The following is a 64,925-nucleotide window of genomic DNA, read 5'->3' on the forward strand; positions in this document are numbered from 1 at the left end:
TGGCACACGGCGGTGAGCTGCAGTTTCCCTCCTGGTCCTCGTGTCCATCCTCATGTAGTTATGCAGGACACAGGTAGCCTTCACACACCTGAATTCCTCCAGGATGCAGTCCCAGATGGCCCTGGTCACCCAACCTTGCAGTGCCCTACACGTTAACTGTAGGCAATCGTTTAACCTTTCTGGCGCAGGCGTTCCGCTAGCGACCCACCTCGACAACATCCGGTGAAATTGCAGAATTGCAGAATACAGAAATAGTTATAATAAACATTCATAAAAAATACAAGTGTTATACATCGGCTTAAAGATGAACTTCTTGTTAATCCAGCCACTTTGTCAGATTTCAAAAGGGCTTTACGGCGAAAGCATACCATGCGATTATCTGAGGACAGCGCCCCGCTTACAAAAGCATACAAACATTTTACAACCAAGTAAAGGAATTACAAAAGTCAGAAATAGCGATAAAATTAATCACTTACCTTTGAAGATCTTCATATGGTTGCAGTCACAAGAGTCCCAGGTACCCAATAAATGTAAGTTTTGTTCGATAAAGTCCCTCTTTATATCCCAAAAACTCAGTTTTGTTGGCGCGTTTTGTTCAGTAATCCACTGGCTCAAAGGCGGTCAAAACATGCAGACGAATACATCCTACTAGTACCGGTAAAGTTCGTCGAAACATGTCAAACGATGTTTATAATTAATCCTCAGGTTGTCAATTGTCTAAATAATCGATAATATTTCAACTGGACAATAGCGTATTCAATAGAAAAGAAAAACAACGAAGGGCGCGCACTCGGTCATGCGCACAAACCAGCACTGCATGATTCTACAGTCCACTGACAGAAAGGTCTCATTCTTCTTCATTTTTCAGAAAACAAGCCTGAAACAATGTCTAAGGACTGTTGTCATCTAGTGGAAGCCATAGGAACTGAAATCGGGGTCCTAACCCATTAGATACTCTATAGGCATTCAATTGAAAATACCCACATCAAAAAAATCCCACTTCCTGGATGGATTTTCCTCAGGTTTTCGCCTGCCATATCAGTTCTGTTATACTCACAGACATTATTTTAACCGTTTTGGAAACTTTAGAGTGTTTTCTATCCAAATCTTACAATTATATGCATATCCTAGCTTCTGAGCCTGAGTAACAGGCAGTTTACTTTGGGCATGCTTCTCATCCAGACGTCGAAATACTGCCCCCAGTCCATAAGAAGTTTTAAGGAATCTCCAGTTACAAGGTATCTGTAGGAATATGGACGACAATGTAATTATTAGACTTTTACATCATCAGGTCATTGTGGATTATAATAATATCCCTGATAACAAATCATGATAACATTGGATTGATAGATGCATGGGCATACGCATGTGTAGTATGTGACAATAACAGGATCATATTAAGGATAGCATCACAAATGAATACATAAATAACACTTGAAGCTTGATGATGAGCTGATCATTTGAATCAGCTGTGCAGTGCTAAGGCAAAAACAAAAATGTGCACCCCTTTGAGTCCCCAGGACCAGGACTGAGAACCACTGCTCTTCATTGGGACCTCTTCATATGTAGACAGGCTTTCATAGCTCTCTTTATCTGATGACAGAAAACCTCACAAGAAAGACTAAATTATAGTCAAATTATAGCACTGAATATGATGTTACTATTATCTCCATCTTCACTTCTAGGGACTGGAACTACACAAAAGTACCTTCCCTGTCCAGAATAGCCTACTCTCTCACTGACAGTTGGGGCTGCTATCCTTTCACCCTCTTTCACGGCTGTTAGCTAACTACCTACAAATGCATTTGGAGTTTTTTTTTTACAGTGATAAATACATCAAGATAGCTAGCTAATATGAAGTTAGGTAGATGGTGTTATTTCATTCACTTAGCTAGCCATCTATACAGTATGTGAAGTTGGCTAGATATAGTTGAAGTCGGAGGTTTACATACACTTAGGTTGGAGTCATTAAAACTCGTTTTTCAACCACTCCACAAATTTCTTGTTAACAAACTATAGTTTTGGCAAGTCAGTTAGGACATCTACTTTGTGGATGACAAGTAATTTTTCCAACAATTATTTACAGAGATTATTTCACTGTATCATTTGAGTCAATTGGAGGTGTACCTGTGGATGTATTTCAAGGCCTACCTTCAAACTCAGTGCCTCTTTGCTTGACATCATGGGAAAATCAAAAGAAATCAGCCAAGACCTCAGAAAAAAAATGTAGACATCCACAAGTCTGGTTCATCCATGGGAGCAATTTCCAAATGCTTGAAGGTACCACGTTCATCTGTACAAACAATAGTACACAATTGTAAACACCATAGGACCACGCAGCCGTCATACCACTCAGGAAGGAGACGCATTCTGTCTCCTAGAGATGAAATGTACTTTGGTGTGAAAAGTGCAAATCAATCCCAGAACATCAGCAAACGACCGTGTGAAGATGCTGGAGGAAACAGGTACAAAAGTATCTATATCCACAGTAAATCAAGTCCTATATCGACATAGCCTTAAAGGCCGCTCAGCAAGGAAGAAGCCACTACTCCAAAACCGCCATAAAAAAAGCCAGACTACGGTTTGCAACTGCACATGGACAAAGATCGTACTTTTTGTAGAAATGTCCTCTGGTCTGAAAAAAAAGAACTGTTTGGCCATAATGACCATCGCTATGTTTCGAGGAAAAAGGGGGATGCTTGCAAGCCGAAGAACACATTTTTACATTACATTTACATTGCATTTGAGTCATTTAGCAGATGCTCTTATCCAGAGCGACTTACAGTAGTGAATGCATACATTTCATACATTTTTCCCCCGTACTGGTCCCCCGTGGGAATCGAACCCACAACCCTGGCGTTGCAAACACCATGCTCTACCAACTGAGCCACACGGGACCACAGGGGTGGCAGCACCATGTTGTGAGGGTGCTTTGCTGCAGGAGGGACTGGTGCACTTCACAAAATAGATGGCATCATGAGGCAGGAAAATGATGTGGATATATTGAGGCAACATCTCAAGATATCAGTCAGGAAGTTAAAGCTTGGTCGCAAATGGGTCTTCCAAATGGACAATGACCCAAAGCATACTTCCAAAGTTGTGGCAAAATGGCTTAAGGACAACAAAGTCAAGGTATTGGAGTTGCTATCACAAAACCCTCACCACAATTGTATAGAAAATGTGTGGGCAGAACTGAAAAAGCGTGTGCGAGCAAGGAGGCCTACAAACCTGACTCCGTTACACCAGCTCTGTCAGGAGGAATGGGCCAAAATTCACCCAACTTATTGTGGGAAGCTTGTGGAAGGCTACCCAAACTGTTTGACCCAAGTTAAACAATTTAAAGGCAATGCTACCAAATACTATTTGAGTGTATGTAAACTTCTGACCCACTGGGAATAATAAAAGTCGGAAGTCATTACCCACTGTAATGAAGAAATAAAAGCTGAAATAAATCACTCTATTACTCTGACATTTCACATTCTTAAAATAAAGAGGTGATCCTAACTGACCTAAGACTGGGAATTTTTACTAGGATTAAATGTCAGGAATTGTGAAAAACTGAGTTTAAATGTATTTGGCTAAGGTGTATGTAAACGTGACTTCAGCTGTAGTTAGCTAGCTAGCTAGCTAGCTCATTTGAGTTAGCCTGCACTGTAGCTAGTTAGCTAATAATACATCGTTTTGTTTTTTTACATTTTCGAAATGTAACGTATTTATTTACTTGAATATGTTCTCCTAGCCATGTGGACAATTGGAAACAGGGCAGCAAACTGTGTTTGTCACCAGAGCATTTTAGAGGATATTACTATTGAATTATGTACCCATTTAATAACCAGACCTTCATACAAAGTTGCAATGCTGAATTCTTGACGCAAAATTGAACAAGCTGGCAGCACGCCCACAAGCGAAATGGGCGACCTAAGCGGCACGCGGCGATTTACCGCTATCTAGTACTTGCTCGGTTAGTTTAGCGGGATAATGTGGACCAATAGGTATGTGTGGACACGGCAACAACAATAAATGAATGGTTCCCTCTTTTTTAAATCATACGATTTTATTGCAAGTTGGATTTGTCACCTCGCAGAACTAGTTGAAATAATATGTTTAGGTTATGTTAAGTCGTGGCTATTTAAAATAAATAGATTTGTTAAAATGAGCAGAATGTGTTTTGGAAACCGACACATTTCCTGTTCGAAAGGGGATACTTCCGGCAAAACGCTTGTTTTAATGTCTCTGGTTCAACAACTATCCGAACTTAGTTCATTAGTTGGCAATCTGCGGTAAAATAAATAATAATACAAACTTCGATTTAGTACATTCACTAAATAAGAGTTGTTTAGCAACGAATATGTTAATATTCTCCTACTGCTGACCCCCTAGGCCAGCAGGTGCTGTGTTTTCAATTTAGTTTTCTCGAATTCTTCTTCCAACAACCACTGGAAAGATGGCGGAAGTGGATAAGGATGGTAATCCTGCGGCTGGGAAAGATGATTTACAGATCTTAAAGGTATTGCAAAAGATAATGCTATAATCCCTACATGTAATATATTGTCATGAGGTTTCTTAACCTGAGTATTTTAATGGAGGTCTTGTCTAAAGTTAGATAACATATTCCCTTTGACGGTAGCTAGTTAGCTCTCCTCCAGACTCGTTACTATAACAACTGACACCAACTGTCATATTAATCGACCAAAATCTGTTTTGTGGTTGATTTTTTTTTGCTATCTTCAACCCGAGTTGGTTGTCTCTAAATCTGCCGAGCCATCAGTTTTCTCTATATGTTTATGCATCAAGCTCCTCAGTTCGCTAGTTAACGTTAGCTAGCTAGCTTTGGATGGTGTGCATCGTTCTTAGTTACAATCTCTCTCCATCTAAGTTACGTTGAACGTTTAGCTAGCTAAACTTGCTGCGTCATCATATCTCATAGCCCAAGATGTATTTTTTAAAGAGCCTACCGTTTCTTCTTAAGGTCCAAGGACCTTATATGATACAGTATCATAAGAGGTAGACTGTCTCTGGTAGATAAAGTAGCCAAATACTCCATCTAAACGTGAATCGATTCTAAATTGTGATACAGTTTTAGAAAAATAATGCCCATTACTTTCATATCAATGTTTTAACCGGCATTATCACAGTTGTAGCCGACAGTATTTTTTCAGTGACAACACATTTCTGGCAGCCTTCTTCCATTACACAGGTGTTCGGAGCATGCCAGATAGCTAATTAGCACAGGTTCTCCCTCTGTCTTCCGTCTGTCTACTGTAAACACTCCCTGTAACATGGATATACGATCTGTGGGAGTACTAACCCTATAAAGGTGTGTATCAATGAAACATTCCTCACTGATATGAAATATAAGGTCCTTTGCTTTCAAAACCCTACATGCATGTTAATGTTCAGACTTAACGTCGGGGGCTCTTAAGCTCTTAACAAAACTCACCCTTACAGAAGACGCCTTCTTCCAATAACTCTTATGTGTAATGGAATGGATCCCTCATTGCCAATGAGCATGCATGCACCCACTCATGCAAGGGTCCTAGCCTCATCAAGTACATTTGCAGTCCAGTCCTATTCAGCAACACATTGCAAAATCATATTCTTGTATCATCATCTGCCTCTAATCATGCATCTAGTTTATTTCTCTGGTATCAATACCATGGTATCAATACATTTACATTTACATTTTAGTCATTTAGCAGACACTCTTATCCAGAGCGACTTACAGTAGTGAATGCATAATACCAGTTCCCATCTCTGTTTCTGGGTCAGGAACTTGTGGATGAGTTGTATCATTTTCGGGATCATTACTTTGAGACTCACAGTGTGGAGGATGCAGGGAGGAAACAGAATGATGTGGCACAGGCGATGGAGAAGACTCTAACGAAGCTTAGAGAGAAAGAAGGTGAGATGACAGAACAGAAAAGGAAGGTGTGTTGTGATTTAGTAACTACACATGTAAAAATAATATACTGCCATTTTGCATGATAGCTTTGTATCCATTTGGCATTTTAATGTTTAGCTACACATATTTTACTGCACTATTCAGTATTCACACTTGCCGATCTAGAGAGGGATCTCTTTATGCATTATTTATTCATCAATGACTTACCTAACTAAGACTATTTGTGTCCACCCATCTCATCTAGTTTTATAAGCACTGTTGTCGTCCATCAGCCAGCTCTCTCATACAGTAGCAATTGAGCCTGGGGACGAGGTTACATAAGCACAGTGCTGACTGAGTTTAGCTTTGCCTCCATTTGACATCTAATATGTGGGGTTACATCTTCAAACACAAAATAATTCAATTGACTACAGAATAATCTCTCTGTCTTCTCCAGAGTCGTATAAGCACAACGCTGAGTTCCTGCTTCTGCGGGGCCGCTGCCTGGGGGTGGCTCCAGAGTTTAGCACCACCGCCGAGGAGTGCCTGTCCAGGGCCGTGAAGCTGGAACCTGGGCTGGTGGAGGGCTGGAATATCCTGGGGGAGCAGTACTGGAAGAAAGGCGACCTGACCACCGCCAAGACCTGCTTCACTGGAGCCCTGCAGCAGGTTAGCAACAATACAGTAGTAATACATTTTATTTGCATAGCTGCGCGTTATTTAATTTATAGACCGCAGGAATCACAAAGCTCTTGAGGTTAACTGGAGAGAGTGATGTCAGTGTCGTGGTACTGTTATTGTGTTGAGAACAAAGTATTCAGTAGAGCCTTGCTGAGAGGATAACATGAATAGAATGCATGTAAAGTGTGCAACACTGGTTATAGCCTTAGTCCTACACAAACAACAGCTGTTTCTCTCAGACTTCCAAGCCATAGCTCTTCCTCTCCCATTGTTTCCACCTTTCTTTGTCTCTCTCTTTCTTTTTACCTTCACATCTTTTGTCCACAAAGGTCTCTTTTATCCTCTATTGCTAAGTCATTTAATTGACCTACCCCCAAACCAATATCCATTTATAATTTTTTTTTAAGGAGTTGGGCAATATTTTTTTGCTTTATTGAAGAGAGAGTGCAGTGATGGAAAGATGGGCACTATAGAGGAAGGATTAATCAAAGGGCAGTGTGCCGGATTGGAACCCATTCCAAATCTGGCATAATTGTGCTGGAACACACAGGCATCAGATTCATTTTTTTTTTTTTTACTTTTCATGGTTTTATCTGGATTATCCTCATCACATATATTTTCTCCCTCCCTCCCAGACTAAGAACAAGGTGTCTCTGCGCAGTCTGTCCATGGTGCTGAGGCAGCTACCGGGTGGGGGCGGTGATGAGCAGGGGAAGAGGGTCCTGGAGAGCGTGGACATGGCCAGGCAGGCTGTACAGCTGGACGTCACAGACGGCACCTCCTGGTGTGAGTATGATGGGTAGTCTCATAAGAGATATTCATATTTCACATGGGGTTACTGGTGTGGAGTATGGGTACAGGTACATACGTTGGAGGTATGGATGGGTCTAAGCATGGTGGGAAATGATTTTGGCTGTAATTCACATTTTCAAAAGAGAGGATAAAAGAACAGCAGTTTATGTAAATGACTGGTATGAGAAGAATGTCTTATAGTGCTGAATATGAGTGGAACATTGAGTTATTGGTATTTTTTGACAGACATCCTAGGAAACGCCTACATCTCCCTGTTCTTCACCTGTGGACAGAATCCACAGATGTCTCAACAGGCTCTGAGTGCCTACGCACAGGCTGTGAGTGAATATGTCCACACACGCACACCAAACTGGGTTGTTTTTACAAAAGCCTGACTGGACAGTATGGGCAAGTCAATTTAATTCTCGGGCAATAATCATTGTTCAGCAACACTATATAATTCCTTTCCTCTCTGTTCTCTCTTTCAGGAGAAAGTGGACCGAACAGAAACCGCCAACCCTGATCTACACTTCAACAGAGCCACGGTAACACATTGTTTACATATTCTGATATGATTGTTACAATAGGCATGTGATAAAATGCATGATTGTGTCCGCTCCTTCAGCTGTTCCAGTATGAGGAGATGTTTGGGTCTGCGCTGGGGGGGTACAGTCGGGCTGCGGCACTGGACCCCGCGTGGCAAGAGCCTCCAGAGAGGGAGAGGCAGCTGCTGGAATACCTGGAGAAACTCACAGCACTCACAGAGAACAAGGTAGGACAGGAGAACCACTCACATTCTCATAGATAAACTGCACAGGGAACATCAGTCTCCAACCGACATCTATCGGCAGTTCATGGGATCTGTCTAGGATATAAACTCAATAAATAAATAAATACAAACGCATTTCTTATTACCATTCATTGACGCAAAGGAAAGTGTTATAAATCACCAGTAGGTGGCGCCAGAGTACTATGCTTTCCCACTGGTTAGTCTGCTACTCTTTCACGCCTACAGGGGAAGGTGAAGGCCCGGCGCCTGCGGACGATGCTCTCCAACCTCAGCACGTCGGCCCTGGGGCCGTGCTCCTCCCCTCAGTTCCGCTCCCCCGCAGGCCGCGTTGGGAGCCTGGAGCCCCGCAACCTGTCTGCCCTGGCACACGGCCACAACACTGGGGTGGCTGCCCTGGGCAAGGTGGTGTTCAGCCTGGCCTCTGAGGGACGCATGGCCTTGTGAGTCTACCTTCTAGTGATAGAATGCTATCTGTAATGTGGGACCTGCTGTGCACTTTGTGTCTGTTTGCATACATGTTTCTTTATGCATTTGAAGAATGATAGATAGCGTTTTGTGTCCCTTTGCTTAATTATGAATGTTTTTCTCCATACCATACAGTGCATTCCCTTTGTTGAACATGCAGTTTTATGATGAGTTGTCCTCTTACTGTACATTCTCTATGGTGGATAGACAGTAATGTGACTGTCTCTCTCTCCCAGTACGTTTGGCATGGTGGACAGTGAGGAGACGTGCTGCGTGATCATGGTTTATAACACAGCAGACAGTTGGGGTGTTCTGATTGGCGACTCAGTGGTCATCCCGGAGCCCCAGGTCAAACGCCACAGTGTAGCCCACAACGACCAGGTCAGACTCTCTCTCTCTCTCTCTCTCCAGCTAACATGGACCACTGCACACAACTTGTGATAGGAATGTTATAACATTGTGAAAACAGGTCAGTGTCGACAACATGCAGTACTTGTGCTATAAACATACACAAAGCATCTGACTAGAATACAAACTGTGATTGCACTGTCCAAAGATGGAAATCCTCTCTGCATTTGTTAATGTAACATCATACCTAACATAAATCTTGATACTCGCAACATTTCTGATTCTCTGATCTATTCTCTCTTCTCCCCTGTGCCTCCTGCAGACGTTTGACTTCCGCAGTATACGAGTGGACTCTCCCCTACTCCTCATCGTCAATGGCAAGAGACAGAATGTCCAGGCTCAGACTGCAGCCTCCGTCAGTTACAAGCCCCAGAGTGAATGAGAGGAGGAGGGCAGCGGAGGGAAGAAGCATGATGAGCGAGTGCCTGTTTTTCAAAATGTTTTCATGTGTGAGTTTTGTAAATAGTAGATCCTTGTTATGTTAAAGTCTTTAGGAATACACTGTTTGTACATATTTATAAATATTTCTTTTTTTTTTGTATTTTCTGGGAGGGAGGCCGGGGCGATTTTGTAAATGACTGACTACAATATGATAATTCATTGCGATGACAATGGTGTCAGACTTATGTGTTCAAGACATTAAAACAAACATCCCCATTCCCCAAATATTGTCTTTCTCCAATGTGGACATGATTTCACATGCATGCTTTATATAGTTCATCCTCTTTCACTGGAAGGTAGTTAAACCTTTCAGTGAAAAATAACATTTTAGTAGAATAACATGCAACTTTCTTACAATGGTCATGCTGAATTTTATTGACAAAATAAGTGCAATGCAAACATAAATGTTGTATCAGAGCATTTCATCAAGATACAGTAACTTCAGGTAATAAAAAAGGCAACTACAATATGAATATCAAACCATCCTTAGATAACCTGACAGTCTACACTATGATAATGCTGTCATTGATCCAGCAGCCAGGTACCCAACCAGCGTTGCCTCAGTCAGAAATACAATTATTCTATTAATTCTAATCCTGGAGTTCTAGAATTGTAATTCTAGTCTCAGTACTTCTTCAGTAAGGCCCGGCCCCTGTCTCTGGCAGGAGAGCTGAACTGGAAGAAGGTCTTGGCTCCAGCATCGGGCTCCAGGGAGGAGAAAAGGCGGCTGTCCCCTTCAGGGCCCATGCCCAGGAAGTGAGGACTCCCCCGGGGAGAGGATTGCCTGACCACCCCTGGGAAACGGGTAGGGGGTTGAATCTCCAGACCTGGTATTCTCTACGCCTCTTTTATACGTTTTGTTTTTAACCAATCCTTGCAATCCTTGTTTTTAACCAATCCTATGGCGTAAGTCCTGAGTTGAGACAAGCAAGCTGAACTCAAACTTTCAGGTAAATTCCTAACGACATACACACATTATTTTACACAGACAGAACTCCGAGATGCGTCTCTCAACAGGATTCAGACCCTACTCCCTCTCTAACCTGTGTTGAACTCCGGGGGTCCTGGCTGGCGTGGTGCCTCTCTGTCCCCCACCACCATGTTGCGTAGCCTCAGCGAGTCATAGAGCCCCTGTAGCTTCTGGTACTGTCTGTTCCTCTCCATCAGACGCTCTGACACTTCACTGTACTTCCTCTTGTACTCCTCCATCACCTGAAAGAGACGAGGGATACCAAAGGAGATGGAGGGCGATAACGAGGTAGAGTATATAGAAGGCTAAATAAAAGTGATTGGGTTATGGTTAGGGCTGGGCATTCATTCCGGGTGGTGAAGGGCCACAGTGGATGGCTGGGTGCAAGGCATTTGTTCCGGCCGAGCAGCACTAATTGTGATGAGTTGAATCAAGTGTTAGTGTACAAATGGAGCAAAATCCTGCACCCAATAGGAGACTAAGCTTGCCCACTCCAGGGTCTGATGTGACGTAAAGGTGGTACCTTCTTCAGTGAGGTGACCTCCCCTCTCATGGCATTGAGCTCCAGCTCTCTGCTCTGGTTCTGCTGGGTCAGCACCTTCTCCATCTGTTTCACCTGACCCTCGGCCCGGGACAGACTGTACTCCTGGAACATACGCTCCTGGTGCACCTGCAACACACACACATGCACACGCATGTCGGACACAAGCACACACACCGTGAGAAGGTGATGGTATAAGATAGATTTGACACCCCCATTTCTTGAATTGTGTCCTTCATCCCTTGTCCTGGGGACCCACAGGGTGTGCAGGCTTGGTTTGAGCAGTTGAATCAGGTGTGTTAGTACCAGGCTGGAACAAAAGCCTGCACACTCGGAGGGTCTCCTGGACCAGGTCTGAGATAAACAATGGAGTAATTACATACTGTGAATGTCATAGGCAACACAATGACATACCTGGTAAGTCCAGAAAGCCAGGGCACGGGCGCTTATGTCCAGCACTGTCTCTGGCCTCAGTCCCGCCAACACCATGGCCTTATACTCCTCAGATGGCGACAGCTCAGTGCGCACAATGTCCAGCTTCCCCGAGAGTGCAGAGGAGCAGGCCGGGCATATTGCCGGGGAGCGGCTGAACTCTCCGGATCCATGTTGGTCACAGAAGGCGTGAGAGCAAGCTGTGACCCAGGCGAAACCACACAGCTTCGCCCGACACTTTGGGTAGTTGCAGAGCAGAGTGTCGTCGCACATAGACATGGCTGTCGGGGACAAGAACAACTTGGTGAAACTTCAGACACTCACCTCACACACAGAGGTTGATGATGTAAAGTTTCGTTCATGATGTAACGTGTCGCAATAGAAGGTATGCAACATCCAACCTCTGCCATCCTTAGCATACTAGCATGCTAGCTGTCTCGCCACACAAACTGCTACTACAAAATACGTGTAACGTTAGTTCTAACATTTCTTTCTGAAATTAGTAGCTAGCTACAACTCTATAAAAATGTAGCTGTTTACGATACTCAATGGGTTCAACAAACGTACCTGTTTAATTGGGCTAAAGTAGGACGTTTGAGGAATGTTTTGATGCTAAAGGTTTACTAGCTAGCTACAGTACATGTCTTTGAAGCGGGCTCGAATGAAAATTCTGATTGGCTTGCTAGAAATTTCAAGGGACCAATCAAATATGTCCGTTATTATAGACGTAATAAAATAGGTATTACTCGTTAAGACTTATGTAGTCAAAACTAAAGTTAAATATTTTCCTTAATTAATAATAAGGAAGGATAATTACAAGTTTGAGTTCTGCGTTGTTGGTAAAATGATGCATTGTTTGTAAAGGGCTTGTAATTAGCATTGTATTGTAAGGTTTACACCTGTTGTATTCGGCGCATGTGACAAATAAAATGTGATTTGAAAGTGCATCCATTTTTACTAGTGGAATTTTTGGTAACGTTTTGCCTATTCATGTTTGGAATACTTGATTCGTTTTTATACAGGTTGATGCTATGCTTTTAATTGACTTGGCATTGGTTTAATCCTCACACATCTTTGTACAATCATTGTTATTTACCATGCTATTAATGATTTTGGTTCCATGTAACCAGCCTTTTGCTGTTCATTCCTGTCCACCATGTATTGAGTGGGACATGTATGCGAGACACCTACTTAAAAAGGGTCCCTTTTCTCGCTCTCTCTTTTTTATCCCTCCTCCACGTGGTACAGGAGTAAAGGCGGGGGGTGAAAGAGGGCATTGTGCTGGAGCAGCACTGGATCCGGGGTTCATAGGGAGAGAGAAGAGGTGCTCACTCAACTGTGTCCAGTGCGCCATTGTCGTAGATTCCCATCTATTCTCTGCCTTTTAAATAAAGCTCTGCCTGCGCACCAGGACACTGGTAGAAGGGGGAGGGGATGGGGGGGGGGGGGCAGTGCGTAGAGTGACATGGAATGGAACACATGCATGTTCTGATGCGGAATGGATGGAACCGCTTCAACAGTCTCACACCAGCTCTTTGTTGATAATTAGCCATATGTAAATCTGTGTGCAAATGTACCCATTCATTCTGCAACGGTTGGCCTATATGATCCCTCTTGCCCTCTCCGTGAATAATTAGCACATAATGATCACATATATTGCAATGGTAAGGCTATTATTATTTCCCAGTCTCTTGACCACTTGTAGAGTAAACTAGGATCATTTAGCTACCACAAATAGAATCAGGATTTCGTGTATTTGTTAAGGATTCTGATTTTGTTATTTATTAACCTATCTACAAAGGCTAGTACAAACATTTGCTATCACTTAATTCCCCCAAATGTTGTGCCAAAAATAATGGTCCATGAACTAGGCAACATTTCAAAGTTCGTCAATAAATTGTAGTTGAATGGGTTCAAACAGCATGCAACAAGTAAAGTCATATATTTGATTTATTCATGTGGATTTTAACACCCCTATGATGATATTTGATTGAGAGTTCAGTGATGGCGTGAAGGAAATACAGAGAGAAAAGGGAAAACCAGGGAGTCGGTGTTCCGCGCCATTGAAATGCAAATAGCAGTGAGGAACACGAAGAGATTGTATGTGTGTGTGTGCATGTTATTATGTGTGCCTGCGTAGGCTATGTGTATGCAAGGGAGCGGGGGTGGGGGTGCCACAAATTGGGCAAGTTTGGAGAGCGAGAGACGATTTTAGCAAAACAGCCACACGCACCGACGGCAGCCTCATATGACACGGTGCGTTTATACGGATTTCTATTTCTACCACTCTTTGTTTTCCTACGTGCAAGGGATAAACATTCGATAACGTCATCTAGATGCAGACTGGACATTCACATTTTCCTGAAATTTGAGTTTTGACGGATTCTGGAACTCGAAGCCTACAAGTGCTTAAAGTGGCCAGTGCTGTTTAATCGGCTGATGCCCCCTTTCTTTCTGTCTCCTCGTGAATCATGTCACGCCGGAAGCAGAAACGACCCCAGCAGCTCGTTAACTCGGACCCGGGGGGCACGCGGTTACTATCGCACGGTGAGAAAAGTTTATTATGGCCATTCTAAGGCATGCGTATGTTTTCATTCCTAGGATATTCCTATAGTTCTATGAATGAATGAAGCGACAAGAAAAGTTACAGGTTGGAATTTACAACTATAATGGTGCTCAATAGGGTTAAATAAGGTAACGTTAGATAAGGTGGAGAAACATGATTGAAAATCCCGCTAGAGAGTAGGACTAAAGATACAAGTTGTTTATTTTAATATAGATGCACTTTATATATGTCAATTCCTCCTCACATATTTCTTTTCACAACTAGAAAGTCATTTTACTCAGGTGATCAATCATCATAACTTGATCTGTGTATGTCTGTGTTTTATGTTTGCATATTTTATATTTACAAAAAGTCATTGCCTCTTGCAATAAATTAGAGTTTAGTGGATTGCTCAGTCTGCTTTAACTCTGCAATGGGCCCCAGTAGGGGAGAGCTCCAGGTATGAGGGCTAGCCCTGTAAACTTGTCCCTGTGATCTGGATGGTAATATCCATCTGTGGCCATTTTCCTGTGGTGCTTAGTCCTCTAGGAAACTAGCAGTCTGCTCAGAATGACTACTGGAGGTCTTTCATTACTTAGAGGAAAGTCTCCCTATTCACCAACAATAAGGCTGGATCGGAGGGTGGAAGGAGAGGTGGAGGAGGGGTCTTTTTGGTAAAGATTAATCTCTCTCCTTGTTCTCTTCTTCTCTCCATGCTTTTCTCCCTCATGTTTCATTTCCTCCTTGCCCCCCCCCCCCCCCCCCCCCCCCCCCTGAATGCTCACTGCTGAATGCTTCCCTCTACCCCCAACTCTATTGACTGTATACACCTACCCAGTTGGGGGGCTCAGTGTGTAAAATGCAGCGGGGGGGGAGAATGCAGAATGCATGCACCTTCAATCGTATTGCATTTGCTGCACAAACACACCTTAAAAATACAAATTACTTTTTAGAACTTCTGCAGGTAAATTTCCACAGGGAGGAACTTGTTTCAAAGGAACTGGTTTTGAACACCTTGAATTCTGCGAAAAGAACCAAGACTGACTATTTGGCAGCAGTAGTACAGTCATTAATACCATCACTATCCCTCTAGGAGGGAATAGTTAGTTTGTCTTTCCATTGTCCCCCCCCTTCTTTTGTTTCTCTCTTTCTCACTCTGTGCTCAAGATTCTGAAAGAATTTGACCCCAGAGCTCTGAAGATCTGAGGAGTAGACCAATCACAAGCCTCTGGACAGTGCCCAGAACTCTTAGCGTGTCCCGACCTCTGACCCCTGATGTGACGTCAGGGGGGAAGGGTGAATAGGGAGATGAAAGACGTAAACTGCTGGAGTGAGGGGCGGGTTAGAAGGGGTTATGGGTTTTCTTGGCTATGGCCATTGTCCTTTTAAACGTGTTTCCATAGCAACAAGGTGGTTTGTGTTGTCAGAAGATGTTTGGAGAGTTTTCCTCAGGAAAGAAGTAGAGTGGACAGAAGACAAGATAATGTAAGGGGAAAGACTGTGACTCTCGGCATGTTTGTAGACTATTTATCAATATTTGCTAATGCATTGCTTTACATGAGAAGACTGAAGCTTTAAGCTTGAATTTAATATGAAAACATTAGCAATTGTTGTAATCAATGATTACAGTTAAAAGTTAGGACTTATAGACTTACATTGAGCTCCCACTTCAATTCCATAAAGAATGAGGCTCGTACCCTGTCTTTCATGGTTCTTATGAGGACTTAACATTAACAATTTGATCATGAAACTGAACTTTTCATTTGCTTGAATAGAGGGATGAAAAGGCACCAGTCCTAATCCTTCTGTTTCTCTTTCTGTCCATAGATGACCAGCTGTCAGCAAAGTCACCGTGCATGTCTCTAGGCTCAGAACTGACCTCATCTGGGTCCTCCTCGTCCTCCCCCACCTCGCTCGAAGGCCGACAGCCCCCCCTGGCCCCTCGGCCGTCCCCCGGGGGTCTCCACGCGCCCTCCCTCCCCAGCGAAAGCTCTCCGCCCCCCCACTGGCCCAGCCACATCGCCCCCTACACCACCTCTCTTCCCAACACCCACTCATCCCTCTCTCCAGACTTCCCTCACCCCTCTTTATCCTCCCAGACCCAATCCCTGCCACTCAACCTCAATCAGACATCGGGCCACCCCCTCTCCCATCAGGCCCACTCCCACGCCACTATGACCTCACCACAGATGGGCAGCTCTGCCACCATCACTACCTCCTCCTTGTCCTCCTCGTCTAGCCTCCCTCTCCACCGGGAGAGCACCAGTCCTGGGCATCAGAATGGCTCCAGCCCCCTGGTGCCAGGGCTAGGCCAGATCCAGGTGCCACCGACCCTGGCTGTGCTCCTGGAGGAGCTGAGGGTGCTGCAGCAGAGGCAGATCCACCAGATGCAGATGACTGAGGAGATCTGTAGGCATGTTCTCCGGTTAGGAGGGGCCATCTATACCCAAGACACCTCCCAGGCTGGTAGTGGAGAGAAGAACCAAATACTTACAGCAGGATCCCCCTCCCCACCACATCATCCCTGCTCTGCTCCTGTCCCATCCTCGTCCTCCCCTCTCCTGGCCGGCCTCCCCTCCCTCCTCCCCCAGCTCACTGTGACCAAGCCCAGCCTGTCCTCTCACACTAATGGGAGCAGAGCCCCAAACTCCTCTACCTCGCCCTCATCCTCTTCCTCCACCACTTGGAGCTCCTCGATAGCCTCCTCCATGCATCCTCTGTCCCTGGGTCTCCCCCCGCACTATCTCCACGAGAAATCCTCCAACACCTCCCCCTTTGGCCACAGCAACGGGGTCAGCTTCCCCACCCCGCCCCTCCCCGCCTCCAGCCACTCCCAGGACCACCTGCTGCAGTCCAGCTCCTCCCTGGGGTCCTTGTCCTCAGCAGGACGTCCTCAGCATGCCTGTAAGTTTTGTGGGAAGGTCTTGAGCAGTGATTCCTCGCTACAAATCCACCTGCGCTCCCACACAGGTGAGAGGCCCTACCATTGTCCCGTCTGCCTCAGTCGCTTCACCACCCGCGGGAACCTCAAGGCCCACTTCCTGCGTCACCGCGAGCAGAACCCTGAGCTGTCGCTCTCGCTCCTCCCCCCGGCTCTGGAGCAGCCCAGCCCTGCCCCCGTCGCCGCCACCACCGGCCAGAGACGTAGGAAGCGCCGTGCCGAAGACGAGGAGCCGCCGTTCGGAGGCGTGAAAGGAATGACGGAGGGAATGGCGCTCGGTTTCCTTTCCGGGGCGTCTCCTCGCCCCTCCCCTTCCTCTATACCTATGCCACCCAGTATGGATATGGCACTGTTGTCCACGGCTCACTCCCTTTTACAGCTGAACAGGGCGTCTGCTGCAGCAGGCAGCGCCTCAGGTAGTGTGTTACCGCCATCCTCCATGGGTGGCCAGTTCAAAGGGGCAAAGCAGCAGAGGTTTGATGAGAACACCCCTCCACACTCCGCCCTCCAACCAGGCTCCCCCTACTCCCAGCTGGCCCACTTCCCCAAAATCCTCTTCCCCGGAGGACCCTCGCCCCACCACCTCGCCCTCCTCCGTCCCCCGGGGACCCACCCACCTACCTCCCATCTCACCTCCCCCCACACCCAGCTTCCCTTCCCTCCCTATCCTAAACTCCCCACGTCCTCCCCCTCCTCCTCCTCCACCACCTCCTTCACCCAAACCTCCGACACCTCCAAGTTGCAGCGACTGGTCCAGAAGTTGGAGAAGCAGCCCCAGGGCGGGGGCCAGTTTTCCTCCTGCGGCCCAGCAGACGGCTCCTCAAATGGGGACACTCACGGCCACGACCTGACCACAAGCTCCAGCGCCTACCGCAGGGAGATGATGGCAGCCCTGGGCCTTGGCCCCAACCCCAACACTGAGGCCATGGTGAGCAGCCGGGGACAGGGTCTCCCTGTATCCACCAATCCCGTCCTGGCCCCTAACCAGTGTGGGGTGTGCCTGCGGGTGCTTTCCTGCCCCAGGGCCCTGAGTCTCCACCAGGCCACCCACCTGGGTGAACGCCCCTTCCCCTGTAAGCTGTGTGGACGCTCCTTCTCCACTAAAGGAAGCCTGAGGGCCCACCTCGCCACCCACCGTGCCCGCCCGCCCAACGCCCGCACCCAGAACTCCTGCCCGCTGTGCCCGCGCAAGTTCACCAATGCCCTGGTGCTGCAGCACCACATCCGCATGCACCTGGGGGGCCAGATACCCCCAGGGGGAGAGGGGGAGGAAGGTACAGATATGACCCAAGAAGATCTGGGCCAAATGACCACAGCCTCTCCATCCAAACCCTCCAGCCTCCAAGGCCTGCACCCCCTGGCTTTAAAAATGACCAGCTCCATCTCTAACCCTGACTCGCTGGTCAGCACCTTAGACTTCGGAGGTCCGGCAACCAAGCAATCCCAGGCAGCTGACCCGAGCCCCCTTATAGAGGGGGAGTGTGAACCCTCGCCCTCCACGGCCAGCATTAGCCCACCTCTGACCCATAATCCCTCCCCAGAAGACCCCATGCTCCTGGGGGAAAAATCTGAGTCGGACTCCGGCCCGTCTGCAGCCTCTGTGGAAGACTTGCAAGACTCCCCAGCTGACCTTTCGAACGCCAGCCCAATTAGTCTACCCAAGACATCCTTGACCAGCTCCTTGCCAGCCTCAGTGGGGAATGGTGAGGAAGAGGAGGAGGAAAACATTCCCCTTGCCCTCTGTGTCGCTAGACCAGCTTTGGATACTGATGGCTCTGGCTCAACCACAGTGAACCAGACCAACTCTCCAGATGGACTCATCCCCAGTCCTGAATCTGATTCCACCCCGAACTCCCCTGCCACCCTCAACCCCTCACCCACGCTCACCCCTCCTGCCAGCCCTAAAGCAGCTTCAGAGCCAGCCCAGTCCCCCAGTATCACCCCACCGGAGCCCAGTCCTGAAGGGGAGACAGACCCACTTGAAGGGGCGAGTGAGAGCACAGCATCCAGAGATACCTCATCGGTCGAGGGGCCTGAGCGAGAGAAGCGGACCCCTAGCTCCACGGAGGAGAGTGATAGGGCTCCAGAGGAACCAGAGGCCTCCCAGCTAGCCACCCCAGCCTCAACGCCCTCCAAACCCTACTCCTGCACCCTGTGTGGGAAGGCATACGCCAGTCGCAGTGGATTAAAGGTCTAAAAAAGCATAAGATAAGGATAGAATGTATTAGTACCATATGTTCTTATGGATATGCAGAACACTTGACAGAAGCTAACTTTTGATTCTTGAGATTGGAAAATTAAAATAGTGTGGTGCAATCGCTCTATTTCTTATGTTTTCCTGTGTTTGTTTGTGTTATGTTAGCAAATATATTCTAATTCAAGTTATGTTCTGTTTCCATCAACAGGGACACATGAAGACACACCCTGTGTTGACCAACGTTCCCACCGAGACTCCTCCTCCCGCCACCCTGACCAATGACAATGAAACTACGGAGGATCCGAGTTCGGGCTCAGCAAATGGAAAGGAGGATGAAAAGTAACGATTGGCCAAAGCTCCTGAGAAACGTGTTACCTTAGAGAATCAGCCAATCACTGCTGCATCTGGGAAGGAAGCAGAGAAACCTGTGCACACTACTGAGTAAAAAGACATGATTGGCTGCTTAATGGCACCAGTCAGTTTTTTTTAAGGCCCTGACAAGGGAATGTATTTTCTTCATATAATTAGAATTGATTCTAGAATGATTGATTTTAATTCTGTGTAGTTTTGGTACTAGTCAGTTGGGTCTATTTAGAAGGTTAGATTGTTGTGAAGTTTTAATTCAGTCGGCATGGTTACGATATCACTATCTCAAAGAACACAATGAGGCCTTATTGACAACATGATGTCACCGAATTGTCTTGTAGCGTAACGGCAACCAGTTCCGTTATGCGTGTCGGAATCGCAATTGAATAGATGAGCAGGGATGTATGTTTTGGAGAGCAGCTAGTTCTAGTCAAACATATGAATGAAATTCACATTTTTGAATTCTAAAATGGGGATGAAGTGAATGAGAGAGAAAAAATGTGTTTTCACTCTTTAGGATCTACGGTACGATCTCCATACCAAAACAGGCCAGCGTAGTAGTGGCCGTTTCCTTGTATATATTAACCCTGTTACTGTTTGTAGTTTTTTTACTGACTTTTTTAAACTGTCTTGCTGCTGTACTGATGTTTCAATGGAGTTGCACTGACTGTCTACACTACTGTCTATACATCCGTTGAAACAGAGATTATGATGGGGATGATGATTGATGGGTGATTATGATTATGATGGGGATGATGATTGCGCTACATTGACCAGTCCGTACATACAATGTATTTTGGCAATCCTGGTTCCTGCCGTTGTGAGTGACCATGCAGCAGGAACCTGAGAAATGAACAATGATGACTTATATCAGTGATTGTAATTGGTTTATCCATAATTTATTGGATATATCTGCACAGGGACATACAGAAGTAGCCTGACAGCCAAATAGATTGTGTTATGTTTCACTGTTGTGAAGTTTTGGTACCAGGCTAGTGTTGAAGTATAGCAGAAACTGGTGTATAAATCAACGGAACCTCCCGAGGACCAGGATGAACTATGTCGGGTGGATAACCTCATCCCTCCATGTCTGTTGTCTCTTCCCTTTCTCTTTCTCTCCTCCTCTTCCCTCTCACCCTCCCCCCTGTTCCCTCTTACCTCATCTTCCTTCTCTCCCGCTCTCTCTCAAAGCACTTGAGAGTTCAAGTTTTCTGCCCTGCAGAAATTGTCTGCTCTGTATCCTACATTAGATCACTTTAGTTTTAGTACTTTATTTTGCCTTCGTATGTTTTTTCCCAACCATTGTTTTTTGTAGTTATGATGATAACATGTGCTTCCCATATTTTTTATGTAAAAAACAGAAAATAAAATACTTCTGATGGTGAAAACGTAGCTTTTTGTTTGTCCGTCTGTGTATATTGTTTATCTCTCTGTCTGTCTCAGTATAGCTGGTCGCAGACTATTCATCTATCTGTTTAAGTATTCTGTTTGCATGTCAACATGTTCTGTATGTCGGAGTGTGCTCTGTCTCGCTGTTTGTCTCAGCGCTCTGTATGTCTGGCTGTCTGTCTCAGTTCCTTTGATTGGACGCTATAGCCTTCTACTTATTCTGCCTTTTTTGGCCTCACTTTCTTTTTGTATGTTTCAGTTCTTCGGTGGTTCTGGGGTCTGTGTGTGTGTGAAAGGGATAATCAGTGCTTGTGTGATTGAAAGTGCAGCTGTAGAGGCCCCCCTCACCCCCCTTCTTTCTCTCTGTCATACTCTCTTTCATACTCACCCTCTTTCATTTTCTCTTTCATTTTCCCTCTCTCTCTGTCCTCCCCCTCCCAGTGTAATAGTCTGACACATAGGAAGCTTTAATCCTTACACAATGATAGCTCCCCCCCCCCCAAGCGACAGTGAGCGGGACAGGGGGCAGCACACACAGAGACCTGGACCAGCTGTCCCCAAAATGGCCGCCTTAATCCTCCAACCACCCTTCCCACTAGCTGGGGCTCCTAAAACCATGACAACTGGTAACCAAGGAGAGGAATTTGGGAGCAGAAAGGGGAGAGAGACAAAGGGCTGAAAAGAAGCCATGTGTGAGAAGTTTGTCCACATGCGTTGGGAATGAGACAGAGACATGTCTCAATCAAACAAGCGGAGTTAGAAAGTGATGCAGGGATGGTGGTTGGGATCGAGAGGAAACGTGTGGAGTTGTCACACAAGTGTGGAGGGGGTACTTGATCAACAAACTTTTGATGACATAGGCTACCTATAGATATTGATCAGTTGAGAATGCTTTATTAATGTTAATGGACAGCTAATATCTGCCTTTAATCGATTTATCATCAATGATCAGTGGTGTAAAAAGTACCCAATTTTCATACCTGAGTAAAAGTATAGGTACCTTAATAGAAAGTTACTCAAGTAAAAGTCACCCAGTAAAATACTACTTGAGTAAAAGTCTAAAAGTACTTGGTTCTAAATATACTTAAGTATTAAAAGTACATGTAATTGCTAAAATATACTTAAGTATCAAAACTAAAAGTATAAATAATTTCAAATTCCTTATATTAAGCAAAGCAGACAGCACCATTTTCTTGTTTTGAAAATGTACAGATAGTCAGGGGCACACTCCAACACTTTACAAATGATGCATTTGTGTTTAGTGAGTCCGCCAGATCAGAGGCAGTAGGGATGACCACATTCTATCGTGAATTGGACCATTTTCCTGTCCTGCTAAGCATTCAAAATGTACCAAGTACTTTTGGGTGTCAAGGAAAATGTATGGAGTAAAAAGTACATTATTTTCTTTAGGAATGTAGTGAAAAAAAAGTAAAAGTTGTCAAAAATATAAATAGTAAAGTACAGATACCCAAATAAACTACATAAGTAGTACTTTAAAGTATTTTTACTTAAGTACTTTACACCACTGTCAATGATCATGAATCACTTCAGATGAAGTTTCAAAATCATGTTCCAAAACTAATGTTAATTGTTTAAATATCTAACTACATCCAGAACAAAGTTCAAAGTTCTGCCAATCATGAACACTGACTCAACACAAAAGCATAGATACCGCAATAAGCCTAATGATGTTTTAGAGAGGCAAGCTAGCAACTGGAAGATAGCCAGTTTGAATGCCGGGTCTGACGGGAAAAAATCTGTCAGGAAGTGAGCTGGTATCAAATCGTAGATACCATTACCTACCGTTGTGCCCTTGAGCAAGGCACGTAACCCCCACCCCACCCCCACAACAACAGATCGTCGGGCACCCTCTCCAAAACCTGTAGGTGTATGTAGGTGTGTCTTTCAGAGGGGTTGGGTTAAAAACAGAAGTCAAATTTCAGTAATTGGAACAACAAAATGATCTTAATCTTTAATTCTCAAACCGTTCATTTGCCAACGTTGAGGAATTGGAGGTGTGTAGCAAATTATGACCAGAAGACGGAGCTGTGTAACCAATTTTGGGCACCCTTATCAATTCCAATGATTCAATGCAGATAGCTCCTCACGTGTCTTCATCATTAAATCAAGATCGTTAACTATATGATTCAACAATAATATAGTGGTTTCAAATATGATCACATGGCACATACAATAAGTTAGGATAGTGATTAAAAATTCTAAGCGACTTCGAGTCCTCAACATCCTTTGAATCATACTTGAATCATTTCTTAGAGTGATTCATCATTAATTTGATTCCCACGCTGCTTCCTACTGTGCCAGATCATTGACGATGACGAGAAAAGAAACATCAACAACATCATTGCCTAACATAATAACCCAAAACAAAAACAAGCATCACCATTAACAGGTAGGCTAAAACAAGAATTAAAGGATCATGTTGACTTTAATTGCTACAGCAGAAAGTATGCTTTAACTTGTGTTACAGAATTGCTTCCGTTCTTTCCTCGCCCCAACCTGGGCTTCAACCAGAGTCCCTCTGAAATTCTACTAGCGCGTACCGCTAAACCAGATTAAACGTTATCGGGCCTGTTAATGCATTATTCATCAATTTGATGGGAAACAATTCATTTGACAGTGAAACCCATTATCAGAACACAGTGGCATTATAAACTCAGTCCCTCCTCCATCTCCCTCCTCTTCTTTACCCTGTCTCCTTGGTAGCATCAGGGACAGAAAACAAGTTCGTCAGCTGATCAGCTGTGTACCTTCAGACTCCGGTAGGAGGGCGAGCAGGGTGGCTGAAGCCAAGTCAGAGCAGAGGACGCGGCGTGAAGGACAGATAGGGAAGGGCATCAGTTGAGAGCGCACAGAGAGATATGTTGATCACTTTGTTACAATAGTGACTAAAACAATGAGGGATGAAATGAACGTGGTATAAAAAGCTGCCACATAGGCTTTCGAGAAGAAGAGCAAGAGGACACCCAAGGAAAGGAAGCCAAGTTCAACTATAGCCACCTGGAAAAAGGTAAAACCCCAGAATGAATTGGCATGTAAACCAAACAAAACCTACAGTAGCAATGCAGGGTTTTACATTTAAATTATATCTTTCAAATACAGAGACTGTAGTTTGACTGTAATTGTATGATCTGTTCAACATGTTTTTTGTCTCCAGCAGCTATCATTACATTACAGATGAACTTCTAATGGCATTCCTATGTAGCTAATGTTCCTCAATAAAATGCGCTGTGTCAACTCTGCAGCTTTGCCAGCTCTGCAATGAATAAGCTCTGAGTTGGCCAAATGATTGCTGCCAGCTTGTCATGCTGAATAGTTTATTTCTAGTTTTGAGAGAGTGAGCGAGAGAGAAGAATAGAGATCAGAGAGAGAGAGCCTATATTTCAGGTAGGACACAGCAACCTTGAGTGGTATCTCTCTTTGAGTAGACGACTTATCAGTGCCTGCTTGGACCTTGCACCTCACTTCCAGGGCCTCTGCTTGTGAACGTCTCCTGCCCTTCTGCCCTGCCCTTTGTAATTACGTGCCGAGACTAGGCTATCTACTGTCCTCCCTCGCAATCACTCTTTCTTTTGAACTGAACTCACATGCCAGGGCTGTCTATCTATCTGCACGACTTCGCCATCTCTCCCTTTCTCCCCCACGCCGTCTCAACTCTACCACAGACTGTGTAGCCTACTGCATTCATTTGAGCTCTCTTTTCCTGGCGTTTATGATGTAAGATTGATTCATGTGATCAGACCTGTTTTTACTTCCTGTGGCAGGAGGACGATACTCTGTCCCTGTGGTATGATATGACTGCCTATCATTGACCTGTTGTTTTGTATTGTAATTGATTTTCTCCAGAGCCACACAGATCTATAGATTATGACTCTATAGATTCTCTCTCTCTCTCTCTCTCTTTCTCTCACACTCATTCACTCCCACCTGTTTTGTCCAATAATTTTTTTCCTGTTCTGATAGTAAGTGTTATTTTTCTATCTACTTCATTGCTCTCTTTGTCTCTACCAGTCTCCTGTTAAGGTTTGCCTCTGGCCTAATTGTGTTTTGGTCTTATTCTGTGTTGTTTTATCATCCCCTGTCTTGCTCTACAGGCCAAGTACTGTTAATCCAGTTCAATCAGCATTATTGTTCACTACAACACAGTTCCGTGGTCTATTCATATGTTTTTTTAATCAACTCCCTCCCCTACCCTTCAGGGATCCCAAAAACAACTTATCTTGTACCAGAAATAGCCATTAAGTAGCTGGTGGCCCTTGCCCTGTCTCCTCTCTCACACAGAGCAGTATGTGTGTGTGTATGTGATAAAACTGTTGCTAGCCCAGGACCCCTGCCCGGCCCTGTCCCCTCTCTCACACAGAGCAGTGTGATGTGTGTATGTTTGTTTTGTTCATGTGCTCTCTGTCCTGACTGAGCATGTGTGATATACTGCAGCTGATGCGCTAAGGTGCATTAACACAGCATGTGTCTAGTCATTCAAACGCCATACATGCTGCTGAAGGTAATGAACTTTGCGAAACGTGACGCTTCGGTTCAGCATGCTGTGGACTCCTAGCAAAGCTTGGTGTGTGTGTGTGTGTGTGTGTGTGTCACTGTAGAATAGTTACAGTTAAGACTAAAAATATCACATTGGCAGTCAGTGACAGCCGGTAATGAGCGTTATAGTGTTGTCAGGCCTGTGTGCCTCTCTCTCTCACTCTGTCAATACACTTAAGCTTAAAAGGTCCTTTACTGAAACCCCTAATGGCTCTCAAATGGCCATCTGTGAAACCCTATCCGATAACCAACAGTGTGTGTGTGTGTGTCTTAACATTTGTGTTTGTGAATTGTATTCAGTTAGTTACCAAGGTATCATACAAACAAACATTTATGTTCAAAAAAAGAGAAAAAGAACTGAAGGTGCCATTTGATGACAGCTTGGTTTCCACGGCAACACCCAAACACTCTCTTGTATGTCTCTTTTTTTCCCCACAGATGTCAGAGGGACCCTCATAGCTGGGAAACAACTTTACCTAAGCTCTTATAACCAATCCTCTCCACCAATTGACTGATTGACAGCCACCTGGTCCAATCACTGTTGCTCACTTCCCCACATCCCATCTCCAACCTCCACTCCACTACGATGGCGTCCTACAGCCCCGCCCCCACGCAAGCACACGCCACCAACGGCAGGTCGCCCTCGCTCAAGTCGGGCGACTCGGGGGGCGACAACGACTCCATGAAGCTGAAGAAGGAGATCTCTCTCCTGAACGGCGTGTGTCTCATCGTGGGCAACATGATCGGCTCGGGCATCTTCGTCTCGCCTAAAGGCGTCTTAATCTACAGCGCCTCCTATGGGCTGTCGCTGGTAGTGTGGACCATCGGCGGTATCTTCTCTGTGTTCGGGGCCTTGTGTTATGCCGAGCTGGGGACCACCATCACCAAGTCAGGGGCCAGTTATGCTTACATCCTGGAGGCCTTTGGAGGGTTCCTGGCCTTCATCAGACTGTGGACTTCCCTGTTGATCATAGAGCCCACCAGCCAGGCGGTTATAGCCATTACCTTCTCTAACTACATGGTGCAGCCCGTCTTCCCTACCTGCATAGCCCCCTATCTGGCTAACCGCATGCTGGCAGCGGCCTGTATATGTGAGTATGTTATAGTCATTGTGTATGGGGGGTTCTTGTTGGTGTGTTGGTGCAGTACTGTTCCACTGTCTCTACTATAGCTTGGGCCCTGGGTTTTTCCTAACCACTGGAACTTATCAAGAAAAACTCGGGGCCCCAACCATAGTATGGGCAAGGACTTTGCATACTGACTGTGTGTGCGTTCAGTCTCGTTTGTGCTAAACGTGGATATATGGGTTTATGCGCCTCTCTTTGTGGAAAAGGGGAACAGAAAGTAAATGACGGCATACCCACGTCAGCACCTCAGCAACCGAAGGGAACACTAGAGAGGTTGAAAGAGGAACAACGAGGGGAAGACAGAGACAACAGACTACAACACGTGCTTCCTCTCTAAAAGACCGAAGATAGGGGAAAGGAGAATCCACTCAACTATTTTAAAATGTCTGTGTGACTTGTCTTATCACATGACCTGACCAGATAAAACTGCAAGCATAGCCCGTGACTCATGACAATAGTGTACTGTAAATTGATAATTTATAAACCAAGGGAAACAAGGACCAATAGAGATTAGTAAGGTAATATGTAGGGAGTGGAGGTGGAGGGAGTGTTGAGACATGGATATTGTTCTAGCTGATTAGTAGAAAACTGGACCTCAGCACAACCACTCAGTCATATTATTCTTGTCAGTTTGACAGACATTAGTAGGTTACGTATAAGACAGACTACTGGAACAGATTGATAGGGGCTCCCGAGTGGCGCAGCGGTCTAAGGCACTGCATCTCAGTGCTAGCGGTGTCACTACAGACCCTGGTTCGATTCCAGGCTGTATCACAACCGGCCGGGATTGGGAGTCCCATCGGGCTGCGCACAATTGGCCCAACGTCGTCAGGGTTAGGGCTTGGCTAGGGTTGGCTGTCATTGTAAATAAGAATTTGTTCTTAACGGACATGCCTAGTTAAATGTAAAATAACACACAAAACATAAACAACAAGATGGAACCCTGGGTCAACTAGACGGAAGTCTGGGACAGATACAGAATACGGCAACTAGGTGGTACACTGTTACAATATTTACTAAAAGGCATAAGCCTTCTCCTTCAAGTTTCAAAAAAATCACTAAAGTAATAAATAACACTCAATCATCTAATTAGAACACACAAATAATGCTTTGAGGACTGCGAATGTGCTGATAGCTGCTAGTTAAAAAGGTAAAAGTCCTTTCTACTTCAAGACTCTGACACCAGTCTTGAAGCATGGCAAAGAAATGAACCATAACCGCTGTTCTAGGATCAGATTTCTCTGCACCTCATCCTTACCTTAACCATGAAGTGGATGGGAAAATACCTGATCCTGTATCAGTGGTTACAGGCGTTAGGGGACTTCAACAGCAAATGAAAAGACCAGAAACACCCCCAGGTAGAAATGAGCTATTACCACAGATCTAGGATCAGATTACCCTACTGTCAACCCCAACCGTAACCATCAGGCTGATTGAAAAATACCTGATCCTGTATCAGTGGTTAGGAGTACTCCGTACACCACAGGACTGCGCGAACCATGGCAGACGTCAATCTTCCCCTCACGTCTGGTCCAGATCTAGACTATCCAACAGGACCAACCTGATCTACACCCTCCCACCCTTCTAGCCTTTCACTGTCAATACAACCACGCCTTGGACATCTGTGTGGCCAGCTACGCTCTGTCAGTCATCTGTTAGTCCAGATCACTCACTGCCTCTGTCTGGACCGGTCTGGGTGGTGTGATATGTTTAACCTTTTACTGCAGTGGGCTAAATCAGGGTCACATACAGTGTTTCTTGGTAGTCTTAAACAAATCTACTTTGAAACAAAGTATACACCTCACATACATGGTTATGGGTTTAAAGAAAGAAGACACCTGTACCATGTCAGATATAGAGTTTGCGTCCCAATATTATACATATGTATACAATATTATACATATGTATACATCACAGAAGACTGAAACACACTACATGACCAAAATGTGGACACCTGCTTGTCAAACATCTCATTCCAAAATCATGGGCATTAATATGGAGTTGGTCCCCCCCTTTGCTGCTATAACAGCCTCCACTCTTCAGGGAAGGCTGTCCACTTGATGTTGGAAAATTGCTGCAGGGACCTGCTTCCATTCAGCCACACGAGCATTAGTGAGGTCGGGCACTGATGTTGTTAGTCCTGGCTCGCAGTCTGCATAATAGGGTTCTGTGCAGGCCAGTCAAGTTCTTCCACACCGATCTCGACAAACCATTTCTGTATGGAACTCGCTTTGTGCATGGGGGCATTGTCATGATGAAACAGGAAAGGTCCTTCCCCGAACTGTTGCCACAAAGTTGGAAGCACAGAATTGTCTACAATGTCATTGTCTGCTGTACCGAACTAAGGGGCATAGCCCGAACCATGAAAAACAGCCCCAGACCGTTATTCCTCCTCCACCAAACTTTACAGTTGGCACTATGCATTGGGGCAGGTAGCGTTCTCCTGTCATCCGCCAAATCCAGATTCGTCCGTCGGACTGCCACATAATAAAGTGTGATTCGTCATTCCAGAGAACGCGTTTCCACTGCTCCAGAGTCCAATGGCAGCAAGCTTTACACCACACCAGCCAACTCTTAGCATTGCACATGGTGATCTTAGGCTTGTGTGCGGCTGCTCGGCCACGGAAACCCATTTCATGAAGCTCCCGACGAACATTTATTGTGCTGACGTTGCTTCCAGAGGCAGTTTGGAACTCGGTAGTGAGTGTTGCAACCGAGGACAGATGATTTTTACGGGCTACGCGCTTCAGCACTCGGCTGTCCCGTTCTGTGAACATCTGTGGCCTACCACTTCGCTTCCCAATAACAGCACTTACAGTTGCATGCGGCAGCTCTAGCAGAGCAGAAATTTGCCAAAGTGACTTGTTGGAAAGGTGGCATCCTATGACGGTGCCACGTTGAAAGTCACTGAGCTCTTCAGTAAGGCCATTCTACTGCCGATGTTTGACTATGGAGATTGCATATCTGTGTGCTCGATTTTATACACCTGTCAGCAACAGGTGTTGCTGAAATGGCCAAATCCACTAATTTGAAAGGGTTTCCACATACTTTTGTATATACAGTGCCTTGCAAAACTATTCTACCTATTTTGTTGCATTACAACCTGTAATTTAAATGGATTTTTATTTGGATTTCATGTAATGGACATACACAAAATAGTTCAAATTGGTGAAGTGAAATGAAAAAAATTACTTGTTTAAAAAATATTTATAACTGAAAAGTGGTGTGTGGGCATATGTATTCACCCCCTTTGCTATGAAGCCCCTAAATAAGATCTGGTGCAAGCAATTACCTTCAGAAGTCACATAATTAGTTAGATTGCACACAGGTGGACTTTATTTAAGTGTCACATGATCTGTCACATGATCTCAGTAAAAAACACCTGTTCTGAAAGGCCCCAGAGTCTGCAACTCCACTAAGCAAGGGGCACCACCAAGCAAGCGGCACTATGAAGACCAAGGAGCTCTCCAAACAGGTCAGAGACAAAGTTGTGGAGAACAGATCAGGATTGGGTAATACAACAAAAATATCTGAAACTTTGAACATTCCACGGAGCACCATTAAATCCATTATTATAAAATGGAAAGAATATGGCACCACAACAAACCTGCCAAGAGAGGGCCGCCCACCAAAACTCACAGACCAGGCAAGGAGGGTATTAATCAGAGAAGCAAAAAAGAGACAAAAGATAACCCTGAAGGAACTGCAAAGCTCCACAGCGGAGATTGGAGTATCTGTCCATAGGACCACTTTAAGCCATACACTCCACAGAGCTGGGCTTTACGGAAGAGTGGCCAGAAAAAAGCCATTGCTTAAAGAAAAAAATATGCGAACACGTTTGGTGTTCGCCAAAAGGCATGTGGGAGACTTCCCAAAAATATGGAAGAAGGTACTCTGGTCAGAGCTTTTTGGCCATCAAGGAAAACGCTATGTCTGGCGCAAACCCAACACCTCGCATCACCCCGAGAAAACCATCCCCACAGTGTGCATGGTGGTGGCAGCATCATGCTGTGGGGATGTTTTTAATCGGCAGGGACTGGGATACTGGTCAGATTTGAAGGAATGATGGAGGGCGCTAAATATGAGGAAATTCTTGAGGGAAACCTGTTTCAGTCTTCCAGAGATTTGAGACTGGGATGGAGGTTCACCTTCCAGCAGGACAATGACCCTAAGCATACTGCTAAAGCAACACTCGAGTGGTTTAAGGGGAAACATTTCAATGTCTTGGAATGACCTAGTCAAAGCCCAGACCTCAATCTAATTGAGAATCTGTGGTATGATTTAAAGATTGCTGTACACCATCAAAACCCATACAAATTGAAGGAGCTGGAGCAGTTTTGCCTTGAAGAATGGGCAAAGATCCCAGTGGCTACGTAGATGTGCCAAGCTTATAGAGACTTGCAGCTGTAATTGCTGCAAAAGGTTTGCTCTATAAAGTATTGACTTTGGGGAGTGAATAGTTATGCACGCTGAAGTTTTCCGTTTTTTTGTCTTATTTCTTGGTTGTTTCACAATAAAAAATATTTTGCATGTTGTGTAAATCAAAAGATACATACAATGGTTCCCCAGTGGTTATGGGGGAGGAAGGGGAGATGGTGTTATGGTCAATGATGTACATTGGCCTGTATGCGTATATTTATGGTTACAATTAGGGCACTGACAACGTAACAACACTAGGAAAACCGCAGGGCGATATATTATGAACCTCTTTTTTCAGGACCCTCTCTTTCAAAGATAATTAGTAAAAATCTAACTTCACAGATCTTCATTGTAAAGGGTTTAATCACTGTTTCCCATGCTTGTTCAATGAACCATAAACAATGAATGAACATGCACCTCCTTGCAGTGGCAGACCACGTGTAACAACACCTGCACAGGATCGGTACATCCGAACATCACACCTGCGGTACAGGTACAGGATAGCAACAACAACTGCCCGAGTTACACCAGGAACGCACAATCCCTCCATCAGGGCTCAGACTGTCCGCAATAGGCTGAGAGAGGCTGGGCCGAGGGCTTGTAGGCCTGTCATAAGGCAGGTCCTCACCAGACATCACCAGCAACAACATCGCCTATGGGCACAAACCCACTGTCGCTGGACCAGACAGGACTGGCAAAAAGTGCTCTTCACTGACGAGTCGCAGTTTTGTCTCACCAAGGGTGATGGCCGGATTCGCGTTCATTGTCGAAGGAATGAGCGTTACACCGAGGCCTGTACTCTGGAGCGGGACGATTTGGAGGTGGAGGGTCCGTCATGGTCTGGGGTGGTGTGTCACAGCATCATCGGACTGAGCTTGTTGTCATTGCAGGCAATCTCAACACTGTGCGTTACAGGGAAGACATCCTCCTCCCTCATGTGGTACCCTTCCTGCAGGCTCATCCTGACATGACCCTCCAGCATGACAATGCCACCAGCCACACTGCTCGTTCTGTGCGTGATTTCCTGCAAGACAGGAATGTCAGTGTTCTGCCATGGCCAGCGAAGAGCCCGGATCTCAATCCCATTGAGCACGTCTGGGACCTGTTGGATTGGAAGGTGAGGGGCTAGGGCCATTTCCCCCAGAAATGTCCGGGAACTTGCAGGTGCCTTGGTGGAAGAGTGGGGTAACATCTCACAGCAAGAACTGGCAAATCTGGTGCAGTCCATGATGAGGACTGACTGTTACTTTCCATTTTGACCCCCCCCCCCCTTTGTTCAGGGGACACATTATTCCATTTCTGTTAGTCACATGTCTGTGGAACTTGTTAAGTTTGTCTCATTTGTTGAATCTTATGTTCATACAAATATTAACACATGTTAAGTTTGCTGAAAATAAACACAGTTGACAGTGAGAGAACGTTTCTTTTTTTGCTGAGTTTAGATATGAATTTGAGTGTTAATCATTTAGGCAAACACTGTATGTTACATGACATTATGGCTGCTTTGCATGAATATATTGCTGAGGAGCATTTTGAGTATTTTTAAAGGCTCACTAAACATGATGCAGTGTGTGAGATATATCGGGTGTGTCTAAAACGGCACTGGTCAAAAGTAGTGTACTACATAGGGAATAGGGTGACGTTTGGGATGTCACCATTTTGAAAGGAGGGATACATTGATACATTGAATACGTATTCAAGCTCAGTGAAAGGGAGGACAGTAGTGATTCAGAGTGGACCATCTTATGAATCTATCTCCATGTAACTTTATGAACTTGCAGGAACAAACACTGATAAGTACAGAGAGTGAGAGATACGGTTAACTGGAAAACAACATGTTTTCCAGTTAACCGTATCTCTCGCTCTCTGTACTTACTTCTTAAAACTGGGGGAGCAGTGTACTACAAGGACACAGTTAGGAACTGTCTGTATCTGTCAGTAAGTCGATTGGACAGTCAGTCAGCCAGTCTGTATCTGTCAGTAAGCCAGTCAGTGTGTCAGTCAGGCAGCCAGTCTGCATTTGTCAGTAAGCTAGTCAGTCAGGCAGTCAGTGTGTATTTGTCAGTTAGCTAGGCAGTCAGTGTGTATTTGTCAGTTAGCTAGCCAGTCAAATAGTCAGTGTGTATTTGTCAGTAGCTAGCCAGTCAGGCAGTCAGTGTGTATTTGTCAGTAGCTAGTCAGTCAGGCAGTCAGTGTGTATTTGTCAGGAGCTAGCCAGTCAGGCAGTCAGTGTGTATTTGTCAGTTAGCTAGCCAGTCAGGCAGTCAGTGTGTATTTGTCAGTAAGCTAGTCAGTCAGGCAGTCAGTGTGTATTTGTCAGTTAGCTAGCCAGTCAGGCAGTCAGTGTGTATTTGTCAGTCAGTCAGCCAGGAAGCTAGACAGTCAGTCAGTGTGTCAGTATGTTAGTACTTTAAATAATTTCAAGGAGTGCACTTTATCTGTCTGCTCTCTGCTCTTTCCTTCTGTGGAAATCAACTGGCTGGACTGCTGCAGTCAGCAGCCTCATTTCCTCAAGCTACGCAGACTCTAAAACTAGAACACGCACACACACATACATGTCAGCGTAGTGGCTAGTCAGAGTCCAGACTTGCTCATCCACAAGGAATTCTGACTCTCAGGGACCCCGTTATGTAGATGGATAAGCCTACACTGAGGTATAATGGTGTTGCTATAGTAGGCACCTCAGACCCATGCAGCTCAGCCCCACAATGCATTGTGTGTGTGTGTGTGTGTGTGTGTGTGTGTGTGTGTGTGCGCGTGTGCGTGCGTGCGTGCGTGCGTGCGCTCTGTCTCTCTTTCTCCCTCTGCAGTAACATGTTGATCTTAATGTCTGTGTTTCCCCCACAGGTTTGCTGACCTTTGTGAACTGTGCCTATGTGAAGTGGGGGACGCGTGTCCAGGACTTCTTCACCTACGCTAAGGTCATCGCCCTCATCGCTGTCATCATCACCGGCCTGTTCAAGATAAGCCAAGGTACCGATGCCAGGATGTCTCACACTCAATACAAATAACTAATATCATACATATATTCACCCATCCATCCACTATACGGTACATTCACAGACGCAGATATGCACACTGTGAACACTCGGACATGTTCCTTCACATACATTCATTTGACATACCTTACATATTTATATCTTATATTGACATGCATTCATTTGCACCAGTGAATGTATGTATTTATGTACGTGTTATAATGCAGGATCGTGTGTGTGTGTGTGTGTGTGTGTGTGTGTGTGTGTGTGTCTGTGTGTTTGTTCCTCAGGTCAGACACAGAACTTTGAGGGCATGTTTGAGGGCTCGTCGACAGATCCAGGAAACATAGCTCTGGCCCTTTACTCTGCTCTGTTCTCTTACTCCGGATGGGACACACTGAACTTCGTCACTGAGGAGATCAAAAACCCAGAGAGGTTAGGGGGGAGAGAGGGAGGGCAGGATAAAGGTACAAGTGGGCAAAGGGTTAACCCTCTGTAAGGAATGAGGAGTAGTGAAGGAGTAGAGGATGGGTAGCAATGAGAGTATAGTGAATGGAGGCTTAGAGATATGGAAGGAGTTAAGGCAGTGGTGGAAAAAGTAGACAGCTGAGTAAAGATACCTTAATAGAAAATGACTAAAGTGAAAGTCACCCAGTAAAATACTACTTCAGTAAAAGTATTTGGTTTTAAATATACTTAAGTATCAAAGTAAATGTTATTGCAAAAATATACTTAAGTATCAAAAATCATTTCAAATTGCTTATATTAAGCAAACCAGAAGGCACAAATTCCTTGTTATTTTAATGTATGGGTAGCCAGGGGCACACTACAACACACAGACATAATTTACAAAGATCAGAGGCAGTAGGGATGACCAGGGATGTACTCTTGATAAGTGCGTGAATTGGACCATTTTCCTGACCTGCTAAGCATTGAAAATGTAACTACTGCACCGGCTCTGACGCTCGTCAGAGGTGGCAGGGCTTGAAAACTATTGTGAACTACTACACAGGGAAACCCAGACGCGAGCTGCCCAGTGAGCCTAGCAGACGAGCTAAATGCCTTTTATGCTCGCTTTGAAGCAAGCAACACTGAAGCATGCATGAGAGCACCAGCTGTTTTGGATGACTGTGTGATAACGCTTTCGGTAGCCGATGTGAGCGAGACCTTTAAACAGGTCAACATTCACAAAGCCACAAGGCCAGATGGATTACCAGGACGTGTACTCAAAGCATGCATGGACCAACTGGCAAGTGTCTTCACCAACATTTTCAACCTCTCCCTGACTGAGTCTGTAATACCTACATGTTTCAAGCAGCCCACCATAGTCCCTGTGCCCAAGGAAGCGACGGTAATCTGCCTAAATGATTACCGCCCCGTAGCACTCACGTCGGTAGCCATGTTGTGCTTTGAAAGGCATCAACAGCATCCTCCCGGATACCCTAGACTCACTCCAATTCGCATACCGCCCCAACAGATCCACAGATGACACAATCTCAATCGCACTCCACACTGCCCTTTCCCACCTGGACAAAAGGAACACCTATGCTGTTCATTGACTACAGCTCAGCGTTCAACACCATAGTGCCCACGAAGCTCATCACTAAGCTAAGGACCCTGGAACTAAACACCTCCCTCTGCAACTGGATCCTGGACTTCCTGACAGGCCGCCCCCAGGTGGTAAGGGTAGGCAACAACACATCGGCCACGCTGATCCTCAACACTGGGGCCCCTCAGGGGGATGTACTTAGTCCTCTCCTGTACTCCCTGTTCACCCACGACTACATGGCCAAACACGACTCCAACACCATCAAGTTTGCTGACGACACAAAAGTGGTAGGCCTGATCACCCACAGCAATGAGACAGCCTATAGGGAGGAGGTCAGAGAACTGGCAGTGTGGTGCCAGGACAACAACCTCTCCCTCAATGTGAGCAAGACAAAGAAGCTGATCGTGGACTACAGGAAAAGGTGGGCCGAACGGGCCCCCATTAACATCAACGGGGCTGTAGTGGAGCGGGTCGAGAGTTTTCAAGTTCCTTGGTGTCCACATCATCAACGATCTATCATGGTCCAAACACACCAAGACAGTCATGAAGAGGGCACGACAACACCTTTTCCCCCACAGGAGACTGAAAAGATTTGGCATGGGTCCCCAGATCCTCAAAAAGTTCTACAGCTGCACCACCGAGAGCATCCTGACCGGTTGCATCACTGCCTGTATGGCAACTGCTCGGCATCTGACCGTAAGGCACTACAGAGGGTGGTGCATATGGCCCAGTACATCACTGGGGCCAAGCTTCCTGCAATCCAGGACCTATATAATAGTTGGTGTCAGAGGAAAGCCCATAAAATTACCCCCTGTATATATCCTCGTTATTGCTATTGTTACTTTTTATAATGTTTTACTTTAGTTTATTTGGTAAATATTTTCTTAACTCATCTTGGACTGCACTGTTGGTTAAGGGCTTGTAAGTAAGCATTTCACGGTAAGGTCTACACTTGTAGATGGCGCTTGTGACAAATCGGCGCATGTGACAAATAAAGTTTGATTTGATTTAATACTTTTGGCGGTCAGGGAAAATGTATGGAGTAAAAAGTACATAATTTTCTTTAGGAATGTAGTGAAGTAAAAGTTGTCATGAAATATGTATAGTAAAGTAAAGTGCAGATCAACCCCCCAAAAGACTTAAGTAGTACTTCTAAGTATTTTTACTTAAGTACTTTACACCACTGAGTAAAAGGATGAGAGGGCATAGGTGTAGATTGAAGGGAAGACTTGAGAGGATGCAAGTGTAATAAGGAGAGGGGTAGGAGTATGTAGGAATATATGGAGTGGTTGTGATTGGTAGAGAATGTCAAGTAAAAGTGATTGGTGAGGCAAGGATGGAAGGTATGGAATGGGATAACATACTGACTGAATGGGTAGTCATGTTTTATGCAGGGGAAGGCCAGGGGCTTCTCCTCCTGAGGGAAGGATTTATCTGATTCACACACTTAAACGCTGATGAAATGGAGCAAGACAGACATGACTGGATCACAAGCTACTTCCAGGAGTTCTCAGGCAGATTATGTGACAAGCACACCCCGCCTCCTCCCTCTGCTCCTCCCCCTGCTCCTCCCCCTGCTCCTCCAACTCAACTCTTGACCCGTTCACTCATGGAGAACACTGGATGTATCCGAGCCACTTAAATGTTTCCGTGCTTGCTGTGTTGTTTTCTAAATCTAAGTGTCTCTGTCTCCCCCTGGTGTTTTGTTTTTTTGTGATCTACAGGAACCTGCCCCTGGCCATCGCCATATCCATGCCCATCGTCACGGTGATCTACATCCTGACCAATGTTGCCTACTACACTGTGCTGCCCATTCCCGCCATCCTGGACAGTGACGCTGTGGCTGTGGTAAGTTCACTTCTGATCGAAATAGGATTCCCTATACATGACGCAGCATAAAGTCTGTTCTATACAGTATGTCAGATGTATACAATTCTATCTGCAGTATCATCCCATTGAATAAGCCCTAAATGACTTCGTCATAGGATGTACTGTAAGTGTTTTTGAATTGGTCTAATATAAGATCTGTTTTTATTCCCCCAGACGTTTGCAGACCAGGTGTTTGGAGTGATGAACTGGACCATCCCTCTAGCGGTGGCTCTCTCCTGCTTCGGAGGACTCAACGCTTCCATCCTGGCTGCCTCCAGGTGAATTAGAATGACATGACGGATACGCGTCTTCAACTATCATTATCACACCATCGTCATCCTCCTCTTCATCATCGTTACTGTTATCACTGATCCTCTCCTCCTTATTTGACCAACACGCGATAACCCTGTGTGTGTACTTGGTGCAGTGAGGTGGGTGTGACAGGTGTGTGTGTGTGTTCCCTGCAGGCTGTTCTTCGTGGGCTCCAGGGAGGGCCATCTCCCAGACTACCTCTGCATGATCCACGTCACCCGCTACACTCCCATCCCCGCACTGCTCTTCAACGTCAGTCATCCTGCAAAACCAGTCTGTGTGTTTGTGGGTGGGGGTGTGTGCGTCTGTCTGGCTGTCTGTGTTGAAAAATGTACATTTCCATTGTCTTACGAGTTGTTTTCATTGTTCAGTTTTGTATTTGTCCGAATTCTGTGTCAACGTTCTGTTTCTGCGTCTACCAAAAATTCGGACCCATTGTTTTGTCTGCCTCAGGGTTCCGTCTGTCCCAGAAATCTGCCTACCTGTCTCAGCAGTCCTTTATTTTAACCCGTTGTTCTGTCCGCCTCAGCGTTGCGTCTGTCTGCCTTCTCAGCGTACTGTTTGTCTGTCTGTCCTGTAGTGTTCAGCGCTCCCTCTTTCTACAGTTTGGATGAAATATAGAGTCTGTTTGTACAGTATATTGACAGTGCTGTTGCTCTATACTATAGGGTGCCATGGCTCTGGTCTATCTGTGTGTGGAGGACATCTTTAAACTGATCAACTACTACAGCTTCAGCTACTGGTTCTTTGTGGGCCTGTCTATCCTGGGACAGCTGTACCTGCGCTGGAAACAGCCAGACAGAGTCCGACCCCTCAAGGTAACACAATCGTCCCCACATTCACCTTTAACACCAATAGGCTCAACACAAAACACTGTAGACACATTCAAATGCAAACTTCCATTGGTGTTGTAACGTCTGAAGTGTTTGTACTGTAATTCACAATACCGTTTTGAATCTCTTTCACTGTTTGACGTCAATACCAGACCCTGTTTGATAGTTGTGACATAACTCTTCTTCTCTCTCTTTCCCTCTATCAGCTCAGTCTGTTCTTCCCGATCATCTTCTGTTTCTGCACCGTGTTCCTAGTGGTGGTTCCCATCTACAGTGACACTATCAACTCTCTGATTGGCATCGGCATCGCCCTATCAGGAGTCCCCGTTTACTTCCTGTGTATCTACACTCCCGCCACCAAAAGGCCCATTTGGCTCCGCTTGTTCTTTGGTAAGAATCAGATGAATGTTTGAGTTTAGTATAGGGTTGCAGAAATCTGGTGACTTTACCCAAATTCCCAGGGTTTCTGGAAAACCTGGGAACTTTGGGGAAATTACTGGAATTTTACAACCCTAGTTTGGTATGACATGAGTTATGTAGGTATATTATTTTGTATGCCTACATTTTTTTTTTTTAATCTACATTCTTCAACCAAAATGCACTTCTCATGCTATTGCTAGTGTCACTATATTGATGATGTATTTGATGGGTAGGTCTCTCATCCTCTCTCTCGCTCTCTCTCTCCCTCTAGCCAAGTTTGGTCTGTTGATTCAGAAGGTGTGCTATTCTGTTGTGACTGAGTTGGATGTCATAGAAAAGTTGGAGTGAAGAGATAAGAACCAACACACTGAAGACGCACAAAACACCTCCTGGCCAGTATTTCCCTCAGCCACAGGCTGCCGATCAGATGGCTGATTCAAACGGCAGCCATTCATTGGACCAAATCTCTGGCCAACCAATCATCGCCATGATATGTTCATGTTCGTTGGACGATGGGGTCGTTCTATGGCCAGAATGACACTCCAGCTGCCTCTGAGGAGGATGTTCCACACACACACACTCCTGATACTAAACCATTCCTATGCCTTACATGTTTTACTCAAATACTGATATTTAGGAACTTTCGATGTAGGCTGCGTCTGCACAGGCAGCCCAATTCTGATCAGTCTCCACTAATTGGTATTTTGACCAATCAGATCGGCTCTTTTGCCGATAATTGTGCAAAATATCAGAATGGGGCTGCCTTTGTAAACACAGAGGTATAAGTCTACTAATACCTGTGAAGTGGCATTAATAAAATGTCATTATTGAATAACAAAAAAAGAGATACTGAAGACGTGTAGGAAAGAAATCTAATTCGAGGGTTAATTTGTATGTGGGTAGGTAGATCATTGAAACAACACTGCTGACAATAAAGGTTGTCTTTGGCATCACCTGTAGGGAAGACTAGAAATGTAGAATGTCGGTAGCTCTAGCCACTTTTTTTGTGTTCTATGTAAATGTCTGTCCCACCTGAAGCTTTTAAGATCTTTGTGAAGCAAAGGGGGGAGGGGGTTGGTTGAGTCGATGGATAGTAAATAGTTTACACTGTATTTATAATAAATTACTCATAGAAATGTTACATGACTGACATTTTTTTTCTTCTAAATTCCAACCATGGCTGAGTAGAATACAGACAGAAGTAGTAACCAGAGCAATGTATAGAAATCGGCCAGGTTTTTAGAACAGCTGCCATGTTAGCTCCTTTATTTTCTAAATGTTTTTTTTTTTAATGTAACAATACGAGACCGCCGCCGACAAATGAAATGACCCGCTGTAAACAAGCAAAACAGGGCAGCGAATTGAACACATTTTTATTGATTAGCATTCAGGATGTGTTTCCAAGACAACTGTGTTGCGGTGTCAACAAATTGGATATCCGCTTTAACTTCTTAGGTTTCGAAAACTATCAGAAATAAAACAGCACAACGGGGAACGGTCAATTGTGTGTATATATATATATATATATATATGACTAACAATTCCATTGCAGTCATTCCAATGGATATAATCAACTATACGATTTCCTGTTTTCAAATCAGAATTCAGGTTGTCATAATGTACACAGGCGTTATAAGGCAACAGAAGTTTGCTCTTTATTTAGAATACATTTATGACAAACCCTGTGCGCCCATGTCCTGTCCACCAATCCCTCCACACACTTCTCTCTCAATAAATATCAACGCATTATTCATTGGGCCTTCAAACTGTCCGTCACTCTTCTTCAACCAATAGTCTCCTCCCATGGCCTCTTCTTACCAGCGGTTGCCGGGGGTGCTTGTTTTGCTTTGGCTGACTTGGTTGCTGCTGCAATGGATGGTGTCGACTGCTGTAGAGGGTTGTGAGTGAAGGTCTGTCTCAATGGACCTGGTTGAAGAGGAAAAATATTAGGCAAAATAAAAAAATCCACTATAGTATTCACAGAGGAACAAAAGCATATTTCTAAATGTATCAAAGAGGATGTGAAAACGTTCCATTTAGGAGTAAAGTAAAATACAGTAAAGGTAAAAATTGTTGATCCTATGAAAGGGGTTGTGGTGGGGTAAAAAGGCACCGGTGTCTTACCTTTTGATGCGATATCCAGGTGGTTCTTGATCCTCCTCTCCCTCTCCTCCAACTGCTGGGCAAGCTGAGCATTCTTCCAGCCTATAGCAGGGACGGATAACCATGTTTTAAAAAAGTGGGGAAAGAGGATAATGTGTGTCTGAGTGAGAGTGAAAAGAAATGAAGGGGGAGAAAGAGAGAGGGGAAAATAGAGGCAGAGAAAATCCAACCACGAAAGAGAATCATATTTTGACAGGTGACTCCATGACACATCCCCATCGGTCCCACCACACCCACCCTTCTTGATGGTCTCGATGAAGCCGTCGTTCTGGGGCAGGGCGGAGGTAGGGTGTTCGATCCTCTCGGGGATCCTCAGCTTCTGTCTGACCAGAGGGTGTTTGAGCAGGCCCACCTGGGCCAGGGAGAAGCAGTTGGACGTCATCCAGTACGTAAACACCGCCTGGGGGGACGGGGACGACATATTTGTCAATCAACCAATCAAATCAATGAAATGTATTTATAAAGCCCTTTTTACATCTGCAGTTGTCACAAAGCGCTTTTATAGTAATCCCCCGGCCTAGACCACAAAAAGCAAGCAGAGGTGGAAGCAGAGGCACGCTTGTGAGGTCACCCGACGAGCTATGATGCTCAGTCAAACAGAGACACACCTGTAACACAGCGAACCAGCTGGTGTTTTACCTCAATGAGACTAACCTGGATAAATAAAGGTTGAACAACAATGACATGAACAAAAGTAGGCCAGTGTTTTTGAAAGCCTGTGATGATATTGAGATGAAAGCGCAAACGTGAAAGAGAGCCTGGAGGGGGGGGTGGGGAGAGGAAGGTATATGTGAGATTAGAAGACTGGTTCTATGATGCTCAGTCAGACAGACACAGTGACCCTACTGCTTTTTTTACCTCAATGAGACGAACCTGGACAAATAAAGGCTGAATAACAATTAAATGAACAAACGTATCCAGGGCTACTAAATACATGTTATTGTTTGTAGAGGATGTGATGTAATATTATGATATTGCCACAGGGGGGAGCGAGAGAGAGCGAGAGCGTACAGGCCTTCACGGGTCCAAAATGTTGAACCTGTTCCCGAAATAGACCTGGGACTTTTCCACCCGAACCCAGTATATAAAAATAAAATAAAAATACATTATATATATATAAATAATTAATATAGATACCCGTTCCCGAACGGTCCAAAGGACAACTACACCCGTTCTGTAAAGACCTGGTCAGATCCAGGCCCGGTGTGAGTGAGGGAAGCAGCAGAAAAGGCTATTTTTAAGCTACTTTATTAACTGGAGCAGATAAAGTGCGAGGGAGAGGAGGTAGAGAGAGGTGCCGCTCTAGCAGGGACCGTGCTGTGTGTGTAGGCTACTGAGAGAGAGAGAGAGAGAGAGAGAGAGAGAGAGAGAGAGAGAGAGAGAGAGAGAGAGGAGGTAGAAAGAGCGTGCGAGAGACTGACCGTGGGGAAGTTAATGGTGAGAGGGAGGATGACGAAGGGCATGATTCTGAACACTGTCTTCATGGCTTTCAGGTTAGGGTTGTCCACACCAGACTCGGCCCCCAGCTGAGGAGAAGACAGGCAAACAGACAACAGGTAGATGTTATTTAGGCTCAATACTGCTATTCCAATGTAAATACAATGTAATCAGTGACAATATTATTCATATTCTTGCATGATTCAATAAAACATTATTATAAAAAAAAAAAAAGGTCAATTTGATTGTTCATTTTATTAATTAAAATCAAGACAGCTTATTTTTCAGGGTCAATACAGCTGGCCTCTAAAATCATCAACTGACTACTAGAAAAGACTTTCCTAGTAGACGCGGCAACACCATCACCATACCTCCAGTATAGCGAACATGGTTCCGGTCACAGCAATGGGGAGGATGTAGAAAGGGTCTGCTGCTGTGAGGTCTAAGAACCACAAGCAACCTCCTGTCTGCATACTGGGGACGGGGAGGTAGGACATCTTCCTGAGAGCGATGAAGAAGGAGATGAAGACTGGAGTCTGGAAAGGAGGAGAGGGAGATAGAGAGGGGGGGTAGTGACAGAGAGGTGTAAAAACATTGACAAAGCATAAAACATTGAGGAGATACTATAGATACCAGAGAGAGCAAGAGACGGTGAGAGAGAGAGACGGAGAGAGAGAGATGGAGAGAGAGTGAGCGAGAGAGAGAGACGGAGAGAGAGAGCGATAGACAGAGAGAGAGAGCGAGAGAGAGCGAGAGATGGAGAGAGAGATACAGAGAGAGAGAGTGAGCGAGAGAGACAGAGAGAGAGAGAGAGCGAGAGATGGAGAGAGAGAGCGAGAGACGGAGAGAGAGAGCGAGAGATGGAGAGAGAGATACAGAGAGAGGGAGAGTGTGAGCGAGAGAGAGAGAGAGAGACGGAGCGCTGTAATTTACCTGCACCAAAGGGACAAGGAAGCCACGGAGAGGGTTGACGTCATGTTTCTTCTGGAACATGGTCAGGTCAGAGTACGCCTTAGCAACTAGGAGACACACAGACATATTACCTCGAAACTGAGGGAGACATCACCCACTAAAACTGAGACCGAGTTGCAACGCGACATGAACGAGGAGTTACATAGTGGATAAATGCAGAGGGGTGATCCAGATGGGTCATGAAATGGAAATGAGTTGAGCAGTAAAGAAAGAAAGAGAGAGAATACTAACAGTCGAACTTGTTTCCGCTCTGTTTGGCCTCGTTCATCTTGTTGGTGAGTTTAGTCATCTCTGGCATGACGTTGTTCAGCTTGGCCGCCTCCCTCTGGCCCTTCACGATGACCGGGAACACCATGATGCGAGCCAGCACTGTGCCTGGGGTGTGTGTGTGTGTGTGTGTGTGTGTGTTTTAGTGGATTTATAGGAGAGAAACAGAAGTGGACATAAGAAAACTCAGAATAGACAGCAAAAGCCTCTTACGACCAAAGATCTCTCTGTGAATAGCTGACTGTAGTCCGGTGACTTTAATAAGCTAGACAGCCTGAGGCAAACCACAGTGAGAGTTCTGATGATGAGGCTGCCTCACCTACGACAATGGCTCCCCACCACGGCATCCCAATGTCCACATGCATGAACTCCAGTAGGTTCTGGACCAGGCCAACCGGAGTGGCGCTCCCCAGGCCCAGCTCTGATAGGCTCAGCTCTGCTCCCACCCCCTGCAGAATATCCACTGCGGTTGGCGCAGCCTCTAACACCTGCTCGGCGATTGGCTCTGTGGTAATAGAGGAGGGGTCAACGACGACAGGGCTGGCGATGGATGCTTCCAGCGCTGGAGTTGCCGTAGGAATACTTTCACTTGGGACCTGAAAATATAACATAGCTTTTGGTTTTATATATATGGTGGTGATCATCTCTTTCACACACCAGGATTTATCAAGGTGTGACAACCAGAGCATCCTCTGGTGTAATGTTCTAAAAATACTTTACCTGGCTGTTCCTGCCTGACTACATTGCAGACGCCTGACAGATCTCACAATGCTTGAATAGGTGTTTAAACGATCAGCTTTCCACGTCACATGATATAGCAATATGATGCCCAACTGCAGTCAATGATGTTGCACACAACCATTGGTTGATGTAATGCAACGTCTGTAATGTAGTCAGGCGGGAACGCCAAAGCTGTACATTGACACCAACTCACCTGTGAGCTGTTGTGCCTGACGGACACCGCGCTGACCAATAATAACCTTCCATTGTGACGTCGACCGAGAACAGCTCTAGTTGTAGGACTCCTGCATTCTATTACTGTGTGAAGATGGGATCTCTGTAGAAACCTCTGTTTAGAAGGGGGGGGGGGGGGGGGGGGGCACAATAACATGAATGGCCTACAATGAACTACAGTACATGAACAACAATTGCATGTTACAACCTTCCGATGAAGATACACTGCTACTTTGTGGTCCACTTTACTGTGTGGCTTTATTGCAGGATTGGTTGACTTTGACAATGCAGCAGCAATTGCAACAGAGTCAATAGACTTAACGTTACATATTTCTAGCTAAGAGAGCTGTATTGTGGTTTGTTTCAATAGTCTGACTGAATGATCACCATATCACAAATCTCAAGAAATATATTGACTTGGGGGCTGATGAAGGCTCATACACAACGTTATTGCTTGTTTGTCATATACATATCACTGGTAGGTGTTATCAAGGCTGTATCATTCATAGAAAGCTAACGTTAGCATTCCCATTTCAGCCGGTAACAAGCTAACTTTAGCTACCAGCTAACTAGCTAGCATGTCATAATTGACTGTCTGGACATGTCAAATTGTGTATGTAGACAGGTGACCCGATCAGCTATCAACAATGTTGTATGCATACATGCGAACAACCATATTCCCCGATTCCTGTGTGTAGCATGTAGCTAGATGTTGATGCAAATTTTAATTCACTTGCTAGCTAACGTTAGCTGGACATTGTCAAAGTCACAGGCATGCGCTTGGCGTGCTGTTTAGAATCGCTATTACTGCTTGATGCCAGACAAACACACGAATTCAAGAGCACAAGTCAAACCTGGTTCCATCTCTCTGTAAATGAAGGGTTGCCTGCACTTGATATTCCACTTTGTCTTAAAAAACATCTCGTTAGACAACCCGGAGTCATCCCACTCCTGATCGCAGCCATGTTGGAATTGTTAGTAAAAAAAATGTACGGAAAGCGTACATGGTCTTACCAAGTTCGTATTATCCTTAAACGCATTTTAATATAAATTAAAACTAGCTAGTAGGCCTATATTTTATTCACACAAAACCTATGAAGGCCGATATGAATCTTACTGTTAAAGGGGCAATCAGCAGTAGATACATCCATTTTTGGACTTGTACATTAATGATATGTACCCATTGATTCTTGAGAATATAACTTGTAAATGCCGCATGAGTTTATTTCAACTGTTGTAGCCCATCAGAACCCAAGAGGCTACATTACTTTGTTATCTCGCACCTCAAAAAAACTATTGTCAAGACTGTTTTTAATCTGTCATTTTCCTGTGTTGTATAAGGTAATGATGGACATCTTTCATTGTTATAAACTATGACCCTTGCTTATAAACCCTTATAAAGGGTAGTGTTACCAATAAAGGACCAGGGAAGATAACCAGATGCCATTATTTACTACTTTGACAATTTGTTTCAAGCATAACCTGGAGTAATAGAGAAATTGAGAGATATTCAGTGTGGCCAGATTCTAGGCTACAGAGTTTAGGCTGGTTAGTTTACTGTACTACTAGTGTTGGGAATTGTCTTATTCTTATGCAAGTGTAGAATCAAAGATGAAATCGGACAATGGTGTAAAGGCAGAAGAAAAGGTTTAATGTGGAAGCACACACCATGTCTGAAGACAGCAGAGATGACATCAACTTTTTTCCCTTCACAGTGCAGTCAGTAAAATCAGCAATGTGGCCATGGTAGCAATTTAAGATAGTGTTGTGTATTACTCAAGACTAAGGAACATTCCAGACTCTCAAAAAGAGATGACAGAGCTGAGAAACAAGACTAACATTTAATTACTGCTATTTAATCAATACTAAAGAATGATTACATAAACCTTCAAACACGAACGTTCCTCAGCGTAATTTTTAGAGACCTGAAAGTGGGCCTGTCGTGTTTATTCTCCTTCCAGCAGTCCAACATGATCTTGTACACGTCTTTGGAACAGTAGGGGTCAACAGGGCAAGGCATCCTGTACCCATTGGGAACCATCCGTTTCACCTGGGAGTTGTTCAGGTCTGAAACAATAAGATGAACTAGTTATAGTGTAATGCAACTGATCTCAGACAGTAAAACAATCCAACCTGGGGCATGTAGCGCAGCGTAAAAAGCGTAGATAGAAACTGCACCCGTCCACTCAGGTCAGAATTCTATTGTCGCCTGAAGGGTAAACACGCATGTTTCTGAGGACTTTTTATTGTCCACAGTACCACGAATGTCTGAATGTTGTACGCGTTTCGAACTGGAAGTTGCATGGGGGGTTTTACATGCAGTGTAATAATAGGTAAATACCACTAATTACTTCCTTTTACTTTGATAACAATCAGACATATGTTCTACTTTATGGCTGTTACTATTCTTTAATGTTTGAGTTGCCAATACTGCTTTGCCTCTTGTTTACTGTATGTAGTATTATTCTGTACTGCCAGAAGTGTTATTGCATTGGTTGGACAAGTACTTTTGCTGAAGTGGTTCAATTGTTGTATTGGTAAACATAGTCTTTCGCATGCACATGCTCCCACAGCATTTTCCATAGAAGGCTACGCTTATATGACCAGATTGAGATGGCAGCCCAAGTGGCTTCTGGGATGGCTTACCATATTAAGGGGTTTTATTGCACTGCCATGGGTGAGCTTCTAGAGTCATCCCAGACATCTCTTGGAGTTTGCTCATGCACAGAGTAATTTACCAACCCTGTGGCGCCAGGGCAGATCTGATAAGGTCTCAGCCTGGCAAATTCTCACACAAGGCTGGAGAGCGAGGGTGCTATAAATATTGACCCTTTGTCAATCCAAGTAATTGGTTTCTCTCCCTCTCTCTCTCTCTAAGAGGTGAATGTTTAAGTTTATGTTTATGTTGATAATGTGTTTATAGCCCTTTATAGACATGTTGTAATGCCATTTGTCATTTATTCATGCACGTATAGGTATATTGCATAGTTCTAACCTTTAACTAATACTGTTTAAATGTGTTCATCTCTTTGTCTTACAGAACCACAACAATAAGATTCCAAGTCATTCGGATTACCACGATCATATACCCTCTTCAAATGGAAACAGCTGTGTCTGTGTGAGTGTGGTGGTGACCAAGTGTTCAGTATGGGCCTCAATATCATGTTCTGACCGGACAGCACTGTAGTGGGCAGAACCAAACCAATCCGTTATAAGTACCTAGCGGGTGAGGGCATTCACAGCCGACCGCTCAGACGGGTGAGGGCATACCAGCCAACCGTTTTTACGTGGTCCTTCTAGACAGATTTAGTGACCAACAGTTTGTTTTACGTGGCCCGTAATTTCTCCGGATTTAGCGACAAATCGTTTTTACAATAGAAGAACGGGAGGAAACAGGTTAAACTCAATATTAGGAAGGTATACCTAGTGTATACTCTTAACTAGAGATGTGGAGTTGAAATCGTAAATATGAAAGTCTTACCTGGATAGGGAATCTTCCCATAGGTCATGATCTCATACAGCAAGATTCCGAAGGACCACACGTCACACTTGATGGTGAACCTCTCGTTGGCGATGGCCTCAGGAGCCGTCCATCTCAAAGGGAATATCGCTTTCCCTACAGGTATATAATACAGTTTGCTCTGACTGGAAAGCATTGGTGTGGCTTGTAAGACCCTGGCAAGGCCAAAGTCAGCCACCTTGTAGACGTTGTTCTCGCCGACCAGCACATTCCTGGCTGCCAGGTCCCTGTGGATGTAGTTCTTCATCTCCAGATAATCCATCCCGGAAGCCACTTGGGCTGCCATCTCAATCTGGTCATATAAGCGTAGCCTTCCAACCCTGACCTCTGTGGAACAGGGAAGGAAAGCACAATGATGAGATAAAAATGACATGATGGGTAGAATTTTCACATTCAAATTTGGAAAGGAACAGGTGGAAGTATGAAAGCTCATATTTAACTGTTGGTACACAAAAATGGTTGAAAAGTTCTACGCTTATTGAAAATGTCCTATAGTTTGTGTACCGTATTTGAAAGAGGTTTTAAGTAACGGCAGGAGTTTTACAAGCCATGTGACCTAATAACTATAACATAGCATCCAGGACCTACATACTAGGCGGTGTCAGAGGAAGGTCCAAAAAATTGTCAAAGACTCCAGTCACCCAAGTGACAGGGCAAGCGGTACCGGAGCGCCAAGTCTACGTCCAAAAGGCTCCTTAACAGCTTCTACCCCCAAACCATAAGACTTCTGAACAATTAATCAAATGGCCACCCGGACTATTTACATTGACCCCCCTTTTGTTCTTTGTTTTTACACTGCTGCTACTCACTGTTTATTATCTATGCATAGTCACTTTACCCCTACCTACATGTACAAATTACCTCGACTAACATGTACCCCCACACATTGACTCGGTACCGGTACCCCCTGAGCTCCCGAGTGGTGCAGGGGAGGCGTCACTATAGTACCTGGTTCGAATCCAGGCTGTATCACATCCGGCCGTGTTTGGGAGTCCCATAGGGCAGCGCACAATTGGCCCAGCGTCGTCTGGGTTTGGCCAGAGTAGGCCATCATTGTAAATATGAATTTGTTCTTAACTGACTTGCCTTGTTTAATAAAATATAGCATTGTTATTTTATTGTGTTACTTTTTATTAAATGTTTTACTTTATTTAGTAAATATTTTCTTAACTCTATTTCTTGAACTGCATTGTTGGTTAAGGGCTTGTAAGTATGCATTTCATGGTAAGGTCTACACCTCTTGTATTCGGCAAATAAAATTAGATTTTTCTGATGGGATAATATGTCATATAATTAGGAAAAACTCCTGGGCGTGTACTGCAGGGCTTGGCTGGTTCATACGACAGTGTACTCTTACTCAGGTAATCAAGCAGACTTCCGTTCTTCATTAGCTCAGTGATGATGTAGATAGGTTGTTCAGTGCAGACAGCCAAGAGCTGGATGAGGTTGGGATGCTGCATAGTCTTCATGATCTGGGCCTCTTTTAGGAAGTCCCGAGGGTCCATGGTGCCTATGACAGGAAATGAGGAAAAGAAGTTTGTTTATTTTTCTTGCAGGATTTTTTTTTTAAGGAACTCGGCCTTTCAACTTACTCTTGATAGTAGAAAACACAAGGTGCAATTTTGGAATTAGTAGTGCATCAACAGTTCTCCTCTTGTCAGTCAGATTAACTAGCCCTTGACAGCTAACCACTTTTAGCCCATTGACTTTGTTGCAATGTTTGAGTCACTCAGGTATCAGATGAACACACATAAGACATGGCAAATGGGTAGAATTGCAGGAAATTAGCTTTAAAACGGCAAAGACATTTCTCCACCTTATGGCAAAATGTATAGAATTGCAGGAAATAAGCTTTAAACCTGCAATTTTTTCTCTCTGACAACAAGAGGGGTGTGAACAGTTTTTTGTCATCATGGACAGTGCTTGTGTCCATAGATATAGACATGGCACGCGGGGGATGTTCCCCAGTGACGAAGAGGTGGGCCTGTGTAAGGGTCGACGCTGGTAGAGACGAGAAGCAGGTACAGGGAGTGAACATTTAATATCAACGGACATGGAACAGGACAGGACAGAGTGCGGACATGAACACATAACGACATTAATGCAGACACAGGAAACAAACGAGGAAGCTATAGAGGGGGCAATCAACAAAGGGAAGGAGTCCAGGTGAGTCCAATGTGCGCTGATGAGCGTTATGATGGTGACAAGTGTGCGTAATGAAGGGCAGCCTGGCGCCCTCGAGTGCCAGAGAGGGAGCAGGTGTGACAGGCCTGAGTGAAAATGTTTGGGAATCTCTGTTGTAGGTGTTACATTAGGCTAACCAGCTATCTCAAAATTGTGGTAATCATGGGGGATTATGCAGGGGCCCCACATTGACTGTTTGCGTCACTCGGATAGCAAATGAACGTTGCCTAAGCGATGGCAAAATCTGTGTACAGCTGCATGTCTGCAAATACAAACAAAATGCAATATAGCCATGCCACCTTAATGTACAGTAGAATTAGAGAGTATTACTGATAAATATTAGCAAAATAACAATTGTACAAACAAGGGATTGATATTTTGACATGCAAGCTTTACCCGTCCACAAGTCGGATAGCAAAGGCTGCAGCAAAGATACCTGGGCCCAGTTTTTAAAAACCTTTCTAATCGTATTTTGGCAATCAGATTGGATTAAATCTTAGAATTGTTTTTTTATTTAACTAGGCAAGTCAGTTAAGAGCAAATTCTTATTTACAATGATGGCCTAATTGTAAAGGCCCCCCAGCCAAACCCTCCCCTAACCCGGAAGACGCTGGGCCAATTGTGCGTCGCCCTATGGGACTCCCGATACTGGCCGGTTGTGATACAGCCCGTGGACAAACCCGGGTCTGTAGTGACGCCTCTAGCACTGCGATGCAGTGCCTTAGACCGCTGCGCCACTTGGGAGTGCCTCAAAAACAGAAACACTTGAATCTGGGATTTGGCAATCCAATCTGACCTTTACTCGAGATTGAAGACCCCATCCAGCCTCCTTAGCAGTTTATTTATCACGTGATTTACGAACAAAGGTGCATTTCAATAGGCGGTGCATTGGGGGAGTGGGCATGTCCTCTGTCCTCTATTGTTCCTGGAAGCAGGGAGGCAGGTCGATGACACAACAGTGGACCCATCAGACCAACTCCTTGAATTTGGCAGTTGTGTCTAAAAAAACACTATTTTTCTCCAAAACATTTTTTTTTTTACCCTTAAGTGTGTGTACATTACTGTATTTATACTTGGGATATTGTTTTTCAATGAGAAAAGTACAAAAATAGCTGAAGGGGGTCTTTAAATGTTGTAGTTGCGTTGTTATGTAGTTTCCTCATCTGTTGCTCTATGACAGTGTAAAGTAGTAACATGATCTTGAGGTATCTGGATCACAAGGATCCTATCCCATCCTTTCCCGAAAATCTGCCAAAAAATCTGATTGATCTGATCCTGGATTACCAATAGAGGATAATTACAGAATCCAGATCATTCGTATCCAGATTTTTGGAAAAACTTGTCCCAGGTGTTTACCAGGTATAAGGGTCTTCACTGCAACTGGAGTGTTGTTATAAAGGCCTTGATAGACCTCTCCAAAGGAACCTTCGCCCAGCCTCTTCCCCAGTTTTATAGCGCTGCGGTTAATCTTCCAGGGGTCCGCAGAGCCAGGCTGCCTAAACTGTGAAGGGAGACAAGAAAGACATGCAAAACCAGATTATCAGCAGATCAGACCCCAATTTGAGTCACCTAACATTCCTTACAACTGTAACCTGTCCTCTGTAGGTTCCATCAGTATACCAACCTCATTATTAAAGGCCCATGTAGTGAAATATCAACTTCTCAAGATTCTCAAATCATAGTTTCAGTGGAAATATGTTTAATGTCGGTTTAAGTTCAAAATCTGAAGGCTGCTTCCTCCCAAAATATAAACAAATAAAACATGCCAAGACATTTTGAAATAGTAACAGCATCCTAGTCTTAAAAAGTCTACTCACACCCATATTGGATTATATCACAGTGTCAAGGCATATGAACTAACAGGTTATAGAGCAAATAACACAATTTTCACAACACATAGGTTGTAATATGGCTTATATATATTTGAGGCAAATCCAACACCACATCACTAAGTAATGGCCTCCTTATTTTCAAGCATGGTGGTGGCTGCATCATGTTATTGGTATGCTTGACATCGGCAAAGAGTGGGTGTTTTTCAGGATGAAAAGAAACAGGATTGAGCAAGGTACATGCAAAATCCTAGAGGTAAACCTGCTTCAGTCTGCTTTCCACCAGACACTGGAAGAGGAATTCACCTTTCAGCAGACAGATCTACACTGTTGTTGCTTTTAAGTAGTCAGTGAATGTTCCCGAATGGCCAAGTTACAGTTTTGACAAATCTGCTTGAAAATCTTGTCTAGCCATGTTCCCCAGCACCATGACAGAGCTTGAAGAATTTGAAAAAGAATAATGGGCAAATATTGCACAATACAGACGTGCAAAGCTCTTATGAGACTTACCCAAGAAAACTCACAGCTGTAATCGCTGCCAAAGGTGTTTCTAACATGTATTGACTCAGGGGGGTGAACTGTTACCTAAATTAAGGTACAGTATACTATCTAATCAAAGGTATATCAGTGTTTTATTATTGGTTCATAATTTCTTTTTGAATTTTTCTTCCACTTTGACAGAGAGTTTTGTGTAGATCGTTGACAAAAAATGAAAATTAAATCCATTTTAATCCTACTTTGTAACATTAAAATGTGAAGAAATCCAAAGGGTTTGTAGGCACTCTAACGTCATCCTATAGGCACTCTAACGTCATCCTGTTCTCCTTTGTCTACCTCTCTCTCGTTTACTCTCTGCCTCTTCTTCTTACCAGAAAAAACAGCAGGATCGCCAAACACACCATCGTGCCAAAGGTCAGGACAAGGGACAATTCTCCAGACATTGGCATCATTCACTCTTCTCCTCTCTGCCTGGAATTACTGAATAGATTCCAAACCTGAAGGTTGAAGACAACAAAGCAAACACAAAATGATGTATCCGGGCAGCTGATGTAGATCAGTAGCTTTACAACAAATTCGTTGGTGGGTGGGCCTGCAGAAATTTGTGTAATCATCATTCTGCTTAATCAGCTTCTTGATATGCCACACCTGTCAGGTGGAATGATTCTCTTGGCAAAGGAGAAATGCTCACTAACAGGGATGTAAACAAATTTGAGCACCACATTTGAGAGAAATAAGCTTTGGAATATTTCTGGGATGCATATGGAACATTTCTGGGATGTTTTATTTCAGCTCATGAAACATGGGACTAACACTTACATGTTGCTTTTATATTTTGTTCAGTATAAAAATTTAACCCTGAGATAGAGTTGTACACAATTTTATGCCAAAGACACACCAGAATGGCTTTCCAATAGGTGGTGAGTGTTCCTGAAAAGGTTCCAGTCTCAGCCCTGATTTAAATCTGCTTGAAAATCAGAGACATGGTTTGAATATTTTTAGTACATTTTTTGTTTAACCTTTATTTATCAAATGTATTGAGGTTGATCAGATATATATACAGATATACAGTACCAGTCAAAAGTTTGGGCACACCTACTCATTCAAGGGTTTTTCTTTATTTTTACTATTTTCTACATTGTAGAATAATAGTGAAGACATCAAAACTATGAAATAACACATGGAATCATGTAGTAACCAAAAAGGTGTTAAACAAATCAAAATATATTTTATATTTGAGATTCTTCAAAGTAGCCACCCCTTGCCTTGATGACAGCTTTGCACACTCTTAATTCAGAAAGTTATCATTTTTCAAAGTGAAAGAAAAGTGAAAGTGAAAGAAAAATTATAACTATATTTCTGCCGAGGAACGCTTTAAACTGGATAGTGATTGGCTCAATGGGAACAGCTAGCATGTCACTGTACTACCTCCACCCCGCTAGTAAATATGGTTTCGAGTAGCAACTGTTGTAATTTACTGGGGTCACGGCCAGTATGTACTTTTAAAAAAAAGTCTACAAAAAATGCCACATGCAACTGAAAAAAATACCTCTTGTCTTGACACCTTCAATGTATTCAGCTGTTTTTGTGTAGATTTCCGACCTGTGTATTGCAGTAAGGTTAATGCTATCTGGGATCCTTGGGACATGAGTATTTGGAGGTGTCGAATAGGCCTTTTTTCGGTTGCTGGTAAATTTCCTTCTTCCTTCTTTTGCGAGTGAAGTGAGTTCGGAAAAATGTAAGCATGCCTGTTAGAAAACGTTTTCACATATACACTTTAAGTCCGAAAATAACATGGTCGCTGTGGTAGAACGTTTGTTTTGAATGGCGATTTTCTGCATTTATCAAAGTCCCATCAGGTTGCTTGATTTCAGATGTGTCCATGTAAACAGGATTATGAGTGAAATCATTATTCTTGCAAAGTATGTAAACGACTAAATCGAACTATTATATTAATCTGACTATTCACAATAATCGTATTATTCTGTGAATGTAACCGTAGCCCACTCATAACCTCGGGGCGACGTTATAGGTAACAAAACGATTCAGCAACAGAGACGGGCAATTCTTTGTCTCGTGGCAATAAGGCGGGCTGGCCTACAAGTGAGATTATAGCTGACTGCGTGTACAGTGTATAAAGTGTACAGATGAATCATTGGTCTCATTAATTGCACCTTTTCTACCTGTATTTGGTGTCAGTATATGTCCTTATCTATGCTTGCGTGTGTTTTTTTTTTTTTTGTATGTTCAGTGCCGCAACCCAAATGTCCCCACGGGGATAATAAAGCCATTATTGTATCTTAATAAACTACAACACAGAAAGTCACGGATGTAAACCAAGCTTCTGAAAAGTTATTTTTGCATGACAGGAACCACATCACTTTGTGCCTCCTAGAAACTTTAGATGTTTCTCACTTTCAGTGACGTGAAGACAGTGAGATATATGAGCACTAAAGCTTGCATCTATCTGCCTTATGTTGTTTTGGGTGGGTCACAGGCGAATTCATTTGCTTTTGAGTAGGCCTAGGCTAGAAATTTTAAACAGATGTCATAACGTTTGCGGTTCATTTATTTATATCGAATGGGATATAATTGTATACTTCTAAATGGAATAGACTACTATATGCCACATTCGAAGCAGTCTCTTCATTTTGCACTTCATCAGAAAATCATATTTTCCTATGAGCACTGTCTTAAGGTATTTGCCTAAAGGGAAATTGAAAGTCAGCGACCATAAAATCGCAAGGTTTTCAGTGCGAATTGTGTTTCAAGCGCTCATTGGCAATGAACAACGCTTCTATGATTAGTTTCCAAGCCAGACAAGTCTCAAACACAGACCCAGACTCGTAAACCATCGCTATAAATTGGATACATCCAATATAAAAAGTAAGATAAATATTTAAACTGCAGTCGAACACAGCAAGTACAAATAAAAAAAACAATGTCACTGGATATTCAGGGTTTCCCAATTCTACATTTACCTGAAGATTCACCAATCGCTCCATATTACACTTACCTTTGACAAATATTGACCAGACCAACCAACAGAACTATGGCACACTGAAGTTACACCAGAGAAATGTATATAATGACGAGATAGTCAGGTCTAACAGTTAGATTAGGATTTGCTTTCCTTAGGGAGAGGAGGCAAGATCACGTGGGGCAATTCTAGCCAATGAGAAGGCAGATATCGTGTGCCAAACAGGCGTAACTCGAATATTACATCGTTTTTTTCAAAGTTGTCGATATGCCATGTGTCTGTGCTTATATCAGCAAATTCGAAACAACCTAACCATCACGAAACTTATATTCGATCAAATATGCCTAACGGAGCAAAGAAGCCATCATTTTTTGATGTTGGCCAAATTCGACACTCTCATTGACCTCCACGCATAACTCCTCGCCTGGTGGGCAAAAAACGACACAATCGCCTCTTCCTCTTTGGTGACGCTACTCTGAGTTTCATTTCCACGAAAGAGGAGAGGCAATACCGACATGCCTGACGCCCTAGAATGTATGGCCAGTCTGAGATATGTATTTTTCTTTGCAACTCTGCCTAGAAGGCCAGCATCCCGGAGTCGCCTCTTCACTGTTGACGTTGAGACTGGTGTTTTGCGGGTACTATTTAATGAAGCTGCCAGTTGAGAACTTGTGAGGTGTCTGTTTCTCAAACTAGACACTAATGTACTTGTCCTCTTGCTCAGTTGTGCACTGGAGCCTCCCACTCCTCTTTCTATTCTGGTTAGAGACAGTTTGCGCTGTTCTGTGAAGGGAGTAGCACACAGCTTGAAGAGATCTTCAGTTTCTTGGCAATTTTTCACATGGAATAGCCTTAATTTCTCAGAACAAGAATAGACTGACGAGTTTCAGAAGAAAGTCCTATGTTTCTGGCCATTTTGAGCCTGGAATCAAACCCATAAATGTTGATGCTCCAGATACTCAACTAGTCTAAAGAAGGCCAGTTTTATTGCTTCTTTAATCAGGACAACAGTTTTCAGCTGTGCTAACATAATTGCAGAAGGGTTTTCTAATGATCAATTAGCCTTTTAAAATGATAAACTTGGATTAGCTAACACAACATGCCATTGGAACACAGGAGTGATGGTTGCTGATAATGGGCCTCTGTACGCCTCTGTAGATATTCCACAAAAAAATCTGCCATTTCCAGCTACAATAGTCATTTACAACATTAACAATGTCTACACTGCATTTCTGATCCATTTGATGTTATTTTAATGGACAAAAAAAATTGCTTTTCTTTCAAAAACAAGGACATTTCTAAGTGACCCCAAACTTTTGAATGGTAGTGTATATTTCTTAATTCCATTATTTTACTTTAAGATGTGTGTATTGTTGTGAATTGTTAGATACAACTGCACTGTTGGAGCTAGGACCACAAGCATTTCGCTACACCCGCAATAACATCTGCTAAATATGTGTATGTGACCATTAATATTTGATTTGAACAAACATGGCACCTCACCTAGATTTGAGTTGAGAGAAATTAGGCAAGGTTGTCCTATCTCACCGTATCTGTTTTTAATTAGTCAACCAATTTCTTAAATTATACAGTTGAAGTCAGAAGTTTACATACACTTAGGTTGGAGTCATTAAAACTCGTTTTTCAACCACTCCACACATTTCTTGTTAACAAAGTATAGTTTTGGCAAGTCAGTTAGGACATCTACTTTATGCATGACACAAGTCATTTTTCCAACAATTGTTTACAGACAGATTATTTCACTGTATCACAATTCCAGTAGGTCAGAAGTTTACATACACTAAGTTGACTGTGCCTATAAACAGCTTGGAAAATTCCAGAAAATTATGTCATGGCTTTAGAAGCTTCTGATAGGCTAATTGACATCGTTTGAGTCAATTGGAGGTGTACCTGTGGATGTATTTCAAGGCCTACCTTCAAACTCAGTGCCTTTTTGCTTGACATTATGGAAAAATCAAAAGAAATCAGCCAAGACCTCAGAAAAAAATTGTAGACCTCCACAAGTCTGGTTCATCCTTGGGAGCAATTTCCAAATGCCTGAAGGTACCATGTTTATCTGTACAAACAATAGTACGCAAGTATAAACACCATGGGACCACGCAGCCATCATACCATTCAGGAAGGAGACACGTTCTGTCACCTAGAGATGAATATACTTGGGTGCGAAAAGTGCAAATCAATCCCGGAACAGCAGCAAAGGACCTTGTGAAGATGCTGGAGGAAACAGGTACAAAAGTACACTGCTCAAAAAAATAAAGGGAACACTTAAACAACACAGTGTAACTCCAAGTCAATCACACTTCTGTGAAATCAAACTATCCACTTAGGAAGCAACACTGATTGACAATATATTTCACATGCTGTTGTGCAAATGGAATAGACAACAGGTGGAAATTATAGGCTATTAGCAAGACACCCCCAATAAAGGAGTGGTTCTGCAGGTGGGTACCACAGACCACTTCTCAGTTCCTATGCTTCCTGGCTGATGTTTTGGTCACTTTTGAATGCTGGCGGTGCTTTCACTCTAGTGGTAGCATGAGACGGAGTCTACAACCCACACAAGTGGCTCAGGTAGTGCAGCTCATCCAGAATGGCACATCAATGCGAGCTGTGGCAAGAAGGTTTGCTGTGTCTGTCAGCGTAGTGTCCAGAGCATGGAGGCGCTACCAGGAGACAGGCCAGTACATCAGGAGACGTGGAGGAGGCCGTAGGAGGGCAACAACCCAGCAGCAGGACCGCTACATCCGCCTTTGTGCAAGGAGGAACAGGAGAAGCACTGCCAGAGCCTTGCAAAATGACCTCCAAAATGACCACCGTGCAGGACGTTTGGCATTTGTCAGAGAACACCAAGATTGGCAAATTCACCACTGGCGCCCTGTGCTCTTCACAGATGACAGCAGGTTCACACTGAGCACGTGACAGACGTGACAGAGTCTGGAGACGCCGTGGAGAACGTTCTGCTGCCTGCAACATCCTCCACCATGACCGGTTTGGCGGTGGGTCAGTCATGGTGTGGGGTTGCATTTCTTTGGGGGGGCCGCACAGCCCTCCATGTGCTCGCCAGAGGTAGCCTGACTGCCATTAGGTACCGAGATGAGATCCTCAGACCCCTTGTGAGACCATATGCTGGTGCGGTTGGCCCTGGGTTCCTCCTAATGCAAGACAATGCTAGACGTCATGTGGCTGGAGTGTGTCAGCAGTTCCTGCAAGAGGAGGGCATTGATGCTATGGACTGGCCCGCCCGTTTCCCAGACCTGAATCCAATTGAGCACATCTGGGACATCATGTCTCGCTCCATCCACCAACGCCACGTTGCACCACAGACTGTCCAGGAGTTGGCGGATGCTTTAGTCTAGGTCTGGGAGGAGATCCCTCAGGAGACCATCTGCCACCTCATCAGGAGCATGCCCAGGCGTTGTAGGGAGGTCATACAGGCACGTGGAGGCCACACACACTACTGAGCCTCATTTTGACTTGTTTTAAGGACATTACATCAAAGTTGGATCAGCCTGTAGTGTGGTTTTCCACTTTAATTTTGAGTGTGACTCCAAATCCAGACCTCCATGGGTTGATAAATTGGATTTCCATTGATTATTTTTGTGTGATTTTGTTGTCAGCACATTCAACTATGTAAAGAAAAAAGTATTTAATAAGATGTTTTCTTTCATTCAGATCTAGGATGTTGTTTAAGTGTTCCCTTTATTTTTTTGAGCAGTATATCTATATCCACAGTGAAACGAGTCTTAAATCGACATAACCTGAAAGGCCGCTCAGCAAGGAAGAAGCCACTGCTCCAAAACCACCATAAAAACTACGGTTTCCAACTGCACATGGGGACAAAGATCGTACTTTTTGGAGAAATGTCCTCTGGTCTGATGAAACAAAAATAGAACTGTTTAGCCATAATGACCTTCGTTATGTTTGGAGGAAAAAGGGGGAGGCCAACCGTGAAGCACGGGGGTGACAGCATCATGTTGTGGGGGTGCTTTGCTGCTGCACTTCACAAAATAGATGGCATCATGAGGTAGGAAAATTATGTGGATATATTGAATCAACATCTCAAAATCTGTCAACATCTCACCTCATCATGTACTGGTCCCCCGTGGGAATCGAACCCACAACCCTGGCATTGCAAACACCATGCTCTACCAACTGAGCCACACGGGACCACTTATGAATACTGAGCTGCAGTCTATGAACAGCATTCTCACATAGTTATTTCCCCTCTTGTTCAGGTGAGAGGGCAGTGTAAAGTGCAATTGAGATTGCGCCATCTATGGATCTGTTGGGGCGTTATGAGAATTGGAGTGGGTCCAGAGTGCCCTTGGATGATGATGTTGATGTGTGTCATGACCAGCCTTTCAAAGCACCTACAGATGTGAGTGCTACAGGGCGAAAATCCTTTAGGCAGATTACCTTGGAGCTCTGGTCTGCTCATGCTTTGAGAACGCGCCCTGGTATTCCGTCTGTGTGATTGTTAACCTGTTTAAACGTTTTGCTCACATCGGCCACGGAGAGAGAGATCACACAGTCCTCCAGAAAAACAGGGTCTTTCCTGCTAGACACAGTGTTGTATTCCTCAAAGCGAGAATAAAAGGCTTTCAGCTGGATTGGGAGTTCTGCATTACTGGGCTACTCGCAGCTGGGTTTCCCTTTGTAATCCGTTATCGTCTGCAAGCCCTGCCACATACGACGAGCGTCGAAGCCGGTGTAATAGGAATCCACCTTCCTACTATATTGTCCTTTTGCATGTTTGATGTCTAGTCTGAGGTCGTAGCAGCCTTTCTTGTATGCGTCCATGTCCATGTCCCATTCCTTGTAAGCGGTAGCTCTAGCCTTTAGCCCAGAACGGATATTGCCTGTAATCGATGGTTTTTGGTTTGGATACGTTCGTATAGTCACTGTGAGGATGACATCGTCTGTGCACTTACTGATGAACCCTGCGACTGTTGTGGTAAACTCCTCAATGCCATCGGATGAATCCTGTAACATATTCCAGTCTGTACTAGCAAAACAGTCTTGTAACCTCGCGTCTGCTTCACCCGACCACTTCCGTATTGAACGCATCACTGGTACTTCCTGTTTGAGCTTTTTTTTGTAAACAGGAAGCAGGAGAATGGAGTTGTGGTCAGAATTGCAGAAGGGAGGATGAGGGAGGGTGTTGTATGAGTTTCTGTGGGTAGAATAAAAGTGGTCTAGAGTTTTAGGTCCCCTAGTGGAGCAGGAGACCTGTTGGTAGAAGTGAGGGAGGACGGTTTTAATCTCCTCACATTACAGTCTCCGCCCGCCAGAAACACTGCCACTGGCTGAGCAGTTTCTTGTTTGTTTATGGCCCCATACAGTTTGTTGAGTGCCAGAGTTTTGTTGTCTTGTGGGGTTATGTAGACAGGCATGATAATTGCGGAGAACTCTCTTGGTAGATGAAAGGGTCTGCAGCTTACCATGAGGTATTCTATATCAGGTGAGCAAAAGTTATAGATTTCCTTCACACTGGAAGCAGCACACCTGTTGTTATTTATGAAAAACACACCCCTCCTCTTTTAGACTTGCCCGAAGTCTTCGTCCGATATTTGCCGCTGAATGGAGAATCCACTAATTACTATGTGTATAGTGTCATCATCTAGCCAAGTCTCTGTAAGACTCTCGAACGAAGCTCATCCATCTTATTCTGAAGAGACTGGACATTTGCCAACAGAAAGGAGGGGAGCGCCGTTCGGTTTTCTCATTGCCTCAATTTCACCAGGGCTGCAGCTCATCTACTGCGTCTATGCCTGCAGCGTTTTGGTAGCCAATGGAACAAAGGAATAGGGACCAGGCAACAGCTGAGTTGAAGTTGAAGTCGTATTTGAGGTCGAAATCGTGGTTAGTAACTGTTGATCTGATATCAAGAAGTGCTTGGGGTCATATATGATAATAGTATGAACTTTCTGTACAAAAGAAGTAAAGATAATTCGTAAGATTTCACCCTTCTCAGTCAGCACCACATTGTCCAATTTTTCCCACAGTGAGCTTTAATGCCAAGGAGATTAATACTCCAATAATTATACAAATCTTACTGAGATAGGGCATCACCCCATAGGTCACGATCTCATACAGCAAGATGCCGAAGGACCACACGTCACCCTTGATGGTGAACTTTCCACTGGAGATGGCCTCAGGAGCTGTCCATCTCAAAGGGAATAATGCGTTCCCTATTGGTATATAATACACACCAGTCCAATTGAAATGCAGACTTATAGAGCTGTCTCTATGATCAATCTCCCAGGCGTTCGCAGAGCCAGGAAACTGTGGAGTGAGAAACAAGATCAGAATATCAGCAGACAATTTGAGTCACTAACAAACCTAACAACTGGAGTCTTTTTTAATCAGTAAACCTCCTTATTAAAGGCCCATGTAGTGAAATATCAACTTCTCAAGCTGTAAAAAGATGCTCTGAGCATACCCGTGATATTGTACAACTACTTTATTTAAAAAAAAATCATAGTTTCAGTGGAAAATGGAAATAGGTTTTATTTTGTGTTTAAACACTTTTCCTGTCCGTTGACCACAATAACTTTTTGGAGGAATCACCTAAGTATTGAATTATACCCTCCATATGAACATTGCACAGTGTCGTGGAAATTCTAACCAATCAGGAGAGACTTTGTTATTTCTTCAAACAATCAATCTCTATTAATAAGAATTGTAATAATGGAGATGATCGACCCTACACTCTGAGGTGGAAGGTGAGAGCTCGAATGACACAGGGAGTACAGAACCCTTATAGTCAAGCTGTCTTATGCAAGCATGTACAAAACACGTAATCTTGGTATGTGTATGTGTGTGGAGGACGAGACGAACCTGGGGTACAAGGTACAGTAACTTGGATAAAGGTTGTCTCATTCTGTAGTAACTGCTGGTTATTCTAGTCTTCTAGTGAGGACAATAGGTGTCAGAACGGTAGGAACTCTCGATAAGTCAACGGTTCCCCGAACTGAGCAAGCAGGCGCCTTCGCTGTCTACTGAGATGATATGGGGTTTCACACCCTGTCACGTCCTGACCAGCAGAGGGAGTAATTGTATTAGTATTTGGTCAGGACGTGGCAGAAGGGTATTTGTTTTGTATGGTTTAGGTTGAGTGTGAATATTGTAGGGGTGTTTGGTTTAGGTAGTCCAGGGTTTTGAGTAATTGTTCTAGTGTTAGTTTTCTATGGTGTTCTAGTTTGTCTATTTCTGTGTGGTCTGTGTGGCTCCCGATCAGGAACAGCTGTACGTCGTTGTTCCTGATTGGGAGTCATATATTAGTTGCTTGTTTTCACCTGGGGATTTGTGGGTAGTTGTATTTCGCACTGCTGTGAGTATTAGCCTGTGAAACTGTCGGTCTGTCGTTCTTGTTTTTCTGTGTTCACATTTATTTAATAAAATATAATGATGAACATGCAACCTGCTGCGCCTTGGTCCTCTCTACCGAACGACAACCGTTACACACACATACACAAGCATGAACCTTTTGTCCAGCAACAGGCCCTAGCCAGGACAACAGTTTAAACAGGTGCGCAGGATTTAACACTTTGCTCTGTTTTCAATAGATTAAGAGGAACCAGTTCATTCTCTTCGGACTGACAGGGAACCATAGGTCAGCTCTTGGCTGTGTCCCAGGAACATCATGGGATCAGTGGAGGCTGGTGACTTGAAAAATTGAGGAGGATGGGAGACACACGGTATTGGCGCGGAATGTTTAAAAAAATCATCAAAGACTAATTATTTGAACCTAAAGCATTTAATAAAGACATAGAGTACCATATTATGGGAATGAGAGGGCTCCTTACACTGTGTTGGGAAGGGATCACAGCAGTGATTGAATGAGGGTATGAGGCATGAGTTGAGGTGTTCAGAGGCTTGAGTTCAGTGCAGGACAGGATTTGACTGGGAAGACAAAAAACAATAACACAACGCAGTTAGACAAAAGAGCTAAGACTGAATTAGTCCAAGCAAGGAGTAAAATCATTGATGTGTAATAATGTGATTGTGTATGTGATTGACTCTACATACAGGAATCTCATCCAGAACGCCGCAGCCCGTCTGGTGTTCAACCTTTCCAAGTTCTCTCACGTCATCCCGCTCCTCCGCACACTCCACTGGCTTCCAGTTGAAGCTCGCATCTGCTACAAGACCATGGTGCTTGTCTACGGAGCTGTGAGGGGAACGGCACCTCCGTACCTTCAGGCTCTGATCAGTCCCTACACCCAAAGAAGGGCACTGCGTTCATCCACCTCTGGCCTGCTCGCCTCCCTACCTCTGCGGAAGCACAGTTCCCGCTCAGCCCAGTCAAAACTGTTCGCTGCTCTGGCACCCCAACGGTGGAACAAGCTCCCTCACGACGCCAGGACAGCGGAGTCAATCACCACCTTCCGGAGACACCTGAAACCCAACCTCTTTAAGGAATACCTGGGATAGGATTAAGTAATCCTTCTAACCCCCCCCCCCAAAAAAGAGATGTACTATTGTAAAGTGGTTGTTCCACTGGATATCATAAGGTGAATGCACCAATTTGTAAGTCGCTCTGGATAAGAGCGTCTGCTAAATGACGTAAATATAAATGAATGAGAGAAATTTGATAGGGGTACTCACAGTGCTTGTAGGGGAAACATTCAATGGGCCAGTGGATGAGCGGGCACATGAGGCATGGCTTCAGTTCATGTCAGTCAGGAGAAAGTTGACAAAGGTAGCAGAGTGGAGTAGTCATCACCTCTTAATCAGGGAAGAGGAGGGGACTTAGCTGTAAATACAAACAGCAGATACATTCCATTACAGCTGTGCCATCATAGGTTTGGACAACGAGTTTCTCTACGAACTTAAACTCAGACATCTCAAAATTCATGAAGTCAAACACAGACTGCGCATCTCGCCCACTTGACACATTAAAGTAGCCCAAGAAAGGTTCCTGAATAAAGCCCTGATCATCCACATATCTGACGATAACTGACAACTGCAAGCAGACTGGTGGCACCATAGGTCTAAGAGCGGGGGGGCAATTTTTAACAGTTGATCAGACTGAACATTTTCATCCGATACAGCATGTCAGATTTCTAATGTTTAGGTGTAGCCTGCTGACAACATTTATGTCATGAGTTTTTCGTTGTGTCTATCCGGAGTGATTTTGTGTTATCATCTTTGCTAAATTAATACCGTAGGAAAGTGGAAAGCCTACCTGAGCGCAC

General features: G+C 44.3%; 6 protein-coding genes across 9 annotated transcripts; 3 read left to right on the forward strand and 3 right to left on the reverse strand.

Annotated features, from left to right (window-relative positions):
- Positions 1 to 4,191: 4,191 nt before the first annotated feature.
- Positions 4,192 to 9,683, forward strand: LOC115198378 (tetratricopeptide repeat protein 5). 2 transcript variants are annotated; one of them, XM_029760278.1, is made up of 11 exons: positions 4,192 to 4,280; positions 4,381 to 4,507; positions 5,770 to 5,902; positions 6,339 to 6,550; positions 7,198 to 7,348; positions 7,601 to 7,692; positions 7,843 to 7,899; positions 7,980 to 8,126; positions 8,370 to 8,584; positions 8,846 to 8,990; positions 9,280 to 9,683. In XM_029760278.1, the coding sequence occupies exons 2-11, from the start codon at positions 4,445 to 4,447 to the stop codon at positions 9,397 to 9,399; spliced, it is 1,335 nt and encodes a 444-aa protein (XP_029616138.1). In that variant the 5' UTR covers positions 4,192 to 4,280; positions 4,381 to 4,444; the 3' UTR covers positions 9,400 to 9,683. The 2 variants fall into 2 exon arrangements, with proteins under 2 accessions (XP_029616138.1, XP_029616140.1); XM_029760280.1 differs by lacking the exons at positions 4,192 to 4,280; positions 4,381 to 4,507 and adding an exon at positions 5,167 to 5,317.
- Positions 9,684 to 9,805: 122 nt separating this feature from the next.
- ccnb1ip1 (cyclin B1 interacting protein 1) lies at positions 9,806 to 12,160 on the reverse strand. The gene is made up of 5 exons (XM_029760281.1): positions 11,969 to 12,160; positions 11,384 to 11,682; positions 10,952 to 11,098; positions 10,502 to 10,670; positions 9,806 to 10,252 (listed from the first exon to the last, which is right to left on the reverse strand). The coding sequence occupies exons 2-5, from the start codon at positions 11,678 to 11,680 to the stop codon at positions 10,083 to 10,085; spliced, it is 783 nt and encodes a 260-aa protein (XP_029616141.1). The 5' UTR covers positions 11,681 to 11,682; positions 11,969 to 12,160; the 3' UTR covers positions 9,806 to 10,082.
- Positions 12,161 to 13,572: 1,412 nt separating this feature from the next.
- si:ch211-212k18.5 (sal-like protein 4) lies at positions 13,573 to 20,981 on the forward strand. Its single transcript, XM_029760282.1, has 3 exons — positions 13,573 to 13,948; positions 15,774 to 19,078; positions 19,293 to 20,981. Exons 1-3 carry the CDS (start codon positions 13,873 to 13,875, stop codon positions 19,425 to 19,427), a joined length of 3,516 nt encoding a protein of 1,171 aa, XP_029616142.1. The 5' UTR covers positions 13,573 to 13,872; the 3' UTR covers positions 19,428 to 20,981.
- Positions 20,982 to 23,134: 2,153 nt separating this feature from the next.
- On the forward strand, positions 23,135 to 40,041 carry LOC115198381 (Y+L amino acid transporter 2). Of its 3 annotated transcripts, none has more exons than XM_029760284.1 (11): positions 23,135 to 23,249; positions 23,564 to 23,867; positions 25,832 to 26,484; positions 33,787 to 33,912; positions 34,208 to 34,352; positions 37,191 to 37,314; positions 37,510 to 37,613; positions 37,803 to 37,899; positions 38,316 to 38,465; positions 38,687 to 38,870; positions 39,172 to 40,041. In XM_029760284.1, the coding sequence occupies exons 3-11, from the start codon at positions 25,980 to 25,982 to the stop codon at positions 39,246 to 39,248; spliced, it is 1,512 nt and encodes a 503-aa protein (XP_029616144.1). In that variant the 5' UTR covers positions 23,135 to 23,249; positions 23,564 to 23,867; positions 25,832 to 25,979; the 3' UTR covers positions 39,249 to 40,041. The 3 variants fall into 3 exon arrangements, with proteins under 3 accessions (XP_029616144.1, XP_029616143.1, XP_029616145.1); XM_029760283.1 differs by having other exon boundaries at positions 23,136 to 23,249; positions 23,328 to 23,867; XM_029760285.1 differs by lacking the exon at positions 23,564 to 23,867 and having other exon boundaries at positions 23,136 to 23,249.
- A 210-nt stretch (positions 40,042 to 40,251) lies between these two features.
- On the reverse strand, positions 40,252 to 45,678 carry oxa1l (OXA1L mitochondrial inner membrane protein). Its single transcript, XM_029760286.1, has 10 exons — positions 45,548 to 45,678; positions 44,674 to 44,808; positions 44,059 to 44,335; positions 43,704 to 43,847; positions 43,434 to 43,519; positions 42,872 to 43,036; positions 42,485 to 42,589; positions 41,301 to 41,463; positions 41,025 to 41,105; positions 40,252 to 40,826 (listed from the first exon to the last, which is right to left on the reverse strand). The coding sequence occupies exons 1-10, from the start codon at positions 45,656 to 45,658 to the stop codon at positions 40,684 to 40,686; spliced, it is 1,410 nt and encodes a 469-aa protein (XP_029616146.1). The 5' UTR covers positions 45,659 to 45,678; the 3' UTR covers positions 40,252 to 40,683.
- Positions 45,679 to 46,323: 645 nt separating this feature from the next.
- On the reverse strand, positions 46,324 to 56,134 carry LOC115198383 (tyrosine-protein kinase SRK2). The gene is made up of 6 exons (XM_029760287.1): positions 55,741 to 56,134; positions 53,096 to 53,221; positions 51,754 to 51,898; positions 49,571 to 49,723; positions 48,175 to 48,540; positions 46,324 to 46,760 (listed from the first exon to the last, which is right to left on the reverse strand). Exons 2-6 carry the CDS (start codon positions 53,174 to 53,176, stop codon positions 46,582 to 46,584), a joined length of 924 nt encoding a protein of 307 aa, XP_029616147.1. The 5' UTR covers positions 53,177 to 53,221; positions 55,741 to 56,134; the 3' UTR covers positions 46,324 to 46,581.
- Between the last annotated feature and the right edge of the window lie 8,791 nt (positions 56,135 to 64,925).

Source organism: Salmo trutta, chromosome 8 (genome assembly GCF_901001165.1).
Source record: "Salmo trutta chromosome 8, fSalTru1.1, whole genome shotgun sequence".
Lineage (NCBI taxonomy): Eukaryota > Metazoa > Chordata > Actinopteri > Salmoniformes > Salmonidae > Salmo > Salmo trutta.

Bases quoted from the DNA above. Each gene is read 5' to 3' on its own strand.
- LOC115198378 (XM_029760278.1), top strand. From the start codon at position 4,445: ATGGCGGAAGTGGATAAGGATGGTAATCCTGCGGCTGGGAAAGATGAT. The intron at 7,900-7,979 runs GTAACACATTGT...CCGCTCCTTCAG, and splicing joins TACACTTCAACAGAGCCACG to CTGTTCCAGTATGAGGAGAT. The intron at 8,585-8,845 runs GTGAGTCTACCT...TCTCTCTCCCAG, and splicing joins TCTGAGGGACGCATGGCCTT to TACGTTTGGCATGGTGGACA.
- ccnb1ip1 (XM_029760281.1), bottom strand. From the start codon at position 11,680: ATGTCTATGTGCGACGACACTCTGCTCTGCAACTACCCAAAGTGTCGG. The intron at 10,671-10,951 runs GTACCACCTTTA...CGTCTCTTTCAG, and splicing joins AGGTCACCTCACTGAAGAAG to GTGATGGAGGAGTACAAGAG. The intron at 10,253-10,501 runs GTTAGAGAGGGA...CCCGTTTCCCAG, and splicing joins ACCCCCGGAGTTCAACACAG to GGGTGGTCAGGCAATCCTCT.
- si:ch211-212k18.5 (XM_029760282.1), top strand. From the start codon at position 13,873: ATGTCACGCCGGAAGCAGAAACGACCCCAGCAGCTCGTTAACTCGGAC. The intron at 13,949-15,773 runs GTGAGAAAAGTT...TTCTGTCCATAG, and splicing joins CACGCGGTTACTATCGCACG to ATGACCAGCTGTCAGCAAAG. The intron at 19,079-19,292 runs GTCTAAAAAAGC...TTCCATCAACAG, and splicing joins CCAGTCGCAGTGGATTAAAG to GGACACATGAAGACACACCC.
- LOC115198381 (XM_029760284.1), top strand. From the start codon at position 25,980: ATGGCGTCCTACAGCCCCGCCCCCACGCAAGCACACGCCACCAACGGC. The intron at 34,353-37,190 runs GTTAGGGGGGAG...TGTGATCTACAG, and splicing joins GAGATCAAAAACCCAGAGAG to GAACCTGCCCCTGGCCATCG. The intron at 38,871-39,171 runs GTAAGAATCAGA...CTCTCCCTCTAG, and splicing joins TTGGCTCCGCTTGTTCTTTG to CCAAGTTTGGTCTGTTGATT.
- oxa1l (XM_029760286.1), bottom strand. From the start codon at position 45,658: ATGGCTGCGATCAGGAGTGGGATGACTCCGGGTTGTCTAACGAGATGT. The intron at 44,809-45,547 runs GTTTGACTTGTG...CCTTCTAAACAG, and splicing joins TTACAGAGAGATGGAACCAG to AGGTTTCTACAGAGATCCCA. The intron at 43,037-43,433 runs GTAAATTACAGC...CCTCCTTTCCAG, and splicing joins TCCTTGTCCCTTTGGTGCAG to ACTCCAGTCTTCATCTCCTT.
- LOC115198383 (XM_029760287.1), bottom strand. From the start codon at position 53,176: ATGATGCCAATGTCTGGAGAATTGTCCCTTGTCCTGACCTTTGGCACG. The intron at 51,899-53,095 runs GTAAGAAGAAGA...CTCCCTTCACAG, and splicing joins CGATCCTGCTGTTTTTTCTG to TTTAGGCAGCCTGGCTCTGC. The intron at 46,761-48,174 runs GTAAGACTTTCA...TTATTGTTTCAG, and splicing joins TGGGAAGATTCCCTATCCAG to ACCTGAACAACTCCCAGGTG.